This window comes from Ahaetulla prasina, chromosome 11, assembly GCF_028640845.1.
Source record: "Ahaetulla prasina isolate Xishuangbanna chromosome 11, ASM2864084v1, whole genome shotgun sequence".
In the NCBI taxonomy this organism is placed as follows: domain Eukaryota; kingdom Metazoa; phylum Chordata; class Lepidosauria; order Squamata; family Colubridae; genus Ahaetulla; species Ahaetulla prasina.
Genome location: NC_080549.1, coordinates 28,994,015 through 29,054,962, shown reverse-complemented (window position 1 = coordinate 29,054,962; position 60,948 = coordinate 28,994,015). Strand labels below are relative to the sequence as shown.

The 60,948-nt window shown below is 42.7% G+C and overlaps 1 protein-coding gene across 12 annotated transcripts; it reads left to right on the top strand.

The window, feature by feature from the left end:
- Positions 1 to 15,658: 15,658 nt before the first annotated feature.
- On the top strand, positions 15,659 to 35,628 carry VSIG4 (V-set and immunoglobulin domain containing 4). 12 transcript variants are annotated; one of them, XM_058196657.1, is made up of 9 exons: positions 15,662 to 15,968; positions 22,021 to 22,380; positions 22,803 to 23,081; positions 24,846 to 24,902; positions 25,136 to 25,202; positions 26,569 to 26,625; positions 27,671 to 27,790; positions 32,496 to 32,517; positions 34,913 to 35,029. In XM_058196657.1, the coding sequence occupies exons 1-7, from the start codon at positions 15,911 to 15,913 to the stop codon at positions 27,783 to 27,785; spliced, it is 993 nt and encodes a 330-aa protein (XP_058052640.1). In that variant the 5' UTR covers positions 15,662 to 15,910; the 3' UTR covers positions 27,786 to 27,790; positions 32,496 to 32,517; positions 34,913 to 35,029. The 12 variants fall into 12 exon arrangements, with proteins under 12 accessions (XP_058052630.1, XP_058052638.1, XP_058052640.1 ...); XM_058196646.1 differs by having other exon boundaries at positions 15,663 to 15,968; positions 25,136 to 25,207; positions 34,913 to 35,627; XM_058196654.1 differs by having other exon boundaries at positions 15,663 to 15,968; positions 25,133 to 25,202.
- Positions 35,629 to 60,948: the final 25,320 nt, after the last annotated feature.

Genomic DNA, 60,948 nt, shown 5'->3' with positions numbered 1-60,948 from the left:
GAGGGGCTCCCTCTATCACCCGCGCAGCCGCTTCTGGACCAACTGAAGCCTCCGGATGCCCCTCAAGGGAGCCCCATGTAGAGAGCATTGCAGTAATCCAGGCGACGTCACGGGCGTGAGTGACCGTGCATAAGGCATCCCGGTCTAGAAAGGCGCAACTGGCGCACTAGGCGAACCTGGTGGAAAGCTCTCCTGAGACGGCCAAATGGTCTTCAAAAGACAGCCGTTCATCCAGGAGAACGCCCAGATTGCGCACCCTCTCCATCGGGGCCAGTGACTCGCCCCCAACAGTCAGCCGAGGACTCAGCTGACTGTACCGGGATGCCGGCATCCACAGCCACTCAGTCTTGGAGGGATTGAGCTTGGGCCTGTTTCTCCCCATCCAGACCCGTACGGCTTCCAAACACCGGGACAGCACTTCGATAGCTTCATTGGGGTGGCCCGGTGTGGAAAAGTGCAGCTGGGTGTCATCAGCGTACAGCTGGTACCTCACACCGAAGCCACTGATGATCTCACCCAGCGGCTTCATATAGAAAATTAAAGGATTCCATGGAAGGAGCTGCAATTGTCTCCTTCCACATTCCTGTGGAGGCTCTTGAAAGAGGAGGAAGCCTGGTGGGATTCGGCTGTGGGGCTTCCTGGCGGCTGCAGGGTTGTTCTCCAATCTGCACTGCTGTAACCCCTGTGCTCTTGGGAAGAGGATCTGCCTCGGCTTTTTTCGGGTTGCGAAAGAGGTCAGGGACCCTTCAGTAATGCTCCTTTGCTTTGGCCAAGACACTTATTTCTTCTTTTCTTCTGACAAGCAAAGAACCGAGTTCACTTCCAAGGCATCCAAATCACATTCACGGGACAAAATGTTGAAAGAGCATTTGTCTGAGGGAACAATAGGGTCCCTCCCAAAATGTACCTCATGCACAGAGAATGAAAGGATGAGCTTTTCGTTTCATCTGGGAGAAAAACCTAGAAGCAAGCAAAGTTATAACCAGTGCCAACATGGGTTTGTCAAAAATGGATCACCCCAAACAAATCTTATTTTTCATTCTTTGAAATAACTATATTAGTGCACCAGCTAAATGCTGTGGACATAGTATACTTAGATTTTAGTAAGGCATTTGACAAAAACGACCACAACCTACTTCTTGGTAAATTAGAAAAATGTAGGATAGATATCATCACCACCAGATGGATTTGTAATTGGCTGACAAACCATACTCAATGGGTAGTCCTTAATGGAACTACATCTACAGGGAGGGAAGTAAGCAGCGGGGTACCCCAAGTTTCTGTTTTAGGCCCAGTACTTTTCAAAATCTTCATAAATGATTTAGAGGAGGGAATAGAAGGAGAACTCATCAAATATGCAGATGACACCAAGCTGGCAGGAATTACCAACACATCCAGATGGATCTTGACAGACTTGAATACTGAGCCTATCCAACAAAATGAAATTCAGTGTAGAGAAAAGCAAGTTTTTAAGCAAGAAAAAACAAATTTACAAGTTTGTAAATTTCATTAGGTGAAATGTGCCTCAATAGCAGTAACTGTGAGAGGGATTTTGGAATCCTAGTGGACAATCACTTAAATATGAGCCAGCAGCATGCTGCAGCTTCCAAAAAGCCAATGCAATCCTAGGCTGCATTAACAGAATAATAGAATCAAGATCACATGAAGTGTTAGTGCTGCTTTATGCAGCCTTTATAAAGACCACACTTGGAATACTGCATCCAGTTTTGGTCACCACAATATATTAAAAAAGTGGAGATTCTAGAGAGAGTGCAGAGAAGAGCAACAAAGATGATTATTGAGCTGGAGGCTAAAACATATGAAGAACAGTTTGCATATGTGAGTATGTCCAGTCTAATGAAAAAAAGGGTTGGTGGTGACATAGCAGCAGTCTTCCAATATTTGACGGGCTGCAACCAAGAAGAGGGGATCAACTTATTGGACAGTTGAAGTAAGGTTAGATTGAAGGGATCTTGGAGGTCTTCAGGTCCAACCCCTGCTTAGGCAGGAAACCTACACCACTTCAGACAAATGGTTATTCAATCTCTTCTTCTTAAAAACTTCCAGTGGTTGAGCATTTACAAATTCTAGAAGCAAGTTGTTCCACTGATTAATTGTTCTGTAGGAAATTTCTCCTTACTTCTAAGTTGCTTCTCTCCTTGATTAGTTTCCATCAGGGGTAAAATGCTCCCAGTTCGGATCAGATAACCCTATCTGGTAGTGATAGTGGCAGGTGGTTTGGAGAATTGGTAGCAAAAATCCCTGCTCCCCCCCCCCCCGCATGTCACAGCTGAGGTTTTTTTTTACTTTTAAAAGCATTTTTTCTTCTGCCAAAAAAATGCTTTTAAAAGTAAAAAAAAAGCCTCTGATGATCACGCGGCTCAGCTGGGATCATCACAACTCTTTAAAAGCATTTTTTCTACAACCTCTTCGGCCGAAGAGACTGTAAAAAAAATGCTTTTAAAAGGCTCCTCTGGCGATCCCAGCTGAGTTGCTTGATCATCAGAGGCTTTTAAAAGCAGAGGCTTTTAAAAATCATCAGAGGCTTTTAAAAGCATTTTTTGTAGAAAAAAAATGCTGTCAGCCTCCATTCCAACCTTCGTATCTCTTTGTACTCTTTATTACCTGCAGTAATTGCAGGCTCTGTGTTCTAATAACAGGCTTCTCTACTGCCTGATGCAAGCTGATGCAAGTGATGTAGCAGTCGGCGCCGTTTTACTCCAAAACAATTCCGATGGCAAACTACAAACTTGTGCTTTCACTTCTCGAAAATTAACTGAAACGGAAAGACGATGGGCTATTTGGGAAAAGGAAGCATTCGCTGTCCACTGGGCTCTTCGCACATCGAGACAATTCCTAGAGGGTTCTAATCATCCTTTTGAAGTTTGGACTGATCACAAAAATTTAGAAGCGCTAAAAACTCCTAGAAGACTTTCTCCCAAACAAGCCCGGTGGGCACAATATTTTAATTGTTTTAACTTCTCCTTACATTACATTCCGGGAGGGAAAAAATTTTTGGCAGATGCTCTTTCACGTTTGCCCCAATACAATGGTACTCGCTCCGAGGTGGTTCAGCCAATACTTCCCATTCGACAATTAGCAGCTCCAGCTATAACCCGAAGCCATACCAAGACCGAGTCATCCCTACCAGATGAACTAACTAACTGGTTTAAGGAAGCTTTGAAAACTGATGACTGCTTCTTGACGCATTCACATGAATGCACACTCCGTGATGGACTAGCTTGGATAGGACTGAAACTGTATGTTCCTTTGTAACTTAGAGAAACCATCCTACAATGGTGCCATGATGCCAAAATGGCAGGACATTTTGGATTTGTAAAAACCCTACATCTTCTTAAAAGACAATTTCGGTGGCCAAGTCTGAAAAAAGATGTTCAATCGTATATCTCAAGTTGCCCTATTTGCGCATCATCTAAAAGGCCTCCAGGAAAACCTCCTGGACTACTTCAAACAGTAGCCCGACCAGGAGCTCCATGGAAAGAAATATCCATGGATTTCATAGTAGAGCTACCCGAAAGTGCTGGCAATACTGTGATTTGGGTAGTGACAGACCTATTCTCCAAACAAGTTCATTTTATTCCATGTTCAAAGATACCCTCCTCAAAGACTCTGGCGAAGTTGTTTGTGCAACACATTTATAGACTACACGGCGTACCTGACTGCATCATCTCAGATCGCGGAGTTCAATTCACTTCTCAATTTGGGAAAGAGTTTTTACGATTGATTGGCTCCACCCAAGGATTAAGCTCCTCCCATCATCCTCAGCCTAATGGAAGTTGCAAACGCTCGAACTCGGTACTGGAACAATATTTACGTTGCTACATTAACTATCAACAAGACAATTGGGCAGACCTACTACCTTTTGCTGAAGTCGCTTACAATAACTCTATTCATAGTAGCACAGGATTTACTCCTTTTAAAATAGCTACAGGCCAAGATTTTGTCCCCATTTCAGAACTTCCCAAGGAGAAAACCACGGTTTCCTCCTTATCAGAATGGATAGATCAAATACAAAGCACATGGAAAATGACTCGCAAGGCGATCGATGACGCTCACCATGCACACAAGAAACAAGCAGATAAAAAAAGATCCCCTGAGAACAAATACCAAGTTGGTGATAAGGTTTATCTCTCCACCAAATATTTACAAACCACTCAAAAATCTAAAAAACTAGGACCTAAGTATGTGGGACTTTTCCCCATAGTGAAAATCATCAATCCCGTGACTGTACAACTAGAATTACCAAAAACTCTTAGAAGAATTCATCCTGTGTTCCATTTCAGTTTGTTGAAACCAGAACACATATCCACTTTCCGTGCTGATCATGTACCCCCTCCTATACCAATTCTCATTGAGGGCGAACAACATTTTGAAGTAAAAGAAATTTTGGATTCCAGAAAACATAGAAATAAGATTCAATATCTTATTGCTTGGAAGCACTTCCCTTTATCCCAGGCCGAATGGGTGAACAAGGAAGATGTTCGTGCTTCAGAAAAAATAGCTCAATTCTATAAAAAATATCCTGACAAACCCTAACTTTTCTTTTTCTTTCTAGGACTGACGTCCTTGTTGCAGGAGGGCCGAATGTCAGCCTCCATTCCAACCTTCGTATCTCTTTGTACTCTTTATATCTAGTTATAGATAGCATGGGATTGTATTTCTAATGTACATAGCTATTGGATTCAAGTTAAGTAGAGAGAGCCCTTTAAGAGTGTCGGTCTGACATAATTAAAGGTGGGAGGGGAGATTGCTATTTTGAATTCAACAGGAATGTTTGGCGCGAACTCTAACGGACATTGCATTCCTGATATGATTGACAACCAGAGGCCTGCGGAAGAAGATTACCACGGGGCCCCGGGAAGGAGCTGGCATTGGACCAGACCTGATGACCTTTTGGGAAAGGGGAGGGAGGAATAGAGTGATACAGATTGTTAGCCATATTTTGTCTCAGATTCAACTTTCCACCGCTAAACGCAGCTGCTATCCCAATGTATCTAGTAAAAGTACTTTTCTTTATTTGCAAATGAAGTCAAGGTGTATTTCTTTCCTAGATATAATCAGAGGCAGCCTGACAAATGCTTTTAAAAGTAAAAAAAAAAAGTTGGCCACGCCCACCCAGTCACCCAGTCCCTTTTCTTTGTGGCAGCCCCTGAGATATTGGAAGACTGCTATCACGTCACCCCCTAGTCCTTCTTTTCATAAGACTAGACATACCCAGCTCCAGCAATCTTTTTTTATGTTTTAGCCTCCCGCCCCTAATCATCTTTGTTGCACTCTTTCTAGAGTCTCAACATCTTTTTTACATCGTGGTGACCAAAACTGGATGCAGTATTCCAAGTGTGGTCTTACCAAGGCATTATAAAGGGGTAAACACCTCACGTGATCTTGATTCTATCCCTCTGTTTATGCAGCCTAGAACTGTGGTGGCTTTTTTGGCAGCAGCAGCACACTGCTGGCTCATATTTAAGTGATTGTCCACTAGAACTCCAAGATCAAGGTTATCAAGGTAAAGCACAGCCCTGGTTTCACTTAGAGACCAAGTTGCCAGTCCCAATTGTGGTTTGTTTCTGTTCATCTCTTTCTGGAGTGTAGACTAGTGGTTAATCTCACAGACAAAGCTGCCATGAAGTTCCACCTATGGAACGTTGAAGTGGGGTTGGGGAGAGCTCCACTGGAAAGCATTCCCCGGCCCCCACAAGAGATCACAGGGTGGTTCAGGAATTCTGGGAGTTGTAGTCCACAGGTCATAGGTCCCCACCCCTGCTCTAAGGGACAAGAAGATTAGAATCCCTCTGGGAAACTCAGCTGCTCTAAAACAAATTATGATGTCTTAATTTGACTTGACTTCCACATTGGAGTTGATTTGTGCAAAGACTGAGTTGAATTCTTTGCATGCTTTGTATGGTTCTGATACTTCTTGTCTTTTGCTTTTCTTAGCTGTTGCCACAAGCAGCATCTGTTTCTGAGCAAGAAAAAAAAGCAGTGGTTATTACCAGATTGACATGTGCTGGAGTACAAGAATGGCAGCTGATCAATGAAGTTGGTCAGCTAAGCCTACCTTAAGGTTTTGTTGGAAGAAACGTCCATCTGGGTTCAGTTCCAAGTGGGGATAAAGATACTGGAAACATGGAGACTGCTTGGAAAGATGGTTTAATGGTGGTCAGGTTCACATGGCTTGAGTTCCTGAACAGAAAAGGGATGAGATGCTGTGTGCTCCCTGGCTTTATGCTTTCTCTGAGCTTTGAACTTTCTGGGGCACAAGATGAATATCCTGATTGGTTGTCAGACTCCCAGGGGGTGGGTTTTTTTAGCTAGCCTTGCTGGCTGATGAAATCTTCCCAGGTGCCATGTGGTGAGTTTCTGTTGCTAGATGGGTCCCATTATGTTGCAGATGATGGCCCATTGACAAAGGTTGGGGGGTGAGTTTCTGCCTCTGGCCCATTGACAAAGGTGGGGGGAGGCAGGAAGCTGCAGGGAGCTGCTTTGTCTTTAAAACATGTTTCTCCATTTCTCATTCAGGGCAAAAAATATTCTGCCCTTTTTAATATTTTCTAAAGTATTTCATTCTTCTAGGAGAGGGGTGGATGCTAACTTTCTACAGTTTCAAAACACATTGCTCTGGGTCCAGACCCAAGAGAGAGAAAACAAAGTCTTGAAATTAGGCTGACATGTACTTTAGCATTTTAGGCAGAGCAGGAGACCTGGAAGATTAGTTTGCTATCCAACTCTCACTGCTGAGTCAGCCTTCCATTTCTCTGCTGATGGTTTCATTCACTTCCATTTTGGAAGTGTAGACATGTTGCCAGGGTGCAAAATGAGTCTTCTCCCTTTGAAAGTTGCACTTAACTTAAAATGAGTTCATCAGTTTTATCCTCCTGCTTTGTTTCCCATCCTCTGGGCAACCTGGAGAGGATGGGCAAAAGGGTGGGGCAGAAGAATGCAAGGGTTGCAGGTAACTGGGAGTCTCCAGAAATTGCAGGTTTACTTTATTTATTTATTTATCACAACAGTATATGTAAGCATAAGCATGAAATAACTATACGATATATAAGCATATATATAAGCATAAGTATAAAAAAAACTGTACAAATTGGATACAATCAAAGGGGACATTGGGACAAGAATGTAGGCACGTTGGTGCTCTTATGCACACCCCTTACAGACCTCTTAGGAATGGGGTGAGGTCAATAGTAGATAGTTTTTGGTTAAAGCTCAGGTAGTGTCTTCCAGGCATTAACAACTCTGAAGTCAAAAATTACCCTTCTGCGCATGCGCGTTATGGCGGCGTTTTGAAACTCGCGGAGATGGCGGCTGGAAGATCCTTGGGCCGCGATGCCGTTCCGCCGCTTGCCTAGCTGCCTGCACTCTGGCCCTGGTTTTGTGATCCTCTCGGCCACCGAGAGCGAGGTCTGCGGGCCTCACTGAACTCTCGGCTGCCGAGTACGGAGCCGGAGGATGTTTTCATGCAGCGAACGGCGGCGGCCATGTTGGGGGGGGGCATGAGGAGACGCCCGGCATGATTCAGCTGTTTTTCCAGTTGTTTTGGCCGTGGATACTAACGGATACCAACAAAGGATACCAACGAAGGCTGAGGAGCGTCCCAAACACCGACGGAGGGCATCGAAGGTGGTATGCTGGATACCGGGTGTTTTGGGTCGCTGTTAACTTTGGTTGCTGGGGCGGAACTTGGACGGGCATGAACATCGCCCCCCTCCCTCCCTTCATGGACTGGAACATCGTTTTCTCCCCACTGCTGACTTTTGCCATGGCCTGCCAAACTACCGCAATTGCCATCAGCGGTTTACCTCTCTTTGAGTTGCTCTTTCCATCAGCGACGGAGAGGTGGCTTGGCCTAGACAATTTTAACGGCGGCATAGCGGCACACTGGGGCCATATTGGGCCCAGAGGTTTAGTTTGCCAGCTTAGTGGTGGTGGCATGGACGGCATGAGGGCACCGGCGGTATCGTTTCAATTTATCGTACTACATGGGTTGTTGTCCCGTGAATGGTGCGTTGCCGGGAACTCGAGGGAGACCTTTTTATCTTGTGGTCCCACGGACTCCTACGGACTAGGACCCACATGGTTGACCATCTAATGTTGGGTCTTGGCGATCTTTGGATACGATGGTAACATCTCCGACGGCTAAGGATGGACATTTTACCATGATTGTACGGACTATTTCTCCATGAGATATTCATTTGCCGAACTACTACGACTGCGAGGTTCCCCCACCTCGCAGGAATGGCCCTCCAAGCTATCGAGGGCTTACCTTAACGAAGGGTCTTGGGACCCAGAGAGGTGGCATGCGGCCAAGAAGAATTTGTGAGGCTTTTTAAATAAGGGTTTTTTAAGGGGGGGAGGGATTTGACGGGTGGGGGTGAGAACCCGTCGGGGAGGGATCCAGCCCCTGTGCTAGTTCGCGACACTATTCCATCTTGTCCGAAGGCAGGGGGGGAAGACGTTGTTCCAGGATTAGAGGGTTGCTCGATCTGTACGGTAAGTGGGAGAGGCAGATATGGTGGGGGGGGGGCGTATTGAGCTTTGGGAGCACGTGTTCGATGTCTGAAAGCGATCACGTGCTCCGGCCCCTCAGTCCCTACCCATTCCTCGGGTGGCCATGATCTTCAGAGCTTGGATCTTCGGCTGATGTTATGTAATGCCCGGTCCGTGGTTAATAAGGCTCCCCTGATTTGCGATCTTATTCAGGGGGAGTCCGCGGACCTTATGGGCATTATGGAGACCTGGTTGGGCCCAGAGGGGGGGGGTCCCCCTTGTTGAGATGTGCCCTCCAGGTTTCCGAGCATTTCATCAGCCGAGGGCCCAAGGTAGGGGTGGGGGGGTGGCGGTTGTTATTAAGGAAGATCTAGAGCTGAGGGAGACCACTGTTCCTCAGATTGCCGGCTGTGAATCCCTCTATGTGCGGTGGGGCCATAGGAATCAGTTGGGCTTGGTGATCGTGTACCTGGCTCCTTGCTGCGTGACCACAGCCCTGCCTGAGCTGTTGGAGGTACTTGCCGCTGTGGCGGTTGAGACCCCCAGACTTATAGTCATGGGGGATTTCAACCTGCCATCAGTTGGCTTGTTATCAACGGCAGCTCGGGAGTTCCAGGCTTCCATGACGGCCTTGGACCTGATTCGAGTAAATGATGGCCCTACGCACACGGGGGGAGGCACGCTGGATCTGATTTATATCTCTGGACAGTGGTTAAATGATCTGGTGTTAGATGATTTAGTAACAGAACCAATGTCATGGTCGGATCATTTTCTCCTTCGCCTAGACTTCCGAACCGCCATTCACCATCGCAGGGAGACGGAACCTATACGTTGGTTCCGTCCCAGGCGCCTGATGGACCCGGAGAGGTTCCTGACGGAGCTTGGGCCATTCCCTGAGGATCTGGCCCACGGCACGACTGAGGAACTGGTCGTGGCCTGGGAACAGGCCGCGGCCGGGGCCTTGGACCATGTCGCGCCTTTGCGGCCTCTGACCCCGCGTAGGTCTCGTCCGGCCCCTTGGTTCTCCGAGGGGCTGAGGGAGATGAAACGCCGGAGAAGACGCCTAGAGAGCACCTGGAGGTCCAGTCGCTCCGAAGCTGATTGGACACTAGTTAGGTCCTATTCTAGGACCTACCTAGTGGCAGTGAGGGAAGACTTAGTCCTTTGGGAGATAGGGCGGTATACAAATTTGAATAATAAATAAATAAATAAATAAATAAGCGAGGCATTCTTATGCCTCCACCCTCATTGCGTCGGCAGATAACCGCCCGGCCGCCCTGTTTCGGGTGAACCGCTCTCTCCTACATCAGGAGGTGCGGGATGACCCTTTGCAGGGACGTGCCGAGGAGTTTAGTGGTTATCTATGCGATAAAATCGCTCAGCTGAGGGACGGTCTGGACCGAATTTGGAATGATCCAAGCGAGGGAGAGGAGGCACGTCTTGTCGAGTCCATTTGGGATGAGTTTGACCCTGTGGCTCCCGAGGACGTGGACAGGTTGTTGGGGAGACTTCATGCCACGACATGTTTACTGGACCCGTGCCCTTCCTGGCTGGTACTGGCCACCCAGGAGGTGACACGAGGCTGGCTCCAGAGGATTATCAACGCTTCTTTGTTGGAAGGGGTTTTCCCTGCCGCCTTGAAAGAGGCGGTGGTGAGACCCTCCTTAAGAAGCCCTCCCTGGACCCAGCTATTTTGGGTAATTATCGTCCAGTCTCCAACCTTCGCTTTGTTGCGAAGGTTGTAGAGAGTGCTGTGGCACGACAGCTACCCCAATACCTGGATAAAGATGTCTATCTAGACCCATTCCAGTCCGGCTTCCGACCCGGATACAGCACGGAGACAGCTTTGGTCGCATTGGTGGATGATCTCTGGAGGGCCAGGGACAGGGGTTATTCCTCTGCCCTGGTCCTATTAGATCTCTCAGCGGCGTTCGATACCATCGACCATGGTATCTTGCTGCGCCGGTTGGGGGGATTGGGAGTGGGAGGCACCGTATATCGGTGGTTCTCCTCCTATCTCTCCGACCGGTCGCAGACGGTGTTGACAGGGGGGCAGAGGTCGACCGCGAGGTGCCTCACTTGTGGGGTCCCTCAGGGGTCGATTCTCTCGCCCCTGCTGTTCAACATCTACATGAAGCCGTTGGGTGAGATCATCAGTGGTTTCGGGGTGAGATACCAACAGTACGCTGATGACACTCAGCTGTACTTTTCCACCCCGGGTCACCCCAATGAAGTTGTTGAAGTGCTGTCTCGGTGTTTGGAAGCCGTACGGGTCTGGATGGGGAGAAACAGGCTCAAGCTTAATCCCTCCAAGACGGAGTGGCTGTGGATGCCGGCATCCCGATTCAGTCAGCTGCAGCCGCGGCTGGCTGTTGGAGGCGAGTTACTGGCCCCAAAGGATAGGGTGCGCAACTTGGGTGTCCTCCTGGATGATCGGCTGTCGTTTGAAGATCATTTGACGGCCGTCTCCAGGAGGGCCTTCCACCAGGTTCGCCTGGTTCGCAGTTCGCCCTTCCTTGATCGGGATGCCTTATGCACAGTCACTCATGCGCTCGTTACCTCTCGCTTGGATTATTGTAATGCTCTCTACATGGGGCTCCCCTTGAAGTGCACTCGGAGGCTTCAGTTAGTCCAGAATGCAGCTGCGCGGGTGATAGAGGGAGCTACCCGTAGCTCCCACGTAACACCACTCCTGCGCAGACTGCACTGGCTGCCTGTGGCCTTCCGAGTGCACTTTAAGGTGTTGGTTACGACCTTTAAAGCGCTCCATGGCTTAGGACCTGGGTACTTACGGGACCGCCTGCTGTTACCACATGCCTCCCACCGACCCGTACACTCTCACAGAGCGGGACTTCTCAGGGTGCCGTCCGCCAAGCAATGTCGGCTGGCGGCCCCCAGGGGAAGGGCCTTCTCTGTGGGGGCTCCCACACTCTGGAACGAGCTTCCCCCGGGTTTACACCAAATACCTGACCTTCGGACATTCCGTCGCGAACTGAAGACACACCTCTTTATCCGCGCGGGGCTGGCTTAAATTGAATTTTAAATTGTTAATTTTATAAATTTTAACTGGGGTTTTTAGTTTATGGCAAATTTTAATTTTCAGGCTAATTTAAATAAGTTTTTTAATTGCATTTTTAAACTGTATATTGTATTGTTGGTTTTATCTTGCCTGTACACCGCCCTGAGTCCTTCGGGAGAAGGGCGGTATAAAAATCAAATAAATAATAATAATAATAATAATAATAATAATAATAATAATAATAATAATAATAATAATAATAATAATAATAATAATAATAATAATAATATGAAGACCATTCCGACACAAAGTCAAGGTCTTTTTGAAGGATAGCCGTATTGTTGGTAGTGTTAAATAGTTTAACATCATCGGCGAAGAGAACACAATTACTTATAATATGGTCACAGAGGTCATTAATGTATAATATGAAGAGTTTTGGTCCTAGAACGTTGCCTTGGGGGACGCTGCCTTGAGATTTGATAGGGCACTGCCTATTTTGACCACTTGTTGTCTGTTTGACAGGAACGCTGTTATCTAATTATGGAGGGGTCTGGAGATGCCGTAGGATTTAGTTTTAGAAGAAGTTTGTCATGTACCACTGAGTCAAAAGCTTTACAGAAGTCTATGTAAATTGTATCTATTGCTTTGCCTTGATCAAGATTTGTAGTCCATATGTTTTTACAGTGAAGAAGTTGTAAATTACAGGATAATTTTTTTCTGAAACCAAATTGTTTATTAGAGAGTAGGTTGTTTGTTTTCAGGTGGAGGGTAATGGATTGGTTGATGATTGATTCCGTTACTTCGCAGGTGACACAGCATAAAGAAACTGGTCTGTAATTTTCAACTAGGCTGGGGTCTTCTTTTTTGAAGATAGGGATGACCATGGCTTATGACCATAGTTTGGGAAGGGAGCTGGTCCTGAAAGATTTTTCAAAGATTATGCTTAGGGGTTGTGAGTAAATCAGCATCAATCAGAAAACCAATTGCAGTTTGGCAAATCTTCCTGTCAATTGTGTTGGGCTTTTGTTTGCTTTTTGCTTGCAGCTGTGAAAGATTGATTCTACAATAGTCTTGTAAAATAGGGGAGTTCTATTTATTCTCCAGGGCAGGACAAGAAGTAATCAGTGGACGATCACTAAAGAGAGATCCAACCTAGAATTGAGGAGGAATTTCCTGACAGTAAGAATAATTAATCAGTGGAATGGCTTGTCTCCAGAAGTTGTGAGTGTCCCATCACTGGAGACTTTTAAGAAGAGATTGGACAGCTATTTGTCTGAAATGAAATAGGGTCCTGTAGGAAGTTAGTACCCACCCCGCTCTTAGAAGAATGAAATATCTTAGGAAATATTAAAAAGGGCAGAATATTATATTTCCCTGGATGAGAAATGGAGAAACATGTTTTAAGGACAAAGCAGCTCCCTGCAGCTTCCTGCCTCCCCCCCCCCAGGGCGGTTTACAGCCGAATAAAACAAGAATATAAAAAAATTTAAGAACATTATTAAAAGGCTTATTCGATTTGGCTAACGATAAAATTCAGTAAAAAACTAAAAACTTAAGTTAAACTCCATTAAAAACTCCATTTAAAATATTAGGCCAGCCCTGCGCGACAGAACAAGAATGTCTTCAGCTTGCGTCTAAAGGTCCGGAGGTCAGGGAGTTGACGTATCCCTGGGGGTAGCTCATTCCAGAGGGCAGGAGCCCCCATAGAGAAGGCCCTCCCCCTGGGGGTCGCCAGTCGACATTGTCTGGCCGACGGCACCCTGAGGAGGCCCTCCCTATGGGAGCGCACTGGTCGATGGGAGGCATTTGGGAGCAGCAGGCAGTCTCGTAAGTAATCCGGTCCTATGCCATGGAGCGCTTTAAAGGTGGTAACCAACACCTTGAATTGCACTCGGAAGACCACCGGCAACCAGTGCAGCCTGCGCAGGAGAGGTGTTACATGGGAGCCTCGAGTTGCTCCCTCTATTACCCACACAGCCGCATTCTGGACCAGTTGGAGCCTCTGAGTGCTCTTCAAGGGGAGCCCCATGTAGAGAGCATTGCAGTAGTCTAGGCGAGAAGTGACGAGGGCGTGAGTGACAGTGCATAAGGAATCCCGGTCTAGGAAGGGACGCAACTGGCGAATCAGGCAAACCTGATAAAAAGCTCCCCTGGCGATGGCCGTCATATGATCTTCTAAAGACAGCCGTACATCCAGGAGAACGCCTAGATTGCGAACCCTTTCCACGGGGGCCAATGCCTCACCCCCTACAGTCAGCGAGGGAGTCGGCTGACTGTATCGGGAAGCCGGTATCCACACCCACTTGGTCTTGGAGGGATTGAGTCGAAGCCTGTTTTTCCCCATCCAGACCCGTATGGCCTCCAGACACCGAGACATCACTTCAACGGCTTCGTTGGGGTGGTTAGGGGTGGAAATGTACAGCTGTGTGTCATCAGCGTACAGATGACATCGCACTCCAAAACCACGGATGATCTCAGCTAGCAATCTTGCAACTGTTCTCAGCTATGAAGAACAGTTGCAAGATTTGGGTTTGGCTAGTCTAGAGAAAAGAAGAACTAGGTGGGACATGATAGTAGTATTCCAGTATTTGAGGGGCTGCCACAAAGAAAAGGGATCAATTTATTTTCCAAAGCACCAGGAAGCAAGACAATAAACAATAGATGGAAACTAATCAAGCAGAGAAGCAACCTGGAATTGAGGAGAAACTTCCTAACTCTGGGGACAATTAACCCGTGGAACAGCTTGCCTTCAGATGTTGTGGGTGCTTCATCACTGGAGGGTTTTAAGAAGAGACTGGACAGTCACTTGTCTGAATTGGTAGAGGGTCTCCTGTTTGAGCAGGCGGCTGGATTAGAAGGCCTTCAAGGTCCTTTCCAGCTCTATTCTGATTCTGATTCCAGTTATGGGGGTATCTAGCCCACTGGACCAATTTTCATTTATACAAGGAAAGTGGGTGAGGAGGCCAGTAACAAGAGACAGATACTCCTAGTATTGCAATGATCCGTAGCAGTGTTACAGTGACGCAGAGGGCACACTGGGGTTTGCCCATAGCTCCAGTCAAGTGAGAAATAGTGTGTCATGAATCTTGTAGCATAGCATTAGCTCTGGCTGATGATTCAGTTATTAATTAAAGCTTCAGCTTTTGCTCTAAGACTGTGGTTTCAAAAGGAGAAGTAGATCTTCAAGGAAAAATGAGCTAATATATACAAATGACAGCTTATATGGAGATTTATGATTTCTTCTAACTGGCACATTACAAATATGAAACAAAATTAGGGACTCCTGATTTATAAGCCACTTTGATGAGAGCTCTTTGACTTCATCACTGAATTCCTGGGCTGCCATTTCAGTGCCATGGAAAACAATGTTTTCTGAATGTCCCAAAGATGCTTTTTCAGGAGGCAACTGGACTTTCTTGTTTTTTCTTTTGAAGACGTTTCACTTCTCATCCAAGAAGCTTCTTCAGCTCTGACAGGATAGTGGGGAATGGATAGATTTATATTCCTTACCACAAATGGGACTGGAACTTTAGTCACTAAGCAATGTGGCTGTTAAGTGAGTCGTTATGTGGTTGGACCTGATTTTACAGCAATTTTTAGTGCAGTCATTAAACAAATCACGTGGCTAACCAAACCCAGCTTGCTCAATTGGGATTGCTTGTTAGAAATTAGCTGAGAAGATGACAGATTTCAAAGGTTAGGGTTAGGGTTAAGATTGCAGGATGCTGCATCTGTCATAAATGCGAAACAATTGCCAGGCTCCCAAATTGTGATCAAATGACCACGGGGGTGGTGCAATGGTCATAATTCCGAGGACAGATTGTAAATAACTTTTTCCAAGGCTGTTGTAATTTTGAACTGTCATTAAGTGAATGGTTGTAAGTCAAGGACACTTGTATCCCGCTGTTCAATGTAGGAACCTAGATATTTCTTGGATCTTTGTTCCTTAATTGAACTACTCTGACTCTCAGAGACTTTTCCTAATATTCTCCCTTTTTCTATCGTATCAGGCCAGTGTTCTTCTGAGATTTGAGAGAACAAGGTTTTTCTCCCATCTGTCTTTTAGAAATGCTGAAGTCTCCCTTCAGTTGTCTTTTCTGGAGGGTAACATCCCAGAGTCTTCAAGCAGTCCTTATTCCTGACTATCAAGGCCTTTCAAAACTTTCAAGGTGGCATAATTTCACCGGCTGCTCCTTTAGGCAGTTTGCTCCTGTTGCTTTGCGGACACTCAGCCTCTTGCGAGATTCTTTCAGAAAAAAAAAAAAAAGGACGGAAGGATAATAAAGCAAAACGGGGAAAGGAAGTCATGCTTACTTCACTCCTGGTCTTGAGAGGGGTGGCATCTCACCAGCAGAGAGCAAGAAAGTGGCAAATAATATGGAAAGATGGGTCCAGCTGTGCATTCTGAGCTTGGTGACTGTTGTCCCTGGAAAAGGTGAGTTCAGAAGTGTGACTTGATGGTGCTACTAAAAAGAGCTTCTTCTCAGGTCTAATCTCTGTCTAGACCCTTAAGTTTCATTCCATGAGTTCTATGTTTGCTTTTTGTCACTGCATGTAAAGAAAGGATTTCCCACGATGTTATGTTGCTGTAAACATAAAATAGCTTAATACTTGATAGGCAGTTTCAGGATTTGCTTTTAAAAGCTGTATCCAGAAATTCTCCAGTTCTACATGAGGAAATGTTGGTAATGTGAAGTCAATAGAAATGTCCATTGGTCATCCCATCTGCCCTAATGGCAGTTCAAAGGCATTAGATTAGGAGGTACAGCAAAAGAATTCTGGGCCAATCCTGTACTTGGGTTGGAGGGGGGAAGTCTTGCTGACTGTGTTACAGAAGTCAGACAGGTGTGGCATGACCAGGATTTTGATAGAAATTTCTTATGTTAATAAAAACTTGCTGAAATTTGGAAAGCAATCAAGACTTTTTTAAAAATGCTCACTCCAAAGTTGAGTTTTACTTTAACTTTACTTTGAAGTTTATTTTAATTTTACTTGAAGTTTATAAATCTAGCATATTTGTACCTTACGGTGAAATATCAATGCCATTCAGATAAGTCCAATATCACTACAATATCCCACTTTCTGCATCCAACCTAAGTTAAAGGAATCTTCCAGTGAAAAAGTGTGTTTCTTCTTGAGGTTCGTAGAATCGAACCAACATTTGTTCATGAAACAAGCATCTCACTTCAGCAATAAGTTAGGCAGACCCTCATTTCACAGTAAACATTCTGGTCTTGCTTGTATAAAATCCATCATTTTAACTGCCCTTGTTGATTGCACCTCTGAGTTCTGAAGGAATGCATTTCACTGCCTTGTATGACTACAAAGACAGCAGGGAATAGGCTTAATAGGTGAATGGCTTTCGACTGGCCACCCTCTTGACTGTTAGCAATTACATCTATTTATGATGGTAGAAATACTATCATTCTAGTTTAGAGGGTCATTGATTTATTTTATATTTATTTATATATTGATTGATTTATTTTTTTATCTATATTGAAGAAAGTTGAGATTTCCTTTTTTTTCAATAGCTTTTTTTGTTGTTGCTGTTGCTTGCACTCCCTAATTTTGCTGCTAAACCCTTTCCCTTTTTTTTTCTAACTGCCTTTCTCTCCTTTTTGTATTTTATATATTTTTTATAATTTAATGAAGTTTTGATAAAATATATCTGGAGCCCAATTTCAGTGGGGGCTGCAAAACTTGACATTATTTCAACCATAAATGCCCCTGCTTTGGGGGCTATGAGGCAACACAAATGCCAAAAGATATCATGGTTTTCATAACTGAATTAGTCAACTTAAATATTTCTGTTCCCATGGTTCTAATAGCCTATTTGCAACACAGAACTCCTACTTAAACCCAATTAGATGGATAAACTTCAAACGTGACTGGATTCATTCATTTGAACGGAGAAGCTAGTTGCACTCTTTTACTTGTTTTTGTTAATTTCTCTTCACCAAAGGTTTTGACAAGTTTTGAAATCATGTTATATAATAATAAGAATTTTTGTAGAATTCTTATTCTTATTATTTATATATTATATAATTATATAATTATATATTATATATATTATATAATATATATATCAAATATTATATATATATAATATTATATATATAAAATATTATTATATTATTTTATTATTTTTATGAATATTATTATTATCATCTTATATTATATAATAATAATTATATTATAATATAATAATATATATTATAATTATATATATAATTATAATATATATAAAATAATAATAATAATGTAGAAAAAAATCATGTTATATAATAAAAAGAATTTTTGTAGAATTCTTATTCTTATTATTTATATATTATATATTATACATTATATAATATATATATATATATTATTTTATTATTTTTATTAATATTATTAATATTATTATTATCATCTTACTATTATATAATAATATATTATAATATAATAATAATATATATTATAAAATATATTATATAATAAATAATAATAATAATGTAGAAAAAATCATGTTATATAATAAAAAGAAATTTTGTAGAATTCTTCTTCTTCTTATTTATATATTATATATTACATTATTATATTAATATTATTATATTATAATATATTATATATATTATATACATTATATTATATTATATTATATTATTATTTTTATTAATATTATCATATTATTATATAATAATAATAATATTATAATATAATAATAATATATATTCTAATTATATATAATTATAATATAATAATAATAATAATAATAATAATAATAATAATAATAATAATAATAATAATAATGTAGAAAAGAAGTCATGTTATATAATAATAAGAATGTTTGTTTAGTCGTGCATTATTCTACCAAGTCTTTTATGCATGCAACTTTTCTGCAACCATATAAGCTTCTGGGGAGTCCTTGGTGCTTTCTGAACTTGTTTGCTTGCAAATGTTTGATTACCTGGCTAGCCATCATCTTCAGGTGGTGTTACCTAATTGGTACTGTAATGAAACCAAGGATTCCATGCAGTGGTGAAATCTGAACCGGTTTACTACCTGTTTGCTGGCTGCATATGCGTGGTGCGCGTGCATGTACAGTGCACATGATACACCAAATGTGAGGTGCACGTTCACAGTGCACACCTAAAGGAGGCATGCGGTAAGTAGATCAGCTGTGGCATGCAATCTTTTTTTTTTTTTTGCTTTTAAAAGCAATTTTTTTACAACCTCTTTGGCCGAAGAGGTTGTAGAAACAATGCTTTTAAAAGTAAAATAAAAGCCTCTGATGATCGCGTGGCTCAGCTGTGATCATCAGAGCCTTTTTTACCTTTTAAAAACATTTTTTACAATCTATTCTGCTGAATAGGTTGTTAAAAAATGCTTTTAAAAGTAAAAAAAAGGCTCTGACGATCGTGTGGCTCAGCTGGACGGGGGCGGGGGGGCAGGGATTTTTGCTACCAGTTCTCTGAACCATCTATCGCCATCGCTACCAGATCGGCCGATCCGGTCCAAACCAGGAGCATTTTACCCGATTCCTCGGTTGAATCCTGAGCTACATATATTCTCGTCTATTAATATGAGCTTCATTTGGTTTTGCTGAGCTAGATAGGAAGCTAAAAGGCAAGTCCTCTCACTACACAGAAATGTACAAAAGGCCACTGTTTCTCATCAAGTTCTGTACGTTTGGAATGTTCAGGTGATGTTTAATTTCCAGACATCTTTGTAAATTTGCAGGATTCAGACTGATTGCTACCCAATATTTGCTCACATTCAACACCACCTTTGCATTTCTTGTGAGGGTCCATAAAGTCAAGAAACAAAAACAAAGTAAAAAACAGACTATATGCTCCATAAATTCCATCTTTCAAGAGAGATGAAATTTAAAAATGATTATTCTGTTTACTCTTTGTCTTTAAAAAACTGAAAATGGGAACTCTAGCAGATTAATCATGGAATATGACATTGAACCTACAATTTTTAGCTTCATAGCAGCTAAAAATTATGCTGAACGTGAGAGGTTATCTTGCCGTCACAGCCCATCTTATCATCTGGGAGGAAAAGGAGAAGCAGAAGGCCCTTTGGGCATCAAGGGAAAGGCCACAGAGCAAAAGATGTTGAAGCCCAGTGCTGCTCACCGCAACACAAAAAAAATATTGAACTCCCAGGAGGTTTGTAGAGAAGAGCAACAAAGATGATCAAGGGTCTGGAGGCTAAATTGTCTGAGGGAGCTAGGTATGTTTAGCCTTTCAAAGAGAAGGACTGGGGGGGGGGGGACACACACATGATAACTGTTTTCCAGCACTTGAGGGGCCATTTCAGAGAAGAGGGGATTGTCTTATTCTTCAAAACACCTGACAGAAAGACCAGAAGTATGTGTGGAAACTTGTTAAAGAGAAATCCAACCTAGAAGTAAGGAGAAATGTTTTGACAGAAGAATTAATCAATGGAACAGCTTGCCTCCTCAAGTTGTGGATGCTCCACCATAGGAAGTTTTCAAAAGTAGACTAGATAACCATGTGACTGGGATGGTATAATCTTTTCTGCCTTCAACAGAGTGCTAGACTAGAAGACCTCTGAAATCTGTCATTCTGTCAGGCTGCCTCTGATTATATCTAGGAAAGAAAACACCTTGACTTCATTTGCAAATAAAGAAAAGTACTTTTACTAGTTACATCTGGATAGCAGCAGTGCAAAGTTGGATCTGAGACAAAATATGGCTAACATTTCATATCCCCCCATTTGTCCCTCCTCCCTCAGGAGGTCAGGCTAGTCTGGTCCAATGCCAGCTCCTTCTCGGCCCTCGTGGTAATCTTCCTCCGCCGGTCTCTAGCTGTCAATCATCTCAGGAATGCAGTGTCTGTTGAAAAAGCCCGCGCTCTTAGCATTTAGCCGTTAATCACCCCTCCCCCACTGTTATGTCAGACGACACTCTTAAAGGGCCCTCTTCCCTTACCCTGTATGGGGCAATGATACATCTTATATCCTTAACTATTTTACATTACAGAAAGAAGCATTTTACATTCTAACAACTGAATATAAATTGTACAAAAATTATGTGAGGATTGGAGTGGAGGCTGACACATTCAATATTCCAAAGCTGGAAGGTCTCTGGATTGAGCAGAAAAGGGTCCTTCTTGCAGCAGCAACCCCCACCTCAGTGTCTGCAGACCAGAATATGACCTAGTTGCTATTATAAAAAAGACCATTGAGGAATGAGGACTGTGTTCCTCACCTGCATCTTTCTTATTATAACAGAATAACAGAAAGAGGCCTTGGAGGTCTTCTAGTCCAACCCGTACTCAACCAGGAGGCCCCATACCATTTTAGACAAATGGGTGTCTTATCTCTTCTTAAAAACTTCCAGGGATGGAGCACCCACAACTTCTGAAGGCAAGATGTTCCACTAGTTAATTGTTCTCATTAATAGGAAGCATCTCCTTAATTTTAATCACTATCTGTTATAATTCCATTTGTTACTTCTTGCCCTGAGGTGTTTTGTAGAATAGTTGGACCCCCTCTTTTTCTGGCAGCCCCTCAAATATTGGAAGATGCTATCATGTCACCTCTAGTCCTTCTTTTCATTTAGACTAGACATACACAGTTCCTGCAACCGTTCTTCATATGTTTTAGCCTCCAGTCCCCTAATCATCATTTTGTCCTTGGCTGGTCTTCAACCATCACTGTCCTTGTTTCTTGTTTGTTACTTGCAGATGATGAAGGCCATTTGGCCATGGTTCTTCTTTTGGCTTAAGAGGAAATCAGGTAGAAGCAAAATTCCCCTGATTTCTTTGGTATGGGCGCAAATCAGAGAGATCAGACAAACGAAAGTCCCTTTTGGTGACTGTGGCTTTTCCTGCAGCCTTCCTGTTCTCTGAGTAGCTTTCCAGAAGCTTTTCTCCATGTGCCAGCAGAATCTCCCTTTCCCCCAACCACGTTCCCAATGCAGGAGCCCCCACCCCCACCCCCATAACTCATTCTAGCTTCACAGCCCTTCTTTCTTTTTCATTTTGCTCTTCTTGCTTGTTCACAGCTTGATTTAGATCAGGAATAGGTAACCCTTTTTTGTTCAGCGATGCAGGGGTACTTTTAGTTTTTATCCTCCAGAGTGTCCATGGGGCACAGTCACAAAAGTCAGGATGGCAGCTCCAACTGGCTTCTATGTGATCAAATTGTCATGTGTGCCTTTTGACTCTTTGCAAAATTATGACAATAGCAATAGTAAGCGAATACACTCCTGATTGATTCTTGTGAACAAGGCAGGTTCTGCCACACGTACAGAAAATGGTTGCTGTGGAGGATACAATTTAGTGGAAAGGCAGCTGATGCCGTCTGAGAGGTGCAGGAGAAGACAATCCTTGCCTGACAAATTTCTTCCCCTTTAACCACCTTGAATGAGACAATGATAGTCTCCACCCGCAGCCCTTCTTCTCCTGAGGACATTGTATTTACCTTCTGGTGTCGGCATCTAAATCTTCTGCTTATATTTCCCCCTCCTCCTCCAGCTGTCCTGGATTTGACCGGCAGCCCCCTGGTTGATGGGATCTGGAAAGCTCCTGCCACTTTGCCCTGCATGTATGAACCCTCCTCTGACTTCAGGCAGCTTAAGGTGACCTGGAAATTCTTCCAGCAGGGCGAAGCTCCTCGCACCATCTTGCACCATGATGCCTCCGGGGACCACATCTTCTTGGCTGCTTTCAGAGACCGAGTCAACGTTGCCAAGAAGCCCTCCGGATATGTATCTCTCCACATCAAGGAACTTGAAATGACTGATATTGGTTCATTTATTTGCTTAGTTGAGTTTGAAGCCCAAAACATGAGCAGAATCAGCAGAGAAAAGACCGTGCAGCTCAAAGTGGTAAAAGGTAATCGGGCAGTTTGGCTGCAGGGGGTCCTGAGACTCTCACACAAAAACCCATAAGGCCTTTTGCTTCATTTTATAGATTTTCCTTTTGATTTAGTTCTTTCTTTTCTGGTGTGTTCCTTCTCAAGCACTTCAAAGCTAAGATCAGAATTTAGGTGAGAGAAGGATGCATCCTAACCAGGGAGTTGACTCCTCATCAGTAGCAGAAGCAGCACAGCTCTGCTTTGAATATTCATACTTTTTATTTTCCACGTACAAAGAAAGTGGTACCTGGAGTCAAGAAAGACCCTCAGCTTCTCTTTGGATTAACAAGGCCCAGGAGCCGTATTTCTCTTTTATCAATGAACTTGTAATTCCTCTTTTATTTAGCTCTTAATTGCTAGAGGTGCTTTGAGAAACCTTAGCAACTCTTTTGCTCTCTAGTTCCAGCCTCAAAGCCGGTCGTTGAAGCCAGCAGCCAGGAATCTATCCTGCCCAGCGGGACCCGGATGAGTCTGACTTGCTCAGCCAGCGGATCTCCGCCCATCAGCTATCGATGGTACAAGGATGGGCCTGGGGGGGAAGCCGAGGAGCTGCAGAGGGGCCCAGTCCTTGCCTTTGAGGTCCTGCAGTTGTCGGATTCCACCAGATACTTCTGCACAGCAGAAAACAGGCTTAATGCTCAAAAGCAGCAGAGCGACTCCTTTCAGCTGACAGTGAAAGGTGAGGAGGCTTTTAGAGATGTCACTGCAACAGAGCCACGTCACGTAAAAGGTCGCATTCAGGATTAGACAGTCCATGGAAAACATTTTCCTAGGACTCACATCTTTATTAAGAGGTCCAGGCTCTGAATTCTGTCTATTAATACAGTTCAGGTAGTCTTCAACTTACAACCATTCATTCAACGGCCATTCAAAATTACAATGACACTGGAAAAAAGTGTCTGCCACAGAATGGTCATGTGATCAAAATTTGGGTGGGTGGCAACCAGCATAGACTTGCGATGATTGTGTTATCTTGGGTCACATGATCACCATTTGCAACTTTCCCTCTGGCTTCTGACAAGCAAAGTCAATGGGGAAAGCCAAGTTTAATAACCATTGCAAAAATGGTCATAGATTCAGGCATGGCACATTTAACAACCTCCTTGCTTAGAAATTGTGGTCCCAACTGTGGTTGTAAGTCAAAGACTACCTGTAGTGGAAGCACACTTAGGTGGATTCAGATGTTTTTCCAGGATTTGCTTTACCACAGATTATTGGACAAACCATCACTGGCTTGGTTGACATCATATGCTGAGACCTAAAGCACGGTTTAGCCAGGGGCTAAACCAAAAGCTAGCAAAGCACATTGTACCTTTCTACTTTGCATCTATGGAGATCCTCAGTCATCCAGAGCAGGTGGTTTATACAAGACAGAAAGTCCCAAAGGTGCTTTTTCAAGAGGCAACTGGACTTTCTGTTTTTTCTTTGAAGATTCTCTTCGCTGAGAAGCGAAACATCTTCAAAGAAAAGCCAGAAAGTCCAGTTGCCTTTGGAAAAAGCACCTTTGGGACTTTCTATTTTGTATAAACCACCTGCTGCTTTTCAACCATTCTTTGTTTTCCTACTGGTGCTACAAGTTCAGGCATACATGGAAGCACCAGTTCAGAGTCAGGGTTTGTTTATACCTTGAGGTCTGTAGGTTCCCACCTCAGGAGTTCAAGCAACAGGCATAGCTCCCTCTTCCTATTTTTCTTTATAACAGGAAGCAGCAAAGGAGGTTAGTTTAAGAGGCCCCAAATCATCTAGGGAACTTCTCTGGCTCCGAGTGGTCTGAATTTGGGTCTTTCAGGGATCTTCATCACTCCCAAGCTCAGTGGCTGCTCCAACCAGTCTTCTCTGGTGACTTTTCCAAAAGTGCCTGAAAGACAATCCTCCGGTATAGGATGGTCACCTTTTCTGTGGTCTGCAAAGAAGAAGGGAAGGTTGGAGAGGAAGTAGCCTTGTCTGGCTATTAGTCCAACGGAGCATTTACCAGCTATACCAAAACTCATCTCCCATACTAGGAGGATTTTGTACCTCTGAAGATGGGCCATCATTAAAAAAATCATCATCATTAAAAAAATCAGTAAAATCAGATTATGGGGTTTTGCAGTCAAATCAGGGTGTTTTAATTTTTTCTTCTTCTGGGATCAGGGTTTTGGAAAGGACGAGGTGAATAAACTCAAGATGATGACCACAACCACGCAATTGAAGATATGGCTTTTTGTGACAATCCATGGAACAAAGAGACCAATCATTGGTTGTGTGGTTGCAGCCCCTACCTTGAACCTTTACCCCTCACTCGCAGGCAGCCATCTTTTCTTATTGGGTCATTTTCTTCTTCAAGCGGAGTGGTAGGAAAAGCCTTCACCAAACAGTTCATTCCCCAAGGGTCTGTCCAAGTGCCCCCAGCTCCTGGGAGCCATGAGGGCGGGACAGTAACTCTGCTGCATTTCCCTTCTAGATACTTCTGAAGCCTCCACTGCAGGACCAGCTGCTGACTCAGGGGGACACGCAACAGGTGGGGCATTGGAGATGTGGGCATGGAAGGTAGAGGGCTCTCTCTCCCTGGAAGCCCATGTGGCTCATCTCATGTCACGCAAGACATGTAAAGGGGGAGGGGAGATTTGATCAACCACTTTGACCCCCAAGGGCACTCCAGTTTCTTCTGTCATTCCTGTCTCTGGCTCTGTAAGGGAGGCTTCCATCTCTTTGGGAAGGTGCTCAATTAATCTGCGTTTCCCATCCCAGCAGAAACAGGGATGCCAGTCTGGAACTTTGTAGCAGGAACCTCCAGGAAGCCTGAAATGACCCACACCAGGTCAGGTGAGGGACCACAACCCTTCCCCAGCCTGGTGTTTCCCCAGCCCCAAGACCACTGGTGGCCAGATGAAAACGGGGGTGCCTTTGGGTCCTGTACCTAAAAGGTGAGACAGTGCATGGCTTTCCACAGGGAGTGGATTAAAAAAGATGCTGGCAACAGTCATGCAATACACACACAAAGGTGTTGGGCTTGATGACACGGTTGTGGATTCCAGCTTGGCTTTGCACTGGCTGCAAGGCACAAAGACATCATGAGTGCCACAGTATCATTGCACAGTGCTATTATTGGCAACATTTGAGGGTTGCTTTCATCTTGTATCTTCATCACTTCCTTCCCCTCCCTCCTGGGACACTAGTTTTAAATCAAGGCCTGGCTTGATTTCTTAACAATAAAATAATAATAACCTCACACTGTGGGTCTTGTCAGCTGATATTTGTTTTGGTTAATGTAATTTTGAATTTCCACAGGGATCACCTTGAGCAGTGTTTCTCTCAACCTTGCCAACTTGAAGTTGGGAGGACTACAATTCCCAGAATTCCCCAGCTAGTCCACCCACTTACTAAACTAGAGGGTGTGGCCTCCAGTAAAGCTGTTTCCCTGGATGGGTCAGGCATTGTAACATCTAATTCATGGATAGGGGTACTATTTGTGCCCAGCCCGAAACTCAGGTAACCTTACCTGCTTGGGGGAAGAGATTCAGCTGCCCTCTGAGTTGCCATCTCCCCCAGGGATCTGCTCCCTGGTTTGCTAGGGTTGGCAAGAGAAATGGACAAGAGGACTCCTTGGCCCTGTGGGAAGATCAGTGGTCCTGCAAATCCATGCCCAGCAGCCGGGGGGGGGACATGCCCCCTTGCTGTTCCTGGGGGCCAGGAACAGCGAGACCAGTCTCTCCCTCCCAGCCTGCACAGCAGGGATTGTGCTAGAAGGAGCAGGGATCCTCCCCTTCAGGCGTGGAAGTAGAGGCTGCCCCTGTGAAGGGTCAGGGGGAATGGAGGGGACGAGATCTGTGGTTGTCCTCCAAAAGTGACCTCCAAGGCACCTGCAGTTCACAATGAATGTGCAGAAGAGCCCATAATTTGCATGCATGGCTGGCTCTGGACTCCACTGGCTTTGCTCAGCTCGGCTCCAACAGTCCTGGATGGTTTCGTTCACCCACCTCCTGCTTGCAGAGTGAGCCATGGTGGTGGAGCAGTTACTTCTCCAACAAAAAGGGTCTTTTGCTCCACCCTTGGAGCAGAGCATCATCACCTCTGCAGGGTGGGGTGGGGGCATCATCTTGGCACTGCAGCTTTTGTTGTGCAGCTTGGATCTCACTGGCTATAGTTCATTCCTGGTGACTCGGTCTCTCTGGCTTGTCTTCTAGGAGGAATGGTGACCTCATCCACAGCTTTTGGGAACTTTTCAGGACAGCAGAAGAAAAGTAAGAGGAAGGAAAAGTTAGGGACCACCTGTGTCCCTGGAGGTGGGAAGAAGGCAGGGGATGAATCAGAGCAGCGTTTTTCAAACTCAGTCACTTTAAGATGTGGGGACTTCAACTGCCAGAATGCCATACATCTTAATAGTGGCTGGGTTGAAAAACTCTGCCTTAGAGCACTATTGATCTACTGCTGGTTGTGAGACCTCATGTGCAATTTTGGTGGCAAACTACTACTACAAACATTCCTTCTCCCTCTCCTGTTTGCGGCCGATGCTCTAAAAGGAAAAGAAAAAACAACATTGACCACTGAAGACTATCTGGGATGCCCTGAAGCTCAGCTTTATAGGATCCACTCAGGAGCATTACAAATATATAATTAGAATTGCCAGGAGAGTTTGCAAGGCAATGTCAAAATCTGCAAGATGAATGCAGTGCTGTACAGTAATCCAAGCCTGATGTTTGCATGGGTACGTGGCCCAAGGGCTGGGCATCAGTCTCGATGCCAGTTTTAATCCTCTCTGCAGATGTCCCTGAGAGGGACCATTTTGATTCACTTTTTATATCACAGTTTTGCCATCTTTGAACTGTCCTACAAAATAACTTGACCAATAGACCTCTGACTATTTATTTTCATTTTCAAAAAAAGTCCTGGGCAATAGTAACATAGGTAATGAAAAATGCTAGGGCTACAGGTAAAATGCAAATTTTAGAGTATTTTTAATCCTAGTTTGTTCAGGGAGTAGCTATATAGCTTGCTTAGCTTGTGCACAAGGAATCTGACAATTCTTCTTAGTTCTTATTGTTCTCCTGCACAAAAGGAGGGATGGGAAGAATGAATGCAAACACTTCAAGGGAGTTAGCGTGTTACAGGAATGTCTGCAGAACGCAGTCAAAAAATCAAGACAGTATAATAGAAGGTCTGCCAGTTTTAGGTGTTGCGCGGTGGCCATGTTGGTTTGCGGGCCATGTTGGTTTGCATCACTTATCTAAAAGGAGAACGGTCAAGGGAAATTTGATGGAAATTTCCATTTCTGCTGTGTCCCTCTAGCTCCAGGTGCTCAGAAGGCGGCTCTGCCCCTGTATGTCATCATCTTGATCGCTGTGCTCTCTGCAGCTTTTATTCTTATGATCCTCTCTGTGGTGTTTTGCAGAAGGAGATCTAAGAGTGGTGAGTTGTGGGTTGCTCATTTTCTCAGAGTGGGGATCAGGGGACAAGAGTGAAACAACTTGGATTTTAGGAACCAGAACGCTAGAGCAAATTAGAAACCAGATTGCTAATAGTGGATCTTTGGCCAAACATTTAGCACTTATAGACTAAATTTAAGATTGCAAATTCTGAATTCTAGAGAGGAAATCTTGAAGGTAGAAATCTGCTGTTTTGTCCCAATCCTGATACTTGATTTTTGTGTAAGATTCTGAATGTGTGTGGTGGTGGGTAGAAACTAGCTTATAACAGGGGTGAAATCTAAAAATTTTCCCTACTGGTTCTATGGGCGTGGCTTAATTGGTGGGTGTGGCTTGGTGGTCAGGTGACTGAATGGGCATGGTCAGTAATAATAAACAATAAAAATAATAAAGTATACAAAACTTGGCAGGCACCGGTCTACCTCCTTTAAAAATAGAGGCTTCAGTCTACCAATTGCATTTTACTGAGAGGCACCAGTCTACCAAATGCCTTTTTTTTGGCAGGCACCGGTCTACCTTCTTTAAAAATAGAGGCACTGGTCTACTAGCTGCCTACAGCGCTGATCAGCTGTAGTGTGGCCCTTTTTTTTTTTTTTTTTAATAAAAAGTTTTATTTTTACAATCATATCAAATAATTCATCCAATGTACAGTTATATACAATTAGTCGGGCTTGCCCAGTCACCACCACCCTTTTTAACACTCTTCCCTCTTCTACCTTCTTTTACTTTCCAAACCTTCCTCTCCTTCTCTTATCTACATCCACCTCCCTCCACCCTACACCTTCCTTCTCCTCTACTATCCCTCTTCCTTCCTCTTCTCCTCTTTCCTACCTCCTACTCTCTTTTCTCCCTCCCCACCGTTCTAAAATGGTAACTATGCAGACCCGACCCTACATTAATTATATTTCTTCAATAATCCCTGTACATTAACCATCACTCCATCTCTACCAAACCCCCCAATTCCCTCCCCTTACCCCCACCCCCACCCCGACTTCCCAGAACAAAATGCAGGGTATCAAAACTAACAATCATAATCCAAAATAATTCCTAAATTATAATCTTTAGTCACACCACACTTAGTCACACTCTCAATTCCTCTCCTTCAAAAATATATCTAATACAAAATATTTCCTAAATTTACTCATATGCTATTCGATATTTTTTTATCTGATACTTATTTTAAATATAATCAATCCACATTTTCCATTCTAAAATATATTTTCTAGTATATAGTCTTTCAAGTAAGCGGAGATTTTGTCATCTCTGCCAGATTTGATACTTTGAGTGTCCATTTGTTGTTTTGTTTTGTCCATTCTTGATTGTAGGTAATTCTTCTTTCTTCCAATACTGAGCAATCAAAAGTCTTGCGACTGTTATTAAGTTCAAAATCAATTTAGTCTCTATAGCTGTATAGTCCATAATTATTCCTAGTAGAAAGAACTGCGGAGTAAACTTAATCTTCTTTTTCAAAATATTCTGCATGATCCACCAGCCTTTAATCCAAAATACTTTAACTTTTTTACAAGTCCACCATATATGGTAATAAGTAGCATCTTCACAATCGCATCTCCAACATTTAACAAGATCTAATATGTGTTTCTTGTAAACAGGTAATGTCATTTTTAAATTATTTCAAATAATGAAATACTTTCCTTCTCTTCATGTGAATTCAGGCCATTAACATTCCAAGATAATAGTTTAATTGCCATTATCGGCCAAAGGAAACTTTTAGAACACCAGCCGCAGATCACATTTTACTTTAGGCCTTGCTCCTCCCACTGTTTCCATTGTAGTGGTTGCCAGTTGTTGTTGTGCCTTCATCTCTTGTTCCTTGCGTTTAGCAGCAGCTCTAGTCAGCCTTTGTTCTTTTGAATCTAAACCCGTCGTAGGTATTTCCAACACTTGTAATAAATCTTCTTCCATCACAATCTGTTCTTGTACCTGCTTCACTTCTCTTTCCTTCACTTCAGCCTCCCTTCTTCTAGCTTCCAATGGGGGAAGACTTCCAACTTTTAATACCTCAACATAAAATTCTCTTGCTTTTCCAACCGTATTGAAACGATGTACTTTCCCTGCATAATATACTATTATACCAGTTGGAATATCCCATCTATATTCAATCTGATGTTTTTTAAGTTCATTCACCAGGAAGGCAAATTCCTTCCTAGCCCTTAACATTTTTGGTGGAATTTCCTTTAATATCAAGATATCTTGACCAGCAATCTGAATCTTCTCCCCTTATATGAAGCTTGCAAAATCTGATTTCTCACTATTCTGTTTGTAAAATAAATAACAACATCCCTTGGCAACTTTTTGCCTTGCTATCCAAGAATTCACACGATATATTTTTCAATTTGATAAGCCACATCTGCTGGACGAGCTGCTAATATCTCAGCAAATACTTCAGAAACATTTCCCTTAAATTCTCTTCCTTATTTTCTTTCAAACCTCGGATTCTAAGAGCAAATTCCATATTTCTGTATTGTATCAAAACTATTTCATCCTCTGTCTTTTCCATTTTACTTTGAAATTCATCCATTTTATTTTCTAATTTTGAATTATGTTGCTTAATTACTTCAACCTCCTCTTCCAATAAAATCACATTCGTTGCCAAACTTTGTACTGCCATTACAAATCCTTCTTTAACTTCTTTATTTCCCACTTGAATTTCTGATATCTGCTCTTTCATTTCAGACATCTCATCAGTTATAACTTTAAATTTTTCTTCTATAAAGCCTTTTAAGTTCTCTTGTAACGCCTCTAAATTCAATGTTCTAGTCTCTGCTGTATGAGCTGGAGAGGCACCAGCTGATAAAGTTCCAGAGCTCTTTGTTACAGTAGACTTTAATTGTTTGGCTGCCATCTTCTATAAAATTATTTATTTATTTATTTCCAACTTAATATTCACTTTAAATCTTCTTAACTTCTGAGAAACACAGTCTTTTAAAGCAATATTTAAAAATCTCCCTAGATTCTATCAGCAGGCAGCAAAGAGTTAAAGCAGCAAGTAACATGCAAATTACCAACTGCAGAGGCACACGCTGAAAGTATCACTTTCGCTTTCCACTCGTTAACTTGTTAACAATTCGCCTCCATTTTCTTGCTGTTTTCAAGCTTGTTACAAAGTATCGGGGAATCGGCTTGGCTACTTGCTTAAAGTTCTCCCACTTTCGTTCTGTCCGGTATAATCCTTTATTGTCCAAAATAAATCTCGGCGTTTGGTCGTGGTGATTGGTTCCGCCAAAGCAGAAGAATCCTCGGATCTGGAGCACTTCGGGTTACTGGAGGGAACTTAACCCTTCAAACCCCTTTTTTCTCAGGGGCTTTAGGGAAATTCAACCTCTGCCCTCAGCTCACCCCTTCTCCTTCTCCCGAAGAGGGGGTTTTCCGAACCGCTGGGCAGCAGATTTAAGCTGTCCTAGCGATTCCACATAATCCAGAGGTTGGTGATCGTAAAGATCACCGCCATCACCTACGGTGCCAAACCGGAAGTCAGTGTGGCCCTTTGAAGTGCTGCGGCAGTCATGTAAGGCTGTTTGCAGCTATATCACCACCAAGCGCTTCAGGGACAGAGAAGAGGAACAGCAAGGCATGGGCAGTGGGGGGAGGGCAGGGATTTTTGCTACCGGTTCTCCGAACTACCTGCTGCCATCACTACCGGATCACACGATCTGGTCCGAACTGGGAGCATTTCACCCCTGGCTTATAATCATGTGAGTGAATACTTCAAGCAGGCCAAGTGAAATTTCAAAACATACTATAGAACATAGAATAATAGAGTTGGAAGGGACCTTGGAGGTCTTCTAGTCCAACCCCCTGCTCAAGCAGGAGACCCTATACCATATCAGACAAATGGCCGTCTAGTCTCTTTGAAAGCCTCCAGTGATGGAGCACAGGGCCTCTGTGGCTCAGACTGGTAAGACAATCTGTTATTAACACAGCTGCCTGCAATTACTGCAGGTTCTAGTCCCACCAGGCCCAAGGTTGATTCAGCCTTCCATCCTTTATAAGGTAGGTAAAATGAGGACCCAGATTGTTGGGGGCAATAAGGTGACTTTGTATATAAATATACAAATAGGATGAAGACTATTGCTAACATAGTGTAAGCCGCCCTGAATCTTCGGAGAAGGGCGGGATATAAATGCAAAAAAACAAAAAACAAAACCCACCACTTCTGACACCATTCCATTGGTTTATTGTTCTCAGTGTTAGGAAATTTCTCTTTAATTCCAGGTTGCTTCTCTCCTTGATTAGTTTCCATCCATTGTTTCTTGTCTTGCCTTCTGGTGCTTTGGAGAATAGACCAACCCCTCTTCTTTATGGCAGCCCCTCAATATTGGAAGACCGCTGTCATGTCACCCCTGGTCCATCTGACCACAGTGGGAGAACAACCAGGGTATAATGTTAATAAAACACAAGCATAGCACCAAAACTCTGCTACCAAGGACAACTTTAAGAGGCTGCTTGGCCTTGATCAATTCAAATTCAATTCAACACCAAAAGAGTTGCCATAGAAGCCATCCACCCTGATCTCCAATTATCCAGTTGTTTTTATTTGTTTTGTTCTGTTACATTTCATTCCCTCTTTCTTTTTTCTTTTTCTTTTTCAGTTTTGTACTTGTTTTTTAATTTAATGTAACTTTGTTTTCAGGAAATAAAAATTCATTAAAATGTTGTTTCTTTTTCAGGTAATATTTATGAAGTAACATAGTAAGTAATCATCTCATCCTGGGGTTACAATCGTGAAATGTATTGACCGGGTATATTCTGGAGAGCTGGGTGTAAAATGACTGACTTGGTGAAGCTGTTTCCATTCTGGGTGCAGAACAGAAAGGCATAAAAGGAGCCTCTCAAACACCTGGAAAAATAATATTGCTTTCCTGAATTGCAAGTCAACCCCTATCCTAATTAAGCAAGCAGAGTTCATACAACACATTAAGGAACACATTAAGGAACACATTAAGAAACAAAGAGAAAAAAATTAAAATCAGTCAAGCTTTTGCACAACATGAAAATTGCACATTGTGAGATTTAGTTGACCTGAGTTAAGAATGTTGTGCAACACAGCCACAACGACAGCCACAGTAATATTGGTGCTCAAAGAGCTGAGGGTTTTCTAGCACAATCTCACCAGCATGTTCTGGGTGGGGGACGTGACTCTGCGGTTCAACAATAACCAAAGACTCACAGATTTTGTCCTTCTGTGCAAGAGATCATTGGAAAATGCAGCTGTCTTATTGCTATTTTTGCAAATGACATGGCAAAGCAGGCTGGTTTGGGTATGGACTCAAGGAACCGTGAGTCCAGCAGTGTGTCTGAGATGTATCAGTCACTTGAAGAGATGTGGGCTTTCTCAACATGCTGGCCTATGAATTCTGGGAGTTGGAGTCCACACCTCTTTAAAGTGATCAAGGTTGGGATGCACTGTGCTAGATGCCGCATCCATACTTGCAGTAAACCACAGCATAACCATACCTCCCACCCCAGACTTATTTATTTATTCTGTTATGCCCCTACCTTCTTGCCTTCATCTAACCTCTGGTATCCGAGTAAGAGAGGCTTATGCTGTCCTTAGCTGAGCCATCTCTGAGCGAGATGAGCAGTGAAGAAATAGGAAAGCAAGCAAGTAAGGCAGGATTTACTGCTGCTGGACTTTTCTCCCCTCCAGGATGGGCACAGAGCTCTTAAAAGAGGCTTCCTGAGCTTTTTTGGGTCAATGTGACTGATTCTGATGTCAGTCTGGCTGTGTTAACACCTATAACCCAGGTCAACTAAATGCCCACTATGTACAGTTTCTACTTTGTTCAAAAGCTGAATTGGTTTGCATATTTGTACATATGCGTGTTTATGCGTGTGTGTATTTGTGCATGCCTTAATAATGTGCATGCCTTAATAATGTGGTGTGAGCTCTGCCTCTGTGGCTAGTGAATCATTTACATTGTGCAAACCAGCAAAGAGATTACCGTATATACTCGAATATAAGCCGATCCGAGTATAAGCCGAGGTCCCCAATTTTACCCCAAAAACTGGGGTAAACTGGGGACTCGAGTATAAGCCGAGGGTGGGAAATGAGGCACCTACCGGTCGGCGAAACCCTCCCTCCCTCGGCCGAGAAGGCTGGCGGCTCCCCCGCCCCGCCCTCTCACTGCACCGGCAGGGCTTCCCCGCGCTAAAGCAAAAGCCCGCCAAGTTCGCGCCGGCCGGTATAATGTGAAAAAAACGAAAAAAAAAAAAAACTCGAGTATAAGCCGTATATACTCGAGTATAAGCCGAGGGGACGTTTTTCAGCACAAAAAACGTGCTGAAAAACTCGGCTTATACTCGAGTATATACGGTAAGTTGATCTTGCTGAATTGTGTTGCATGAATCCAGTTAATGGTTTCATTGCAGGCTGTGCAAGGTTTTAAAAATTTCACCAAGGTTTTAAAAATTTCACCAAGGTTTTAAAAATTTCACCAGTTTTCTTTTTCTTTTTCAAAAGTCTGGATGATTTCAACCCATAATTTAGTTTGTCATAAGATTTGACCGCTGCTAATTGCACCACATCTGGGACTATTCCCTAAAATCAGTATCTCCACGTTTAGCTTTCACTTCGGATCACAATATTCGACCTCTTGTTACATGGTAAATGCAGCCAGGTTATCATCCACCATTATGGGGGCTGGGAGTGATTTGAGAAATATATCTCCCCACATATATATTTTTATCTCCCCTCTACAAGCTTCTTATTCTTTTCTCTTTCTCCTCTGGTTGCCTCTGTGTGTGTGTGTGAGAGAGAGAGAGAGAGAGAGCGAGAGAGAGAGAGCGCAAGAACAGAAGGCAAGTGGGATCAGGTTCGTTAATGCTGGAGAAATGTCACTAAGTTACCCTTTGTGCTTTTAAAAAGCAGAACTGTGGGTCTCAAAATAGATCATGTTCTCTACAAGGCAGCTGATAATTGAGGCAAGCAAGCTAATTGCAGAGGCAGCAAATGGGAATCTTTCTGAGTCAGCCCTACAAAAATTGTGTTGTGCAAAGGCATCTTTCACCAGGCAACTTGCATTTCCTGGGTAAGCAGAACCCCCTGTTTTGCGTGCCTAAGTTCACCCTTGTCTGTCTATTTCAGCAACAACAATGCCCTCACCCTGGAGGGCAACGAAGACATCCCAACCAGTCCAGGAGTCAATGGTACCTGCCTGTATGAGGAACCGAATTCAAGTTTTGGTAACAACTACACTATGGAGCCGACCAAAGCTGCCGAGTACGTGGCAATGGGTGAAAAGATGGACAATGAATATGAGATCCTGGTAACTGAGAAGCAGTTGGGGAACTGATGGGCAACCTTTAACATGAAAGAGTAGATCTTGGTACATCTCTAAGAGCTGAGTGTTGAAGGACATTCATCTTGGCCCCTCCACATGAACACATGTCAACTTGCCTTCTCTGAGCAGGTCCTCTTCCTCCTCCCCCCAGCCAGTGGCTCTCCTGTCTGGCCTCCCAAATGGGCTTCTTTCCGCCCGGCAATTCTACCCACTCAGTAGTGGCTGCTTAGACCTTTCTCCTCGCCCAAAAGGAGCTGAAGCTGGGGCAAGCAAAGCTGGGCAAACATTCAATTTGCCCTTCTCTTATTGGGTGACTCTGCTTTCTCCGTTTCTCCTTCTCATGAATTTGGCAGGTTTGGTTTTTTGAACAGGAGTTCTTTGAACTAAAAAATGTTGACACTAAAATATGCATGTATTTGATTTTTTTGTTTGCAGTTTGTCTAGAATACACTTTCTGTACTCTTCCATCTGATCAAAAGCACATTTGTCCTAATAAAAAACACTTTTCTGTTATAAACATTTTGAACTGATGAATCACATGGCAAAACTAGATGACTTACAAGGTCCCTTCCAACTCTGTTAATTTGTTAAAACATCAGGAAATGGTAGTTTAGGGATTATTTCTTAAATTAGGATTCTGTGATGTTTCAAAAAGGGAGAATGAATTAAGTTTATTTTAAACAAGTTTTTTCTCCTTCTCTAATTGGCAGATATGGTAGCTTTTTCTGTCCTGTATTCAAATATTTTCCGAAGCTTGTTTTTATTCATTGCCCTACATATTTTAAAGCAAAATAATCTAATATTGACTAAGAGGAAGGGTTAGGTTAGGGTTGCATGTAGGGCTGCATGTAGGCCCCTTTCGGATTAATACAAAGTTGGATTCCATAGTGTGGGTATTGACTGAAGCCAAGTCAATTGGGATTTGGGATTTGATAAGGTAAAAGCAGGTACTGAGCACTTGAGAAGCACAGTGAACAAGGATGCCCATGTGGGGTTTGTATGTAGGTGTGTTAAAGGAGTGGCTTCAGCAGCACAATCAAAGCCTTTTCCTTTATTAGAGATGTTGTGATCAAAGCCTCACCCTGCTGGATATCCATAAAAAGGGGGGCAAGGTTTTGATTGTGCAGCTGAAGCCCTTCTTTGAGTTTTTAAAGCTGCCAATCCCCATGGATGTCCCAGCCTTCCAAATTAGTCAGGCCTAGACTCTTGGATGTCGGGGGCTTGGCAATCATGGGAAGGAGCTTGTGTGGTTGTGCTGATGTCCTTCAGGAAGAGCTTTCTCCTTTGCCAGGTTCACTGTTCTCCTGCCCATTCTTTTGGAGAAGGATGATGAGGTCTCTACAATTAATGGGTCTCTAGTCCGCTGTGCTCTTTTTCTGCCCCCCTTTGCACAGACCGCCATGATAACCAAGAAGGTTGCGAGATGTTTGGAAAAGCTCTGTGTTGAACAAGAGGGAAGAGCTTTGTTCCTAAAGGACACAAGATTCCCTGGTGTGAATCCTAAGTATGAAATGTTAGAGGACGGTTTTCTCCCAAGGGAGCGGGGCTGAAGGCTCCTTTGGACTTGCTTTTCAGGGATGGTGGGTGAGGCCAAAGCAAAAGCTTCATGTGATCCCATTTTATCTACTTTCAATAATCATATCGTTAGAATTTAAATAGAAAAAGAAGAACATAGAAAAGAACATTGAAAGTTAAAAGCCTTTCATTTGCCCCCCCCCCTTCCCTTTAGCAACCTCCGTCCACTGAAGAAACATACAATCCTAACACTTAGATCAGCTCCTCAGTGGCTCCATCAAACTTCTTCTGGATAAGGGAAGACCCTCATGATTTTCCTTCTCAGACTTAACACATCCTCAGGGCACAACCTCAAACTGCATATCTAAACATCAAATCCCACTTGTCCTAATAATAGTAGTACAGCTCTAATGTTGCAGGCTATGTTCAAACATTGTACATGGTTGAATGGATAAACCCTACCTCTAGCAGCTGCCCATTCATGTTTATTCTGTATTATATGTTTATTCGTGACCCAGCTCAGAAAATCGGACCAAATAAATTCTTCTGTTTAATAGTTTAGTTTACTGATTTGCCGATAGGCTATATCAAAATACAGAAGTCCAAGTACAAATTGTTAATATAAAATCCTGTAAAAACAATTTAAATTTGATACATAGATAAATAAAATAAGATAAAATTATATTTCAATATCACCCCTACAATCTACCCCAATCAGTCCCAATATTCCGATCTTAGCTGAATCACTTTACTCAAGTACTGTGCTGTATTAAATGTTGTTTTCAAATGCTGGCTACACTTAAGGTATATTGTTTTATATGGGGTTCCCAATGGGTCATTTGTTTAATATATGAACCAAGGTACCTGTCTCTCACCCTCTTATACAAACAACAATCAAATAGGATGTGAGCCAACTCTTCTACCTCTGCCCCTCATCAATTGCAAATATATTCATTATATGGTGTAGAATGGCATCTCCCATATCTGATCATTGTATCAAGCTTTTCAAATCTCGCTGGCGTAAATATCTCCCTAAGATGTTTTGGCAATTGTAACTTTAGATATTTGTCTATTTGAAACATTTTGTATTTACTCAGCCATTTCAAGTTACCAGCGTTACTAAGTCCCAAAGGTGCTTTTTCAACTGAACTTTCCTGTTTTTCTTTGAAGTCATTTTGCTTCTCATCCAAGAAGCTTCTTTAGCTCTGACTGGATGGAGGAGAATGGAAGGGTTTATATTGTTGTGGTCCATCAGCAGCCTACGGAGCTGGCAACAGAGTCAGACAGCGATGAGGCTGAAGTGAGGCCGGGGCCATCGGGAAGTGAGGTGCGGACTCCAGAGCCTCCAGAGATTGATAGTAGTGAGGCAGAGGAAAAGGAGGAGCCTGTTCCTAATGCACACATGAGAAGACCTGACAAAAGGCAAGAGCAGCTCAAGCAGAGAGGACAACTTGGGAGTAGGACCAAGAGATGATTGGCCCCTCCCATAAGACTAAGAGTAGCTATACCATTTTGTGCCTCTATATCCGTCATTCTTTGAACAACTCTTTTTTTTAAACTTGTTCTCCTGTTACACAAAAGACAGGAAGTCCACAGCTTCTTAAAAGATTTGTCAGTTTAGTGATCCAAGAGGTTTGTAGTTGTGATTTTATCCGCTCTAGTAAACATAACTTGGGGAATCTATCATTCTCCATTTCATTGATTTTGTACTAGTAGTTAGCTATATGCTCTGATTTTAGACAGTGTGAATTGTACAAATTCCCAATTCAGCTCCAACCACTGCTGCAGATGTCCTCAAGATCTACATCCAAAATGCATCTCAAATGCTGGGACTGTGTGTGTTCTTTTTTAAAATATTTTATTTTATTTTATAAACAAACAAACATTTAATACATCAGTCATTCCTTCTGCGTGACATCTCAGTGTTTTCTTCATAGGTCCATCTTTTTGTTGTTTCTTCTTTCTTCATTTCAATTTAATCTATTACAATTTTTTCACAAGTACAATATTCTAATTATACCATTTTCTTACATAACTATCAATTGCTTATCTATATCTTTTTTTTAACCAATGGTAAAATTGATCCTATATCTTAAAATATTCTGAGGACTGTGTTTGTTCTAATACTGTAGTAAAAAGTAGACCCCATAATATCTGCTCCATACAAGAGCATAGGGGTAACCTTAGCTTTATATACTTTAATTAATGGGGCCTTGGGTAACTGTGATTCTTTAATTTAAGCAATAAATTCAAATGAGCTTTTGCTCTAAGTGTACGCCAAGATCCAGTCTTGGAAAAAGTCACATCTAAATATACAAAGGACCTGTTCAATTGGTTCTTCCATCTAATTGCCATCTATGTCTCTTATCAAACACCATGATTTTTGATTTAGATTTACCAATAGTTAGATAGGCGGTAGGAGCTGAAACTTCTTAATAGCCTACTCTATCCTACTTGTGAATACAATAATCAGCATACAGCAAGATGCTACAATATGTATTTAGGATCATTGGCATATGTATCATGGGAATGGGATCCTTCATTACCCTGGCAAGTCCTTGGTGCATAAGTTAAATAATAATGGAGCTAAGATACACCCTTGTCTTACCCCTTTATTTGTGTGAGTCCTGTTAGTGAGAATACCATTCCCCATACCGCACTTTCAAACAGGTACTTGAGTACAGGGCTTTGATCAAAACCAGTAGTCTAGATTCTATTTTAAGAGCTATCAGTTTACTCCATAGGACTTCTCTGTTTACCATATCAAATGCGGCTGTGAGATCTATAAAAGCAGCAAACAGGGGTCTCCTCTTATAGACAAATTTGGCAATTAGAGATTCAAGATAAAGCAATTACCAATGGTAGATGGGCTTCGTTTAAAACCTGGTTGTTCTTCTGCAAGGATTTGATTTTCCTCTACCAAGATTTCAATTCTATTCAAAAGGAATCTAGCATATATTTTTGCTACAATGTCAATCAGATTGATGGGCCTATAACTACTAGAATCCCCCCCTCTTTTTTTGTATATAGCCATCTTCCACCCAACTGGTATATGGCAGGTGTTATTTATACATGTAAAAAGGCTGCTACTACTGGACCCCACAATTGGGGCATTTCCTAAATAATTCTGCTGGCAGAAAATCCTCACCTGGGGTTTTTATTACTCTTTAGACTTTTAATGATGGATTGCTAAATCACTGCTTAAAGACAGTTTCTCTACAGGTTCTGTGAAAGCAAACAAACATTGGTATTAGTTCTCCCAGTCCTCAACAGAAATTGGTAGCTCAAATGCAAATCTCCATTGCTTTAGGACTCCTGCTACAGAGTGCCAGAAAATTATTGAGTTATGACTTTTGGCAACCACCTCGAGTTCTGACCAAACTGATATGGCTAAACTTTTTTTCTTTAATTTTAAGACTTTTTTGTATTCTCTTTTTATATGCAGCATTTCAGGTTGTATATGAGGAGTAGTCTCATGGCTGCCTTCAATTTCTTTTTCAGCAACCGGCATTCCAAATCTAAAACTTTTGGCAGTGGGTTTAGTTATTAAGTGTTTCTTCAATATAGTACAGAGATTAAAGAATGCTTTGGAGGCTGACAGCCGATCGGTGGTAGATGACTGGATTGTTCTGACCCAGTTAGCACCATTCTGTATTTTAAGACTATCTGAACTTTGGCCCAAATTAACCTCTAAGTTTTTAGTGAGCCATCTATCTGCCGTGTTATATGATCTTAAATCTGAGTGACCTCTTAATGTTACACTCACAGGCTGATGATCGCTTTCATCACCCAAATGTACACTAACCTCTGAAAAGAGGTCAACTTTATCTCTTGAAACACAGAAGATATCTAGCACACTACTTGAGTGGGCTGAGTTGTATGTGTAAGGGTATATATAGTTATTATTCTTACCTCCCAAGATTTGAAGATTACCTTTAAAAATTAAAGAGACTAGGAGCAGACCAGCAGGATTACTTTCATCATCTCTAGAAAGCCACTGTGGATTATTATCAAGAAAATCCTTCGTGAATCCTTTCTTTTGAGCAAAGTCATGCAAAGATGGACCTAATTTAGCATTAAAATCTCCAAGCAATATAATTGTGGATTGGAGATATAGAATTGGCTTTTTCATCTAATATAATCTCTAAACATGTCCAATGGTCAGAGTGTTCGGACTTTCTGTGGTATTAGTTACTGATTTCAACATTGAACTGATTATTCTAATATTCTTTAGAATCAGCTGTTGGTCTCCTGGACAAAGGGTGGCAAACTGATGGATTAATTCTTCCTCATCATCCATAAACTGTAACTGTCTGTTAAGTAAATCTGAGTTCTCTTTTTTATTATCCTTATTATCCTTATCTTGTTCTATCCTTGTTAATATTTTAGAATTTTCAAGGCTGAAGTCAGCCTCCCTCACTGTCTTGGCTCTCTGCCCAGACTTTAGCAGAGGCTGAATTTAGGTGGTATAAAACACTGGTAGTGGCTGAATAAAATATTTCCTTAGAAAACCTGAATAACAATGATGGAAGAACAATCTGCCCAAAGGTTAACAATATTCTTTTGCAGCCATGTCTGCTGGGTAGCCAAGAAATCTCTGTTACTTCATTAGAATACACCCTGCAGTGTAAAAGTTGGGGAAGAGAGTTCAGTATTACTCGTCTGTTATGCCACCTGCCCCTGTTCAAAGGAATATCAGCAGCTTGGAGTAAAATCCTATGTCTCTGTAGAACTAGCCTCTCCTCCGTGTCTTCTCCATCTTGAAGCCTCCAATCCACGTGAGCTGTCCATCAATTAAAAGTAAGTTTTGGAGCATGGGCTTCCTTATCTACTTGAGAGATATAGTTTCCCATTAGAGACTTCAATCTCTCCTATGAGCCAGGGTGGCGCAGTGGTTAGTGTGCAGTACTGTAGGCTACTTCTGCTGGCTGCCGACTGCCTGCAATTTGGCAGTTCAAATCTCACCAGGCTCAAGGTTAACTCAGCCTTCCATCCTTCCGGGGTGGGTAAAATGAAGACCCAAATTGTTAGGGGCGATATGCTGACTCTGTAAACTGCTTAGAGAGGGCTGGAAAGCATTGGAAAGAGGTATGTAAGTCTAAGTGTTATTGCTATTTGCTTCCAAAAGCTGATCAAATACAACAATAACTGTGCCATTAGGAGGTAATTCTTAGCAACCAAATCCAAGTCTCCTTTAAAATTGCTATTAGTATTGTCCTTGTTCTCCCCTCTATCTCCTAATGGAGCCTCATTTTCCAGAGAAAGGCAGGGGCCGCAGGGACCGTTTACAGAGGTTATGAGGAGAAAAGAGAAGCAAAAAGGAGACTTACTTGCAATGTCCATTATTTGAAATAAGTCTTATATCTTTCTTTGTCTGAGTGTCATTGCCGCCATGTTATGTTTAAGGTTTCCTCCTGACTGTATATACAATTTATGCCTCCTTTTAAATTTTATTTTCGAGTCCCTTTTTGGTTTTGCTGTTAGCTTTTGTTTCTGCATCCCTGGATGGTTTAAAAGATTTTAAACTTCATCGACTGAATACTTGAAGCTGATAAATTTCGGAACTCATAGTCTAAATCCTAATCCTATCTAATCTTAAATCTAAAAACCTAAAATTACTACTCCTAACAAAAGAAAAAGTAAATTTACTAGTTACTAGTTAATATTAGATAGAAATAAACTATTTTACAACCATATTAAAGGAACTAAAATAAAAGGATAAGAAGCTCACTAAAAGAGCTGTCACACGGTGGCAATCTTGCTTAAGTTAATTAAAAAGAAACCAGCAATATGTTTAATAAATTCGCTGTCCAGTCACGTTTTTTTTTTAAATTTATATCTCGCCCTTCTCCGAAGATTCAGGGCGGCTTACATTGTGTAAGGCAATAGTCTCATCCATTTGTACATTATATACAAAGTCAACTTGTATTGCCCCCCCAACAATCTGGGTCCTCATTTTACCTACCTTATAAAGGATGGAAGGCTGAGTCAACCTTGGGCCTGGTGGGACTCGAGCCTGCAGTAATTGTAATTGCAGGCAGCTGTGTGTTAATAATAGACTGCATTAGCCTGTTGAGCCACTTCCCAGCCCTTTCCAATATTTAATATTGCCCCTTTCCAATTCATTAATACTTGCAATTTAGTTTCAATATTTGGATTTTTAGAACATCCCTGGGTTGGGAAGTAACCCCATGCAACATCATGGGTTCTACTTACCTTTACCGGTTCGCGTTGTGCTTGCGTCATGCCCGCGAAATGTTTTGATGATATTTGGGTCAGTGATTGGAGTGGAGCCTCCGGTCAGTTTTACTACCGGTTCTATAGAACCGGTCTGAACTGGGGGCAACCCACCACTGATGCAGCTCCTTTAACAGTTTTATTAATTTTGCATTGATATAAGTAGATTCCTTAAAGTGGCAGTTTTTTTCTGGGCCAAGAAAATGCCTGGAAGAAGGCTGTTTTAATACACAACAGAGGAATGCTGTCTTTCCACAAGGGCCAAAGCAATAAATTTTAAAACATTTACTGTAATGGACAGAAGGAGTAATCCTGAGGAACAGGAGGAAGAACCTCTACCAAGATAAATAATGAGATAAAATAAACTTGAGTCAGGACCAGAACTGTAAACTGAGAAAGTTTAAGGGCCTCTGTAGCTCAGACTGCTAATGCAGTCTGTTATTAACAGCAGCTGCCTGCAATTACTGCAGGTTCTAGTCCCACCAAGCCCAAGGTTGACTCAGCCTTCCATCCTTTATAAGGTAGGTAAAATGAGGACCAAGATTGTTGGGGGCAATAAGTTGACTTTGTATATAAATATACAAATAAGATGAAGACTATTGCTAACATAGTATAAGCCGCCCTGAGTCTTCGGAGAAGGGCGGGATATAAATGCAAATAAAAAATAAATAAAAAAAGAAAGCATTTTAGACAATATATCCCTGGTTCTCATAGAGATAGAAGGAAGCAGGGAGGGCAAAGCTTGTTCAGACTTGCAAGATTCTGTTGTTGTAGCTCTATAATAAAACCAGCCTTCATGACTGGTTTCTAGTCTGGTCTACCCTGAAGGGGTCACACTACCAAACACATATATACAGGATATATTGATCCATCCTTGGAGTTGATGCCATCGCTAAAGATGCTGAATGGGGAGAGCCAGTACCTAATCCTTGGAAAAAATACAAAACCTTGCAGTTTGCTTTTTGCATCCTCCGATATCCTTGGAGTGTTCAAAAGACCCTAGAAGTTCTGCTGTTCCGTTGCTGGACAAATGCCGCACTTTGTATATTTGACAAACTGACACTGCCACACTGAGTGTCGAACTCAGCTTGTCAAATACACAGAGGGCAACACTGTGGGCTCCTGTAGAAGGTGGATGGCTGCCTCTTCATCAATAGGAGGTCTGAAAATGTGAAAGTACAGAAGTTAGCAACTCCATAAAACATTCTGTCTGCAGTTGAGCGTCTCCCTGATCTTGGAGGCCCCTGGAACTGTCACAGCCTCCAACATGAGCCAGGTCTGCCACCTGTTTTGGATTCTCTTGGGTGGCCAGGAGTTTCCCTGTTGCCTTGGGTTGCTTATCTGGTTTCAGTATTATGTTCCATTTGGTTGCAAACATACCAATGACCATTTCCCTATGGAAACAGATGCCTGCCACCTATTTTATGCATTGCATAGTTGGATGAGGAAGCAGAATGCAGATGTTGTGATCGTCCCATGTAAACTCACAGTTTTGGAGGAAATCTAAATCCAATTGGCCCCAGTGCAGCTCAGTCAAGGCAGCTGCTAACCTAGCGAGTTAGAGCCTGGCAGCAGCAGAGCAAATGACAAAACAAAAGCCAGAGCTGCCTTGGGAGATTGCTTTGTTAGAATAGTTAAAGCGATTTATGGAGAGCAAACAGCTCAGATTATAATAAATGGTAGTCTGACAGAAGTTATTAAGATTGCGAAAGGAACGAGACAGGGATGTCCTATTGTTTGTTTTGACTCTGGAACCATTATTGGATAAAATACGAGAGTTAACGAAAATAGGGGGAATTAAAATTAGACAATATGAGTACAAAGTTAGAGCTTTTGCAGACGACTTAGTGGTTACTTTAACAAATCCTATAAATTCAAGTAGATCTTTGTTGGAAACAATTGATAAATATGGAAAGCTATCAGGATTTAAAATAAATCAGAATAAAACAAAAGTGATAATCAAAAATATGTCTAAACAACAGAAACAAAAACTAGAGGAAATAACAGGATTTGAGGTGGTAAAAAAGGTTAAATACTTAGGGGTTTATATTAGCTCATCGAACAAGAAACTTTATAACAATAATTATGACTTGCTATGGCAAAAAGTTCAGAATGACATGAGTGTCTGGAAAAAATTGCAGCTATCGCTATTGGGGAGGATAGCGGCTATCAAAATGAATGTGTTACCTAGATTTCTGTTTCTGTTCCAGATGATACCAATAATTAAGAAAGATAAAAATTTGGAGGATTGGCAGATTGGGATTAATAAATTTATATGGCAAGGTAAAAAGGCGAGGGTTAAAATGAAAATAATTCAGGACTCACAGGAAAGAGGAGGCCTAAAAATGCCTAATTTTAAACTATATTATGAAGCAGTAGCCCTTTCAATAATAAGTGACTGGTTTAATTTAACGGAGGAAAGAATTTTGAATATAGAAGGTTATGACTTATTATATGGATGGCATGCATATTTATTTTATGAAAAAAAGTGGATAGGGCTTTTAAGAGTCATGTGTTGAGAAGTGCTCTTTTGCGGGTCTGGAAAAAATATTCCTATAAACTAGACTATAAGTGTCGTGTCCCACTCCTCCTCTGACGGCTGGGTCGGGGAAGTCCGTATCAAACGTGCCTCTGCAGCTTTGCCAAAGTTCTGTCAGAGTTCTCAGGACAGGCAGGAGACCAGGATGTGACTTCAGCAATCCAAGTTAGAGTTTGCCTGACTCAAAGAATGCCAGAAAGCAGATCCTTTATATAGGCCATGGGGTGTGGCTCCATGACTCAGCACTTATCCAGGCCTGCCCCTCCCTTCCTTTTGCTGACGTCGCCTCTCCACTCTCCGGAAGCATGGGTCCCTCCAGCCTCCAGCTGTCAGCAATTCCAGCTCATGACTGGCTTCACATTCCCCAGGCTCACATGCTGTGGGGGAGGGGCCCAGCTGCTCCGTTTGTCCGGGCATGGTGCCAGGACTGGGGGCTGGAGGCATCTCAGGCCATTCGTCTTGTTCGGTCTGTCCGGGCATGGTGCCAGGACTGGGGGCTGGAGGCATGCCAGGACATTCTTCTGTACTATCAGTGTCTGGCAGGAGATGAGAGGGGCCCGGCTGCGGAGAGGGGGGCGAGCGAGGCACAACACTAAGATTCCTATATGGGTGAGCCCCAGACATGCAATAGAGAATATAAATATAGAACATAAACAGGAAATGATTACTTATAAAGAACTTTTGTATGCTGAAGGAGGTAGCTTGCAATTAAAATCATTACAGGTATTAAATGAAGAAGGGAGGAATTATACTTGGTTTCAATATGGGCAAATAAGTGCTAGATGGAAAGAAGATCAAAAAATTGGTATAATGCAAAGGGAGGAAAATTTAATAAAGCAAATTAGAAATCAGACCCAGGAGCATATAAAGAGATTGTACAATGTGTTGCTTGAAATAGATTCGGAAAAGGATTTGGTAAAGGACTGTATGATAAAATGGGCACAGAATATTCAGGAACCAATAATGTTGGTAACATGGGAGAAAATCTGGGTTAGAAATGTTAAGTTTAACAAGCACAGAATCTAAGGGAAAATTTTTATAAGATGTTTTATAGATGGCACTTAGATCCCAAAAAATTATCATGTATGTATCCTGATATCCAAGCGAAATGTTGGAGATGTGACTGTAATGACGCTACATATTTTCATATTTGGTGGACCTGCAAGAAAATCAAGGCCTTTTGGATAAGAATTTGGTGGATTATTCAAAATGTCCTGAAGAAGAAGATAAAATTCCTGCCGCAATTTTTCCTTTTGGGAATTATAACGGATTGTACACTGACTGAGATTAAATTGATTTTGAATTTAATAACAGCAGCAAGGCTGTTGATTGAACAATATTGGAAGAAAAAAGAGGTACCTACAATAGAAGAATGGATATTGAAAGTTACTAACTTGGCTGAGATGGCTAAAATCTCAGCCTTTTTGAAAGACAATACGCAGGAAAGATATTTAATTGAATGGAAAAAATGGATTGATTATTTACAAAACAGATATCAGATTAAGCGATATCAGATTGCCTTTGAATAATTAGGATGTATTATTTTATATAATGGGGAGGGTTAGGAAATGAAAAGACTTGGATGAGGTTAATTTGATTAGAAGGGAAAATTTTATTCTATGTTTGATTTATGTATAACAATACCTTGTGATTGACCGGGAAAGCTGGGGGAAGGGAGGGGAAGGGGTTTGAGGGGAGGGGGGAAAAGGGGGAAAATGTTTTTGTTTGTTAAAACTTTTTCAATAAAAAAAAAAAAGGCCAGAGCTGCCCTCTGTGCCCAAGATGTTGTGGTTGTGTTCTTCAACAAGGGTCACACTCTTTGCTCCCTCCCATGACAAGCTTATATAAATCAACATCAATCAGTCTGGAAAGGACACAAACACAATTTTAGCATGCTTGCAACAACTCTCTTCTACTTTGCCTGGAAAATTGAAAAAAAAAGTTCCAAATTAGTTCCAAAATTGAAAAAAAAAGTTCCAAATTGCTACAACACTTCCTTTTTGAAAGGGAGAAACCAACATTTAGCGTATGGGTTGCAATTGTACTAACAGCTTCTCCCCCACCTTTCCCTCTCACGCTCCCTTGGGCAGAGAGAAATGTCACACAGCAGTCTGCTGATTCATGCACTATTGGCTGAGTTTGCCCAACTTGGATATTTGTTGGCTGGATATACACAAGGGACCATTGTGTCTAAGCAGCAAAAATTGACTGCTTGCAGTCCTCTAATGGTTGCATATTAACAGTCCAGGTATGGTAGTCTTCAATAAGCCAAAGTGTATTTTGGTTGGCAAGTGATGTGAAAGTAGACTGAGACTAAATTTTGGACTGTATAACTGGCTAACTCACCTATGGTTTACTTTGCTTAGTTTACTGGACTTGCACAAATAAGGAATGCTAAGTGAAGCTGTGCTATGCTTTTTATTCATTTAAATTTAGAAGCCATTCAACTCTACTCTGGGCAGCTCATACCTTAAACAGTAAAGAGCAATAAAATAGAAGAAAAAGTCAGGTACAGCACCCCCCCCCCACACACACTAACACAATATTCACCAAAGACCTGGGCTGGGTCGGCACAACAGCTCAACTAAAGGAAGTTGACTATTCTGCAGCCAAATATGACATGTAGTCTGCACCAGGCACAGAATCTGGGGGGTGCCCCAAAGTGTGGCCCCAATCCTGACTTTTCCACCATACCCTGCAGATACCTTCATAGAACCACAGCTGATCTAGAAGGCTCATTTCTCCCTGTGTGTGTGTGATATTTTTTTCCTTAATGTGAAAGATGACTACGTTGGAAATGGTTCAGATTTGGATGACTTAAAGCTTCTCGTGGGAGATAATTTCATCTCTGAAGCCAGCACAGGTAGAACGAACAAAGAGAAACCCCAATCTGTAATCACAACCATAATCGACCTGCCACCTTACTCCCCTAATTTCCTTGCTGAAAAGGACACCACAATCCTATCAGGGATTAACCTGAGCTCCATCTGAGAAGAAGGGAGGCAACATGTGAACACCTAGATCAGTGTTTTCCATCCTCGGTAACTTTAAGATGTGTAAACTCAAATCCCAGAATTCCCCAACCAATAATTCACATGTCTTAAAGCAGCTGAAGCTGAGAAACATTGATCTAGATGTTGCTGAATTCCAGCACCGATTAGACACAATTATCTCATGATATGGGAAGATGGGGTTGGAGATCTGAGCTGCAAATCTTAAATGACCACTAGATGGCAGCAGACGAGGGAATAAAAAAGTAATTGTTGCTGACAGGATTTTTTGCTTGTTTTCTATCGATTTTATGTAGCTCCCCACTGAGGATGGGGCAAGGTTTAAAAAGACTACAGCATAATCCTTTTATTCCCATCTATTTTTATAGCATGTAATTAACAAAGAACAGTTTATCCAGTCTCTGAAACTTTTCTAAGATTGGAGTCACATGAGATGCTTATTAATGATTTACAATCACATTTTTTCCCAATTAATCCAATTTCCTGGTCTCGCCTGACACCCCTAACTATGACCTCAGTTGGAGAGCATCCTAACCCAAAATGTGCTTAAATGGGCTTGAGATTTCATGAGTCATATCCAAACCAAAGGTCTCAAGAGTTTTTTAGGCTTAAGGTTATTACATGCCTGTTCTTTTAGATCCAGAGTTTTATAGTAATGCTGATTTTTTTTTTGTTTACATTTATATCCCGCCCTTCTCCGAAGACTCAGGGCGGCTTAAAGTGTATAAGGCAAGGATGTTTAAGATAAAGAAACGTTACCAATTTATTATAATAAAGGAGTCAAGCTGCATAGCAATTTTAGGCATACCTATTGACTTCAATTGTTAATCTTAATTTTAAATCAAAGTCCAGTTTAATGTTCCCAGAAATAACTGAGTCCTATCACCAAACAAGATGTCATAAATACTTGTCATACTTGTGAAACACTTATCATAAATACATCTGTAAGAATAAAAAAAATCATTCCTAAGTTTGTAAAAAAGAAATGAAAAGCAGTTCTCAAAAATTGCAAAATATCTCTGTTGGCTCTTTAAACATTTCATATTGCCATAATAAATTTCCCTTCACTTGAATAGTATGAATCACTCCGTCTGAACAATCCTGAATATTAATAAATAATATGGGCAGGGAAGGTATGTTGCAGACCCCATCAGTTAAAGAATTCTGACTGGCGGTAAAGAGCCTTCTCTGCTGTTGTTTCCCCCCATAGAATATTTTCCTCCCCCAGGAGTGAGGCAGACCCCTACCCGCCTGGCCTTCTGCAAAGGAGGCAATGCATGGCTCTGTGGCCCCTGGTGGAGAGTGCAGAGGAGTGGGCAGTCAAGGGGCCAGCTGATGCGCTGAGAGACCATCCTTCACCTTCTGAATTCTCTTTTTTATAGGGCTTCATTACCCTTGTCTCCTTTTAAAATTCTAATTTTTATATACCATTGTTATATTTTACCATTTTAGTGTTCACCGCCCAGAATCCCTCTCTGAGGGAGATGGGCAGTTCAAAAATATGAAATCTAAATAAATAAATAAATAAACCAAAGTGGAGACCAATGACAGTGTTCAAGAAAACATTCTTAAGTGAAGACATTTGCTAGAGTTATCACAGTTGTGTGCAAAGATCCACCTGAACACAAGGTGGCAGGAAAGAGCTTGATGTTTTTGTCTTTTTGCTGGCCTCTGTTGATCATTCCAATTTTTTTCACCATGGATCTGGTAGCTATAGGAACCAACGTCAGCCGGATCTCCTGCATTGGTTTTGATGCATGCCTGCTGTGGGCTGCCATTATCATCCCATTAACATTCGCTTCCCTTCCAGGCCTTGGTTTTTATTCCTAGACCACTTAAGTTTTAAAGAGAACAAATTTTGAACCGTGATGGAAATTGTTTAGTTCTCTGGGTGCTTTTTTTTTTTTTTTTGTGCCAAAAGGTTTTGAAAATGCACCTATCTGCAAATCCAGTGTTCAGAGTTTGAAAGTGGACAGAGACTCTACAGTGCTCTGATTCCATCCCTTCTTTCAAACTATAATTTCCTCCATGACAGGAGATACTGTCCATCTCCATCTTTAGGAAGAGGAAAGTTACTCAGAAGAAGTAAATTCCACTCACTCCTAAAAGTGGAAATGATCCATCCCATTTGTTGCAAGTTTGACAGATTTTGTAACTGAACTCCCTGGAAAACAATGGCCAATTGGCAGCTTCCCCAAAGGAGGAATTCAACCCATCTTCTTACCAAGCCAGATGAGAAGATCCATGGAACGCACCACCTAGAAGAACCGGAGAAGCATACTTTACCCTCCTCCCTTTGAAGTCCTCACTTCGGTAGTCTGACTCTTTCTCTTGTCATTTGAAGCCAAGAGGAAGAGTAGCGATGTCCACAAAGAGAAGAGGTTGTTTTGCAGGGGACCTCTCCTTAAGAGGAAGCTAAAATGGGGAAGATAACGTTGAGGTCAGATGATGACAGGAAATCGCTGGATGTTTGACAAGTCAAAATTGAGTAATGTGCTGCAGTCGTTGGTTCTTGCCTGCCACATTGCCTGCTCCTGCACCTAATTTGGTTGTTCTTCTGTGTCCAATGCAGATAATTATTCTGGGAATAGAATAGAATTAAAATAGAATTAAAGAGGAAATGAAAGAGAAGGAAAGACAACAGCTTCAGCTGTATCCAAAATCATGAGGACTCTCCCATTCTTCTTCCAAGCCGAATTACTTTCCTGGCCCTCCAAACCTTAACATTTTCCAAACCTTAATTTAAACCCAGGTTTGGGCAATGGAGATGAAAAATGACCCTTTGGAGTTTCAGCCCAAGTAAGTATGCATTTTTATTTATGTTCCAAAAGCATATGTAATTTATATACATTTATAAAAGCCTCCCCTCTTGCCCAGACCAACAGCCCCAGGACACTGCAGGAATTTCTTGAGCTCATCTCTTGAGTCAACTGCTGTTCCTTGAGCTCTTCCCAATCATGGCCTCATCCAGCATTTTCCTGTTTGACACATGACCTATGTATTTCTGCCTTAGTTTTGATCAGATCCTGTAGTGTTCATAACATTTTGGTTGGAACAGACCACCTGCCTGCTCCCATGATGAAGTGAGTGTCCAGGATGGACACAAGGAGAGCGGCTGGTCAATACAGCCCAGATGGTAGCTGGAACTGCAATTGAAACCGCTTCTGCTTTGAATGTCCATCAAATAAATCACACAATGGCACAACATCCAGGACAAATGTGAACCCAGTCAGTGAGAAATGCTGATGGGAAAAACTTGGTTGAAAGGCCATACCAGAATGTGGCCAATACTACAGCAACATTTATAAGTCACTTTGAAATAATATTTCATTCTGCTCAAATCAATTTATGTACACTAATTTATAAGAGGTAAGAAGAGAGTGGACAACCATTTGTCTGAAATTGTATATGGTCTCCTGCTTGAGTAGGAGGTTGGAGTAAAAGACCTCCAAGATCCTTCCCAACTCTCTTCTTCTGCTATATACGTGCTTTATCCCTGTGGATTGGAGCAAAGCTTCTCTCGGTGAATCTAACAAGTGGGCTACCAAGGGGCTCTGAATCAAAACATACCCATATTTGGCCCATCTTTAAAGGGCAAAATATACTTTACACACTATCACACTACACACTTTGGTTAACAAAGCCCCCCTACTTTGTGATCTTATACAGGGGGGGGGTCCGCGGACCTTATGGGCATTACGGAGACCTGGCTGGGCACGGAAGGGGGAGTTCCCCTTGTCAAAATGTGCCCACCGGGTTTCCGAGCATTCCATCAACCGAGGGCCCAAGGTAGGGGTGGGGGGGGGGGTGGCGGTTGTTATTAAGGAAGGCCTAGAACCGAGGGAGACCACTGTACCTCAGATAGCCAGTTGTGAATCCCTCTTTGTGAGGTGGGGTCATAGGGTTCAGGTGGGCTTGTTGCCCGAACTGTTGGAGGTGCTTGCCGGGGTGGTAGTTGAGACCCCCAGACTTATGGTCATGGGGGACTTCAACTTGCCATCGACTGGCCTGTCATCTACAGCGGCCTGGGAGTCCATGGCCTCCATGACGGCCTTGGACCTGACACAAATAGCTGATGGCCCTACTCACATTGGGGGAGGCACACTGGATCTGATTTTTATCTCTGGACAGTGGTTAAATGATCTGGATTTAGGAGATTTAGTTACCGAGCCGTTGTCATGGTCAGATCATTTTCTCCTTCGCCTAGACATTCAGACCGCCACTCAACACCGCAGGGAGATGGGACCAATACGTTGGTTCCGTCCCAGGTGCTTGATGGACCCGGAGAGGTTCCTGACGGAGCTTGGGCCATTCCCTGAGGATCTGGCCCACAGCACGGCTGAAGAACTAGTTGTGGCCTGGGAACTGGCCGCGACTGGTGCTTTAGACCGTGTCACGCATTGCGACCTCTAACCCGGCGTAGATCTCAACCAGCTCCTTGGTTTTCTGAGGGGCTGAGGGAGATGAAACGCCGGAGAAGACGCCTAGAGAGTGCCTGGAGATCCAGCCGTTCCGAGGCTGACCGGACACTAGTTAGGTCTTATAGTAGGACCTACCTAGTGGCATTGAGGGAAGCGAAGCGTTTCTACGTTTCCTCCCTCATTGCGTCGGCAGATAACCGCCCAGCTGCCCTGTTTCGGGTGACCCGCTCTCTCCTTTAACAGGAGGTGCGGGATGACCCCTTACAGGGCCGTGGCAAGGAGTTTAGTGGTTATCTATACGATAAAATCGTTCAGCTTCAGGATGGATTGGATCAAAATTGGGTAGATCCAGGTGAGAGGTTGGAGACTCGTCTTGTTGAGGCTGTTTGGGATGGACATGGACAGGTTGTTGGGGCGGTTGAATGCCACCATATGTTTACTGGACCCGTGCCCCTCCTGGCTGGTGCTGGCCACGCAGGAAGTGACACGAGGCTGGCTCCAGGGGATTATTAACGCTTCTTTGATGGAAGGGGTTTTCCCTGCCGCCTTGAAAGAGGCGGTGCTGAGACCCCTCCTCAAGAAGCCTTCCCTGGACCCAGCTGTTTTGGGAAATTATCGTCGGGTCTCCAACCTTCGCTTTGTGGTGAAGGTTGTAGAGAGTGTGGTGGCATGTCAATTACCCCAATACCTGGATGAATCTGTCTATCTAGACCCGTTCCAGTCTGGCTTTCGGCCCGGATACAGTAAGGAGACGGCTTTGGTCGCGTTGGTGGATGATCTCTGGAGGGCCAGGAACAGGGGTTGTTCCTCTGCCCTGGTCCTATTAGATCTCTCAGCGGCTTTTGATATCATCGACCATGGTATCCTGCTGCACCGGTTAGGGAGTTTGGGAGTGGGAGGCACCGTTTATCAGTGGTTCTCCTCCTATCTCTCTGACCGGTTGCAGACGGTGTTGGCAGGGGGGGCAGAGATCGACCGCGAGGCCCCTCACATGTGGGGTGCCGCAGGGGTCGATTCTCTCGCCTCTCCTGTTCAACATCTATATGAAGCCGCTGGGTGAGATCATCAATGGCTTTGGGGTGAGGTACCAACTGTACGCTGACGACACGCAGCTGTACTTCTCCACCCCAGGCCACCCCAACAAAGCTATCGAAGTGCTGTCCCGGTGTCTGGAAGCCGTACGGGTCTGGATGGGAAGAAACAGGCTCAAGCTCAATCCCTCCAAGACGGAGTGGCTGTGGATGCCAGCACCCCGGTACAGTCAGCTGCAATTGCGGCTGACTGTTGGGGACAAATCATTGGCTCCAGTGGAAAGGGTGCGCAACTTGGCCGTTCTCCTGGATGGGCAGTTGTCTTTCGAAGATCACCTGACGACCGTCTCCAGGAGAGCTTTTTATCAGGTTCGCCTGATTCGCCAGTTACGCCCCTTCCTTGACCGGGATGCCCTATGCACGGTCACTCATGCTCTTGTTACCTCTCGCTTGGATTACTGCAATACTCTCTACATGGGGCTCCCCTTGAAGAGCACCCGGAGGCTCCAGTTGGTTCAGAATGCAGCTGCACGGGTGATAGAGGGAGCCACATGTGGCTCCCATGTAACACCACTCCTGCGCAGGCTGCACTGGCTGCCTGTGGTCTTTCGGGTGCACTTCAAGGTTTTGGTGACTACCTTTGAAGCGCTCCATGGCTTAGGGCCAGGGTACTTACGGGACCGCCTGCTGTTACCGAATGCCTCCCACTGACCCGTACGCTCGCACAGAGAGGGACTCCTCAGGGTGCCGTCTGCCAAGCAATGTCGGCTGGCGGCCCCCAGGGGAAGGGCCTTCTCTGTGGGGGCTCCCACCTTTTAGAACGAACTTCCCCCTGGACTTCGTCAACTGCCGGACCTTTGGACCTTCTGCCGCGAGCTGAAGACCTATTTGTTTATTCGCGCAGGACTGGCATAGGATTTTAATAGTTTTAATATTTGATACAAATTTTATAAATTTTATGGGGTTTTATGATTTTAAATGTTTTAATTTGGCCATACATTTAATAAGTTTTTTAATTCATTGTTTTATTTGTATATTATTGTCGTTTTATCTTGGCTGTAAACCGCCCTGAGTCCTTTGGGAGAAGGGCAGTATAAAAATCCAATAAATAAATAAACAAATAAATAAATAAATCACTCATAGCTCAAAAACATTGCGTGCATACTTGATAGAAGTTGCTTAAACATAGCATCTCGATGACTACTCTGTGAAGTTCAGTAGGTACTGCAACACCATATCTATCCTGAATAATGAAATGAAGGAAAACTAAGAAGTTCAAACATTAATAACTTTATTGCTTCATTTAACACAGTGTTTTTCAAATTTGGCAACTTTAAGATGGGTAGAGAATTCTGGGAGTTGAAGTGCACACATCTTCAAGTTGGCATATTTGAAAAACATTGATTTTAAGAGAACAAAGTAGTGTCATTTTCTCTCTTGAACACAATGGTGTTTTTAAAATGTGTGTTAATGAATAATATTCTGCTTCTAGTTTGAATGCCAGCCCTTCCTTTTAATCTTGAATTGAGGATATATAAACTCATTTTTAATATTGATCACACTCTCTGAAGCAAAGGGGGAAAGGAAATGAAGAGAATGACCTGTTGGCTATCCTCGTTTCTGTTCCAATCCATGCAATAAAAGCCAGTCTGGAATTAGTCGGTTTTAACCATTTGCAATTATTTAGCAGACCTTATCCAGGACCCTTACTTCTCAGTTTTTTAAAAAAATGCCCTCTTTTGCCCAGGGGCAGAGAGATTCATCAAATTCAGTTGCTGATCACTTCTTCTTTCGTTTCAACTTTAGTTCAGCATTCAATAGCATCATTCCAGACATTCTCCTAACTAAGCTAAACCAGCTACAGGTACCGGAACAGGCTTGTAAGTGGATCACAAGCTTCCTAACAAACAGGAAGCAGCAGGTGAAGCTAAGCAAGATCACATCAAATACCTGTACAATTAGCATAGGGGCCCCCCAAGGCTGTGTGCTCTCCCCACTTCTCTCTGTATACCAATGACTGCATCTCCAATGATCCATCAGTTAAGCTACTGAAGTTCGCAGATGACACAACAGTGATTGGTCTCATTCGAGACAATGATGAATCCGCATATAGACGAGAGGTCAAACGACTAGCCTTGTGGTGCAACCAAAACAATCTGGAACTGAACACACTCAAAACCGTAGAAATGGTGGTAGACTTTAGGAAAAACCCTTCCATACTTCCACCTCTCACAATACTTGACAACACAGTATCAACAGTAGAAACCTTCAAATTTCTGGGTTCTATCATATCGCAAGATCTCAAATGGACAGCTAACATCAAAACATCATTAAAAAGGACAACAAAGAATGTTCTTTCTGCGCCAACTCAGTAAGCTCAAACTGCCCAAGGAGCTGCTGATCCAATTCTACAGAGGAATTATTGAGTCTGTCATTTGCACCTCTATAACTGTCTGGTTCGGTTCTGCAACCCAACAAGAAAAACACAGACTTCAGAGGATAATTAGAACTGCAGAAAAAATAATTGCTACCAACTTGCCTTCCATTGAGGACCTGTATACTGCACGAATCAAGAAGAGGGCCGTGAAAATATTTGCAGATCCCTCGCATCCTGGACATAAACTGTTTCAACTCCTACCCTCAAAACGACGCTATAGAGCACTGCACACCAGAACAACTAGACACAAGAACAGTTTTTTCCCGAAGGCCATCACTCTGCTAAACAAATAATTCCCTCAACACTGTCAGACTATTTACTGAATCTGCACTACTATTAATCGTTTCATAGCTCCCATCGCCAATCTCTTTCCACTTATGACTGTATGACTATAACTTGTTGCTGGCAATCCTTATGATTTATATTGATATATTGATCATCAATTGTGTTGTAAATGTTGTACCTTGATGAACGTATCTTTTCTTTTATGTGCACTGAGAGCATATGCACCAAGACAAATTCCTTGTGTGTCCAATCACACTTGGCCAATAAAAATTCTATTCTTCTATTCTATTCTTGTAAATAAAAGAGGAATGGGAAAAAATAATACACATACTTAAAAATAGGGTGGATAGAGGAAGAGACTATTCATAAAGTATGCCTCACTGAAATAACCAAACTGGAATAGAAAATGAATCATTATTTTATTTGATGGATTAGAACTTTTCTTTGCAATAAAATATTCTCTGAGGAGGTTTATGCCATTAGTAAAGAATAGAATAAAAATCCATTAAAATAACATACGGTATTGAAATAATAACAGTGGCATATAAATCATATAGGGACGTGGTGGCTCAGGGGCTAGGATGTCGAGCATGTCGATCGAAAGGTCAGCAGCTCGGCGGTTCGAATCCCTAGTGCTGCCGTGTAATGGGGTGAGCTCCCGTTACTTGTCCCAGCTTCTGCCAACCTAGCAGTTTCGAAAGCACATAAAAATGCAAGTAGAAAAAATAGGGACCACCTTTGGTGGGAAGGTAACAGCGTTCTGTGTGCCTTTGGTGTTGAATCATGTCGGCCACATGACCACGGAGACGTCTTCGGACAGTTCTGGCTCTTCGGCTTTGAAACGGATATGCCCCCTAGAGTCAGCAACGACTAGCACGTATGTGCAAGGGGAACCTTTACCTTTATTATTATTATTATTATTATTATTAATCACATTTATATACCGCCCTATCTCCCGAGGGACTCAGGGCGGTTCACAGGCAAGTAAAAGACATATAAATACAGACAAAACCACAGTTAAAAAACTTATTCTACAAAGCCGAATTAAAAAGCAATATAAATAATAAAAACCATTTAAAACCAATATAAATTTAAAAACTAATCCAGTCCTGCGCAGATGAATAACTGTGTTTTAAGCTCGCGACGGAAGGTTCGGAGGTCCGGAAGTTGACAGAGTCCTGGGGGAAGTTCGTTCCAGAGGGTGGGAGCCCCCACAGAGAAGGCCCTTCCCCTGGGTGTCGCCAGACGGCACTGCCTAGCTGACGGCACCCTGAGGAGTCCCTCTCTGTGAGAGCGCACGGGTCGGTGAGAGGTATTCGGTAGCAGTAGGCGGTCCCGTAAGTAGCCCGGCCCTATGCCATTTACCTTTATAAATTATATAATCATCTAAGAAAGTTGTAAATTGCAAATGAGACCACATTAAAATGGGAACACAGATAAAATGCAAAATCCAGAAAACTGCTGTGACCGTCCTGGAGTCATGCAAAGGGAAGAATTTTATTTACCTTGACATTCAAGAATACAGTCCACCAGGAAAGGGCCTATCCCCAATTGACCACTTGCTTGAGATGTCCCTCTTAAGACCAAAGAGATACCTGCAAATATTGCCTTTTTATGTACGAAAGTGGAAAAGCAGCCTGCAGCTGGGTCTCCATCCTGAAGACCACTTAACCCCGCACTCAGAATGGCTTTCTCATGGATACACTACAAAGCCTGAAGGTCCAAATAAGATTGCTGGATGGACCAGGAGTCCTGGCATCGTATTGTCAGTCTCACATTCCAAGGGCCACAGCTGCCACCATCTTGTCCCCCCAGGTTCCAACACGAGGGAAGGCCAAGAAGGCTGCCAAATTGAAGAGGCACTCTGCTCTGGCACAAAACTTAAAACGGATTTGGAAAATCAAGTTGATCTAATGTTCCAGTCTGAATTAAGCTAGATCAGTTTATTTTACGTATCAATTTGACTTGTAGATTTCATGCAGAAAGAGATTTTCATTCAGAGATTGGACCAAATTGGCTCCAAAGGGAAGCTCCCCACAGCCATGTTGCTTTGTGAAGGGCCACAATCCAGAGGTTTCCTCTCTCTCCCGTGACTGGCTCAGCCCCTCCAGTTATGCTGTAATGAACTCTGCAGAGTATACATAACATAACATAACATCAGAGTTGGAAGGGACCTTGGAGGCCTTCTAGTCCAACCCCCTGCCCAGGCAGGAAACCCTACACCATCTCAGTCAGATGGTTATCCAATATTTTCTTAAAAATTTCCAGTGTTGGAGCATTCACAACTTCTGAAGGCAAGTCGTTCCACTTATTAATTGTTCTAACTGTCAGGAAATTTCTCCTTAGTTTTAAGTTGCTTCTTTCTTTGACCAGTTTCCACCCATTGCTTCTTGTTCTACCCTCAGGTGCTTTGGTGAACAGCCTTACTCCCTCTTCTTTGTGGCAGCCCCTAAGATATTGGAACACAGCTATCATGTCTCCCCTAGTCCTTCTTTTTGTTAAACTAGACATACCCAGTTCCTGCAACCGTTCTTCATATGTTTTATCCTCCAGTCCCCTAATCATCTTTGTTGCTCTTCTCTGCACTCTTTCTAGAGTCTCAACATCTTTTTTACATCGTGGCGACCAAAACTGGATGCAATATTCCAAGTGTGGCCTTACCAAGGCATTATAAAGTGGCACTAACACTTCACGTGATCTTGATTCTATCCCTCTGTTTATGCAGCCCAGAACTGTGTTGGCTTTTTTAACAGCTGCTGCACACTGCTGGCTCATATCTAAATGGTTATCCACTAGGACTCCAAGATCCCTCTCACAGGTACTACTATTGAGCAAGGTACCACATATACGGTACTGGTGCATTTTGTTTTTTTGGCCTAAATGTAGAACCTTACTTTTTTCACTGTTGAATTTCATTTTGTTAGATAGCGCCCAATGTTCAAGTCTGTCAAGATCTTTCTGTAACTTGAGCCTATCTTCTGGAGTGTTGGCTATTCCTGCCAGCTTGGTGTCATCTGCAAATTTGATGAGTTCCCCATTTATCCCCTCGTCCAAGTCATTGATGAAGATGTTGAAGAGTACTGGGCCTAAAACAGAGCCTTGGGGTACTCCACTGCATACTTTCCTCCATGTGGATGTAGTTCCATTGAGGACTACACGTTGAGTGCGGTTGGTCAGCCAGTTACGAATCCATATGGTGGTGGTGCTGTCTAACCCACATTTTTCTACTTTATCTAGTAGTAGGTTATGGTCTACTTTATCAAATGCTTTACTGAAGTCCAAGTAAATTATATCGACAGCATTCCTCTGGTCTACTAATTTTGTCATTTTGTCAAAGAATGCGATAAGATTAGTCTGGCATGATCTGTTTTTGACAAACCCATGTTGGCTTTTGGTTATTACTTTGTTTGCTTCTAGGTGTTCGGTGATTCGTTGCTTGATTATCTTTTCCAGAATCTTCCCCGGTATTGAGGTCAGACTGATAGGTCTGTAGTTTCCTGGATCTGTTTTTTTTCCTTTTTTGAAGATGGGAACTACATCAGCTCTTTTCCAGTCCTCTGGCAGCTCCCCTGTGCTCCAGGATCTTTGAAAGATATAGTTCAGTGGTTCTGAGATCGCGTCTGCCAGTTCTTTCAGAACCTTGGGGTTCTGAAGAATCTCAGATGTTCAGAACATCTGAGGAAGGGTCTCTGGTAGTCTGCAAGAGCTTATCCTAATAAAATTTGGGTGCTTTTAAGGCTTTTGGAAGGATTTTTCTCCATATTCACCCTTGTCTCAGGTTGCCTTCTTTGCCCCAATACAAAGAGAGATGAGTAGGTGATACCTGACTAAGTGGCTCAGTGGCTAAGACACTAAGCTTGTCAATCAGAAAGGTCAGCAGTTTGGTGGTTCAAATCCCTAGTACAGGTCTCCTGCGTGAGCAGGGGAGTTGGCCTAGATGACCTCCAAAATCCCTTCCAACTCTGTTACTGTTACTGAGTATCTCTTTCCCAAAGTGATGCCAAGAGCTGTTCTCCAGTTTCAATGCCAAATTTCTCCATCTGGTATTAGAGTCTTTGGGAACACAGAATTACAACCTTTGGCTCTTGGCCTGTCAAGAAAGGCCCTCCATCATTTGCAAAATATTTTCCTGCCCATATTCCACATAGAGAAGGCATCTGGATCCTGCTTCCACATTACCCAAGCAAGGGCACCGCAAGCAAGCTTTGGGGACTCAGACTGGGCACCTTGAGAGGACTTGGGACAAGAACGGAGAGGCTCCATTTCCAGCAGTTGGAAGGACCCTAATAGGAAGGCGTGGGAGTAATATTTGAAGTGTAATGTATTCATGAAATTGTTTCTTCCTGTATTGCCCAAACTTGTTC

Bases quoted from the DNA above. Each gene is read 5' to 3' on its own strand.
- VSIG4 (XM_058196645.1), top strand. From the start codon at position 15,911: ATGGAAAGATGGGTCCAGCTGTGCATTCTGAGCTTGGTGACTGTTGTC. The intron at 27,791-32,495 runs GTGAGTTGTGGG...TTTCTTTTTCAG, and splicing joins CAGAAGGAGATCTAAGAGTG to GTAATATTTATGAAGTAACA. The intron at 32,518-34,912 runs GTAAGTAATCAT...TGTCTATTTCAG, and splicing joins AATATTTATGAAGTAACATA to CAACAACAATGCCCTCACCC.